At 37.3% G+C, this 72,089-nt stretch overlaps 2 protein-coding genes across 3 annotated transcripts; both read left to right on the forward strand.

Annotated features, from left to right (window-relative positions):
* Positions 1-34,109: 34,109 nt before the first annotated feature.
* LOC113319272 (arginine--tRNA ligase, cytoplasmic-like) lies at positions 34,110-37,902 on the forward strand. Of its 2 annotated transcripts, none has more exons than XM_026567543.1 (12): positions 34,110-34,302; positions 34,664-34,920; positions 35,205-35,421; positions 35,506-35,793; positions 35,944-36,131; positions 36,256-36,339; positions 36,428-36,592; positions 36,698-36,761; positions 36,850-37,012; positions 37,117-37,188; positions 37,290-37,387; positions 37,490-37,902. In XM_026567543.1, the coding sequence occupies exons 7-12, from the start codon at positions 36,577-36,579 to the stop codon at positions 37,578-37,580; spliced, it is 504 nt and encodes a 167-aa protein (XP_026423328.1). In that variant the 5' UTR covers positions 34,110-34,302; positions 34,664-34,920; positions 35,205-35,421; positions 35,506-35,793; positions 35,944-36,131; positions 36,256-36,339; positions 36,428-36,576; the 3' UTR covers positions 37,581-37,902. The 2 variants fall into 2 exon arrangements, with proteins under 2 accessions (XP_026423328.1, XP_026423329.1); XM_026567544.1 differs by having other exon boundaries at positions 34,110-34,297.
* On the forward strand, positions 35,308-36,539 carry LOC113315991 (arginine--tRNA ligase, chloroplastic/mitochondrial-like). The gene is made up of 5 exons (XM_026564226.1): positions 35,308-35,421; positions 35,536-35,793; positions 35,944-36,131; positions 36,256-36,339; positions 36,428-36,539. Exons 1-5 carry the CDS (start codon positions 35,308-35,310, stop codon positions 36,537-36,539), a joined length of 756 nt encoding a protein of 251 aa, XP_026420011.1.
* Positions 37,903-72,089: the final 34,187 nt, after the last annotated feature.

The following is a 72,089-nucleotide window of genomic DNA, read 5'->3' on the forward strand; positions in this document are numbered from 1 at the left end:
TGCTCGACAAAAGAAGACTTCGGAGCAAATAACTAAATAACCAACCAAGATGATTAATTTAGTTCATAATGCTCAACATATAGCATCTTATGGAACAACCAACAAAGCCAATAAGAATAATCGACTTAGTTGTATCGTGCTCAACATAAGACACACAATGGAGCCTTCACGGTAAAACATAACAAAATGGATCAATGAAGATCAATACCGTGGATAACATACAAGGATCTATTCTATTTTCCATCATAACGACATAATAGACTTTATCCTTATCAAACAAAAGATTTTATCCTATTTTCCATCAAATACATGACTGCATAGGCATAACTTTTGTAATTTTCAAAAGTCCATTCGTCCTTTCATCAATACGAATACCAATTCATGAACGACTTTACTTTTGACAGCATATGGGACCTTCAAGTTCACGGACGCAAACAATACATATCCCATAATCAAATTGCAATATCACAAAATCATAACGATCAATACTGCAATAACATCATCCTCCAAATATTTTTAAAATTTAATACCAATAATACTAGAAAATAACATAAGAAGATGAAAACAAAAATAGCTATGTGTAGTCACAATCATCGCTATTAAAAGCACTAGTTATTCTTCCAACTAAACCAAAAACAAGACATACTAGGCAATAATTCCTTTGAGAAATTCTTTATCATTCCCGATCTCCTTGTTATCGGCAACCATCGGGACATAAGTTTCACGGAGATAAGTGTCAATACCCACGAACTGTCTTGGCTGAAGAGGTCCCTCTGAATTTCCAAAGATTTAGACACGAACGTCTTTATTTCATAAATCTCCCTTCTTATTTCCTTTAACTCATCAAGAACATCGGAAAACTTTTGAGGGTTAGAAGGAACAACCCTGGGTTTTCTTGTATTCCTTCTTTTTCTTTTCAGGGACTTAGAGACAGGAGATTTTTCTTTTTCCTTGATTGAAGACTTAACAATCATGTTGACATCCTTTCCATATGACGACATAGTGCTTTGAGAACAGTTATAAACAACTGGATTTGTGTGATTGAATCACTTAACTCAACAAGCAGTCTCATATAGGATGTCAAGAGGAAAAAGGAATGTAGGGTTCGAAACCTATTGACAGGTTCGTATATGCCCAACTCTAAAACCCTATAAAGAGTAAAATTGTCGATAATAACCCTTTCTTTTATTTGATATACAAAAAATAACAAAGCTAAGAAAAGAAGGAAAAACTCTTCTGAAGCCTGGATCAGCACTCAATCTTGTCTCTTTTCGAACAGGCACATGAGACAAGATTTTCCCAACAACACAATAAAGCTATGTTGCGATGAACAACGATTTGTCCATCTTTTTCCTCATGGGAGGAATCCTATGATCTCTGTCTATCAAAACGATTTGACCATATTTTCTTTTCAAATGGTCTTATTCTATCCATGGAAAACAACTTCTTAGACGAAGATAAGATCCTACATACCTCGGCGGTCTTCTGAGCAAGTTTCAGCTTCCTTGCTAAACGATCTGCTCTTCGTTGAAGTTTGCTGGCGTGCCTTATTTGGTGCTTGTATTTGTAACACCTTGACAGTTCGTGTCCCTTCATCGAACAAAACGAGCACGTCAAACTTGGATAGTATTCAGGCATCAGAGATGTGCAAGCAGACAGACATACAGTTGATCCTGAAACATCAATGACAGGGTTTCCAGTTATCGGATTCAATGAATCTTCCAGCTTGATTGGGTTTCCCTTTTCTCCGAACCCATTGAGGCTGATATATGTATTGCTACAAGTATCAAAATCGATGTTTTCACAAAGAAGCCCTACACTTGATTTCCTATCTTCATCGGAATCATAGGTTTCAGACATTTCATCAAGTGTTACAGCTAGACCTTTGTTCCTAGTGTATTTTCTATGATTTGGGAATTCGTTAGCAAAATGGCCAAAAACCTTACACTTAAAGCACTGAGGCATGTCCTCGTGATCAGCCTCGTCAGCATCCCTGTTTTTAGGAGGTACGCGATCGTGAGGTTTGTCTGATGACTTAAGTTTGTCTCTTGAAAACCGTTTACTTCTCTTCAACAGAAGATCCCTAAACTGTCTTGTGATCAAGGAGACTGATTTGTCAAGATATTCATCCGAAAAATCATCCTCCGAGATATGAACACTCTTACCTTTGACAAGTAATTTAGTGCTCTTTTGTGCTTTAAAGGCAACATTCTTACCGACTTTGGATGTATGCTCATGGTCAAAGATCTTAAGCTTTCCAACCAAGGTGTTTCTGGAAAGATTATCGAGGTTATTCCCCTCAACGATGACATGCTTCTTAGACTCGTATCTAGATGGCAGCGATCTGAGAATTTTCATCACAATGTCATTTTTAGGAATAGTCTTACCCAATGCAAAATATGCATTAATAATTTCAGACACTTTGTGATTAAACTCATCAAATGTTTCTTCATTTTCCATACGAAGGTTCTCCCATTCGGAATTAAGGTTTTGAAGCCTAGCATCATTTTCACTGGAGTTGCCTTCAAATACGGTTTCTAAGATATCCCAAGCATCTTTAGATCTAGTGAAGTTTTTCACATGATGTTGAATATTTGGGGTAATGACATGTATGATAACATTCAAACTGTCGGAATTTTGATTTGCAGCAGTTATCTCAACAGCGGTGTATTCACCAATAGGTTTGGGAACGTTTACATCACCGACTGCCACAACGGGAGCATCATAGCCAATAACCACATATACCCATGATTAAAAATCACGCGATTGAAGAAAATCTCGCATAACAATTTTCCACCTTAAGTAATTGGAGCCATCGAAGACTGGTGGTACGTTAATAGAGATAACACCTTGATAGACGCATTTATGTGTCTAATGTGTCCTCAATGTTCCATATTGTTAGTACTCAATTTCGTACTTAGTATGGTGTTTTATGTGTTTGTAGGGGAAATAAACATTTTTGGAAAATTCGGCTCGAAAAGTTGCTCGGGACACCTCCGGAGAACATTTGTTATACAGATCCCAGATTTGGATAAGGGGCACCCATGATTATGTGTAGCCCAAATTCATCTTCAGAACCCAGGGCTATATGTAGGCCAAATTAGTCCACAACACCCATTTGTTATTGGCACCCAAGCAGCTGGTTAAGGGGAACCTTCATCCCCTTCGTTTGAACTGAATTTTGGCGGGAATAAAAGATTTCTTCGACTGCAGATTAGGGTTCGAATTTTGATCAAGTTCCAGTGTGACTCAACGTATGAAATTGTTTGGGAAGATTTGTTTGGGCATCACAGGCATGGTATGGTCGTCAGAATTGATTCAGTTTGGCTGGAAAATCGTGTGGAAGCAACACAGGGCAGTTAAGCTTTTAAAACCCGATAATCCCTGTTTTGGATTTGGAGGATTTATAGGAAGATTCAAGTGATACAATCGATTGGATTGGGCTTGTTGCAACTAAACAGGACCGGTAATTGCATCAGATTCGAAAAAGTTTGGTTGAATACGTGGATTTGGTGAAACAACGTGTATGAAGTTATTTACGGGATAACATGACTCACTGTGAGTTACAGATGTACATTGCTCGAGTTTGAAGGACTAGGACACTGTCTGGAGCGTGCAATAGATAAAAAGGAAGGTTTTCTACGTGTTTGGAGTGAGTTAGCCGCAGTCAGGTGCATGGGAAGATAAATCAGGGAATAAAATATTCCCATGAGTATTGTTTTCACTGCCGAATGAATGGAGTTCACGGTGAGTTATTAGGGAGGATTTTGTTCGCCTTTTTAGTTTAAATAAGGTTATGGGATGTCTGATAAAGGGATGGAGAGTTAGGGGTTAGAACAGAGAGAAAGAGAGTGATCAAATCACAAGTTGCAGAGAGAAGTTTCTGCTGCTGCAGAGAAGATGAACATGAAAAACAATAGTTGTTAAGGGCAGTCGTTTTCTAGGGTCGTATATTTCAAGTCTGTAACTGTCAATTAGTAACGTATATCTTCAGTTCGCAACGCCCGTTCTGTACAGCGAGTCTGTAACGCTGATAAAGTGTTGCAAACTAGTTGTTTTGATTATTTTCTCCATTTTCTCCTTGTAAACACCTTTTTGAGCAATGAAAAATTCCTTTGAGTGTGTTTTCACCATGCGGAGCTAGACCCCATCACTGGGACAACGGAGGAAGCAACTTTTCATGATTGTGGTAAATGAATTAATTCTTTTATTGACTTTTTGCATAGATTTAATTGCTTTATGATTTATATTAATTATTTGTTATTTTGTTAGATGCCGCATGCTTAGTTCTAAATACTTTAGATGCGTCATGCTTTTAACTTACAAATAATATTTTACGAAATCTATTTTTGGCAAAGAACTAGAGTCACAACTTCTTTTGTTTGAGTTATATTGTCTAGAGTTAATGACTGAACCATAACAATATGAAAAGTAGTGGAATCCCGCGTATCAACGTCTCTTCATCTTGTGAAAAATTGTGTATATATATTTTTCCTTATTTTATTTATTAAGTCTTAAAACAAATTCTCAACACATCTGAGTGAACGAATCATCTTACTACAACATCATTGAAAAATACGATCAATTTTTGGCGCCGCCGACGCAGATTTGTTTATAAATTTGTTTTTAGGTTTTTTTTTGTTCCTTTTTACGCCTTTTGGTATTTCTTGTTTGCTTTCAGATTTGGAGCTGAGCTAAAGAAAAGGGGAGAAAGTGCTGAAAACAAAAGCGAAGCCAAAGAAGAAAAGAAAGGAGGAATCCAAAAGGAGTGAAGAAGAAAATTTTTGTATATAGATATTTTATTTTATTTTTTTTTAGAAACTGTAATTAAGGTTTTATTTTTGTAATCTTTTATTTTTGAATATTTTTTTATTTTCGGACATTGAACTTTGGGACTTTAGTTTTTTAAACCCTACGGAAGAGTAGTTTTAAATATAAACTGTGTGCAGAGAAGGACGACGATTACGATATCTTCTCGGCCCCTCGGGTTCGTACACGACATTGGAGTTGTGGCCCGAGTCAACTTCAACGGTTCATCCCCCGTCTGGAACGGGAGGTAAGAATTCTAAACACCCGCGAATCCCCTGTCAGCGGGTTTACTGGATTATTTTGTATGCATATATGTTGAGGACCTGAAATCGGATTTAATTTTCTAGTAAAGGGCAAGGCCTGGCAAAATCAAGATAAGGACTCGGATTTCATCACCGTTTCCTTCTTGACCGTCTTAGGAACACGTAACCTACGCGAACCTAAGCTTAAAATACTGACTAGAACGAGACAAATAGGGTAACGAGCTTAATAGGAAAGTCATTCGAAAAATATTGGTTACTCTTTTAAGCATACTTCAAAGTTCATGATGGTTTCTGTGAGTTGAATGCGTGACTGCGCCGCCTTGTAATGCGGTGAGGCCTTGGGTATCAAAGCTCCACGCAGCTTCCCTCGCCTCTATTCAACTTACTTTGACTCGGATTGATTCCAGAGGGGTTTGCTTAAATTGTAACTAATTCCATTTCGAAGGATTAGAAGATGGTCTATAAACAATCTAAGTGGAGCCATCATGTTTTTTGTTTGCTAGATAAATTAGGCTTGTTGTGGTCGAGTCAGCCTTCTTTGTGTTTGTTCAGAATTCCCTTGCAGTTAGGATGTCGAACTGGTATTATAATAGCCAATACAATGAGTATCCGACTGAGCAGTATGAACATTATTCCTATTATGACCAGAGTGTGAATAGTGGTTGGGAACGCCATTGAAGGATATGGGTCATACCATGGTGAGCCAAATTACTATCCACATGCATACCAGTCATGCGAGCAAGATTCTTATAATTCCTCTCCTCTAGATGAAGCATGTAAGATACTTAAGTCAACGCGTGAGTTACTTGAGTCGACACGTAAGTTAACGGGCACAGATGACTTAGTTATGGACGAAAGAACTTTAACGGTGAGTGAACCTTCTTTAGAAGATAACCTCAGTAAAAGTTAGCTGAGTCAACATGTAAGTTAACTGAGTCAACACGTGAGTTTGCTGAGTTAACACGTATGCATAAATTAGAGACGGAAGAAAGAACTGTTCGAATTACTCGTGATTGCCAATATATTCTTTCCTATCTCACCCGTGAAAATGAGGATAATTTTTATAATAATGAAGATGAACAGGTTAGAATTGGTGACACAACTTGTTTAGATGAGGTTCGATCATTTTCATGTTATAATAATGATGACTATGATGAGAATAATATTGATGAAGAACATGAAATATGTAGGCATAGTGATCAGGAAATTGTTACTCCAATTGAGCTTTATAATGATAGTGTTGTTTCTAATTCAAATCCAAATAATTTTAATAATTATTCACCTATTCAAAAGGATGAGGATTTGACTAGAGATACCACTGTTTTAGACGATGCAGTTCATGTCCTTTAGCCTGCAGTGTGTTGGATAATCCATTATTTGATGTGCCTATCAGTGAATCAGAGGAAGTTATTATGTTTAACACCTTAGTTAATGAGCCTTTACTAGAAAATTCCGCTGATAATCCTTTATATGATTGTGATGATGGTTTAGAGGAAAGAGTTTACCCTGAGAATACTGTTTTAGAATCTATCGATTTACAAACACTAGTCTTAGAAGATGATAAACTCGTAGAAATGAGTGAGGATGAACCCAACTTAGAAGAATCATTTGACCATTTCCAGGAATCTGATGACCTTGAAATTAGGGAAGTTGTGACCAGTCTTTCTAGAGACACAGAAAACTCTAAGTTTGGGGGTGATTATCATTCTCCATGTGCTTTAACTCTTAGAAAGTTCCCTCGTGTAGGACTTGACATTTATGCCTCAACCATGTTACAAGATTATCTTCATACATGTTTTCCCGAACCTAATGATGTCCAGAAAGAAGCTCAGTTGTTAAAAACCCATCCTCTGGTTGATGTGGTTAACCCAGGCTATGATACCAAGATTGACTTTGTTTTCCCACCAAAAACTTTTCAACCAATTGTGGGAACATATGATTTTCAGATGTGTCGGTTATTAAGTTTTGAGACTAAACCTAATTACTTTAGGATATTAGGGTCGGCACATTTTCTTAAGGAAGACCACCTCTTTAATTGTGGTCAGCTATGTGAGTCAAATCTAATTGACTTAGAGGATCCCCAATTATTCAGGTTGTTGTTATGTGCTTCTAAGTTCTTAGTTGAGTTTTTCCAGACTCTAATGCCTGAACCGGATCTTAGCTTTGAGGAAATCCAACCGATGAAAGCTTTTTATTTAGACCCTTTTATAGAGCCTGAACCTGAACCACAACTAGATGCAGTTGTCTTAAGCAAGGGTATGTTCGGTATCTTCTTGGTCTGTTGCACTTTCCTCTTCTTGTGGGTAATACTTTTTGATCCAGATGACCCACAATTATTCCAGCTACTGCTATATGATTCTACGAGGTGACTAATTCTTCCAATGTCTGGCTGAAGACTTTAAACTTAGCACTTATTGGGAGGTAACCCATGCTCATGCAACACGGTAATATCTTTCCTTGACTCTTTTGCTTCAAGTGGTAACAATTTCTCCTTGTTCATGCTTTTAATTTTATCTTTAGAATATTGAGGACAATGTTAGATTTAAGTTTGGGGGTATCGGAGAAACTTTTTAGTTGCAGTATAAATAAACTCCAGAGCCTAGAAATTTATGCCTATTAAGGATAGCACTAACCTATCTAAGTGGATGGAAACATCTTGGTTGTAGGAGTTGAGGAACCAATCTGATTAGATGGAAACATCTAAAGAGTCTATTCATAAAAGCACAGAGCTCAGGTGTTAGAATTAAAAAAAAAACATGGTAGTTTTGCCATATCTCATTGAATCCTAATCCTTCTGTTTTTATTTTTTAAGTGATTTAGTGGGGCACAAGATTCAAGTTGTTACCTTTTCTAGGGTGAAATAGGGTGATTGAGATACCAAAAAAAAAAAGAGACCAGACCATCAGACCAACCGGAATAAATTCAATAAAGTCGACCACTGGTGCCCTTGTATATGCCAGTTGTGTTGACCTAAAGTTATGTTTATCGACCACTGGTCCCCTTGTATATGCCAGTTGTGTTGATATTAGTCAGACCAGTATCTCAGTCCATTAGGATAGGTCCATCTTGGCAGAGGCCTTCAGACAGATATGGGAAACACTGTTCACTTTAAATCATCTATCTTTTCTCTTTATCCATCTTCTTAATCTTTCCATGTGATTGGTTGACTCCGGTTATGATGTACAGAAACTATCTGAGTAGAGCTCTGTCACTTTATATGAATTTTAGTATGCTTGAGTGCAAACTCGTGTACATCAATTAGAATTTTGCATCAGGGTACTTCCTCCTGTAGTCAATAGGTATGCCAACCAAGGAGATTCTTTAGTGCCTTCCAAGGTTCTGCCTGGATAACTAGGGTCTGGAGTTAAGGTTTTTGTGGGTAAACCTCTGTTAAACCCACCCGAGATTATAACTCGGTCGCTAGGGACACCTAGTGAGTTTTTATTTTCTAGAATAAATTTGCTCGAGAACTAGCAAATAATAAGTTTGGGTATTTGATAGACGCATTTATGTGTCTAATGTGTCCTCATGTTCCGTATTGTTAGTACTTGATTCGTACTTATTATGGTGTTTTATGTGTATGTATGGGAAATAAACATTTTTGGAAAATTCGGCTCGAAAAGTTGCTCGGGACACCTCCGGAGAATATTTGCTATACGGATCCCAGATTTGGATAAGGGGCACCCATGGTTATGTGTAGCCCAAATTCATCTTCAGCACCCAGGGCTATATGTAGCCCAAATTTGTCCACATCACCCATTTTTTATTGGCACCCAAGCAGTTGGTTAAGGGGCTCGTTCATCCCCTTCGTTTGAACTGAATTTTGGAGGGAAAAAAAGATTTCTTCGACAGCAGATTAGGGTTCGAATTTTGATCAAGTTCCAGTGAGACTCAACGTCTGAAATTATTTGGGCATCACAGGCATGGTATGGTCGTCAGAATTGATTCAGTTTGGATGAAAAATCGTGTGGAAGCAACACAGGGCAGTGCAGCTTTTAAAACCCGATAATCCCTGTTTTGGATTTGGAGGATTTATAGGAAGATTCAAGTGATACAATCGATTGGATTGGGCTTGTTGCAGCTAAACAGGACTGGTAATTGCATCAGATTCGAAAAAGTTTGGTTAAATACGTGGATTTGGTGAAACAGCGTGTATGGAGTTATTCACGGGATAGCATGACTCACTGTGAGTTACAGATGTACATTGCTCGAGTTTGAAGGACTAGGACACTTCCTGGAGCGTGCAATAAATAAAAAGGAAGGTTTTATGCGTGTTTGGAGTGAGTTAGCCGCAGTCAGGTGCATGGGAAGATAAATCAGGGAAGAAAATATTCCCGTGAATATTGTTTTCACTGCCGAATGAATGGAGATATGGTGAGTTATTAGGGAGGATTTTGTTCGCCTGTTGAGTATAAATAAGGTTATGGGATGTCTGAGAAAGGGATGGAGAGTTAGGGGTTAGAACAGAGAGCAACAGAGTGATCAAATCACGAGTTGCAGAGAGAAGTTTCTGCTGCTGCAGAGAAGATGAACATGAAGAACAATAGTTGTTAAGGACAGTCGTTTTCTAGGGTCGTATGTTTCAAGTCCGTAAGATTCCATTAGTAACGTATATCTTCAGTTCGCAACGCCCGTTCTGTACAGCGAGTCTGTAACGCTGATAAAGCGTTGCAAACTAGCTGCTTTGATTATTTTCTCCATTTTCTCCTTGTAAACACCTTTTTGAGCAATGAAAAATTCCTTTGAGTGTGTTTTCACCATGCGGAGCTAGACCCCATCACTGGGACAACGTAGGAAGTAAATTTTCATGATTGTGGTAAATGAATTAATTCTTTTATTGACTTTTTGCATTGATTTAATTGCTTTATGATTCTATTAATTATTTGTTATTTTGTTAGATGTTGCATGCTTAGTTCTAAATACTTTAGATGCGTCATGCTTTTAACTTACAAGTAATATTTTACGAGATCTATTTTTGGCAAAGAATTAGAGTCACAACTTCTTTTGTTTGAGCTATATTGTCTAGAGTTAATGACTGAACCATAACAATATGAAAAGTAGTGGAATCCCGCGTCTCAGCGTCTCTTCATCTTGTGACAAGTTGTGTATGTATATTTTTCCTTATTTTATTTATTAAGTCTTAAAACAAATTCTCAACAAATCTGAGTGAACGAATCATCTTACTACAACATCATTGAAAAATACCATCACACCTCTGTCCATAGAGTCAGATCGCTACAAACACAGACTGATGAGGTCTTTAACGTGTTTTCCTGCTCTGATACCAATTGAAAAAGTGGGGGTCTAATAACACCACCCAATATTTCGCTTAGCAATCTGTATGGACTAACTCCGAAATACTTTGCTAGAGATTCAACTAGACAGTCAGACTGAATCTAGATAAAAGTATCTCAAGAAGTTAATATCTCTCTCTTGATTTGATTTTTACTCAAGCTAAAAACAATAGCGAGTCTTTATCAAATACAAGGAATAACTTGGACGGTACCAAAGACCAATGTTCAAGGATCAATCAATATCAATCAACAACCAAAGGTTGGATTTCCAATTGATGATCACGAACGCACAAACTGTATTATTTCAATTATATAACAAATATAATGCGGAAAATAAATAACACAGACACCAGAAATTTTGTTAACGAGGAAACCGCGAATGCAGAAAAACCCCGGGACCTAGTCCAGATTGAATACACACTGTATTAAGCCGCTACAGACACTAGCCTACTCCAAGCTAACTTCGGACTGGACTATAGTTGAACCCCAATCAGTCTCCCACTGATCCAAGGTACAGTTGTACTCCTACGCCTTTGATCCCAGCAGGATACGGCGCAGTTGATTCCCTTTGCTGATCTCACCCACAACCAAGAGTTGCTGCAACCCAAAATCGCAGACTTGATGATAAACAAATCTGTCTCACACAGAAAAGTCTATCAAAGGATAAATATGTCTCCCACAGATAAACCCTAGGTTTTGTTCCGTCTTAAGATATGAAATCAAGGTGAACACGAACCAATTGATAATCCGGTCTTATATTCCCGAAGAACATCCTAGATTAATCAATCACCTCTCTATAATCCATCCTGACTACACAGGCGGTTTGTCGAGGAATCACAAACAGTGAGACGAAGATGTTTGTGACTTCTTTATCTTGCCTATAAGAGAATTCTCACGATCTCTAGCCAATCAATAGATTGTACTCGTATGATAGAAGATGCAAGATCAGATCAAACAACTACGATAAAATTAGTATCGGTCTGGATTAACAATCCCAATGAAGTCTTTAAGTCGTTAACCTGTTTCAGAGAAGAAAACCAAAGGTTAAATGAGAATCGGCTCTAGCGAGCGCACTAGTATCACACAGACGTGTGGGGGATTAGGTTTGCACAATTCTAGATATCTCCTTTATATAGCCTTCAAATCAGGGTTTTGCCTTAGTTACAAAGCAATCCATATTCATCGTTAGATGAAAACCTTATTTAGATTCAAGCTAATATTTCTCAACCGTTAGATCGAAAACTTAGCTTGTCACACACACTTGGGTAGACGTTTACTGGGTTTGTGAAAACCATGCCCAAACGTGTACGTGTATGTTGGTTCAACATAGTAACCCAAAAGGTTAACCATATGAGCATTTCATATTAACCTTGTTCTTCTTCACCATAACTAGTTCAATTAACTCAAATGAACTAGTTAGAGAGTTGTTCAATTGCTATGAGATCTTATCTAACTACACAAGACACAATTGAAACAAAGATGATTCGATTCGATTGAATCGACTCATGAACTTTATAGATACGGTTTGCATAAAGCATTCCTTAGTAATTTAAGTTTCATGTTCAGAGCACATCTTTAGATCATAACCACTTAAGCTCACAAACAAGTTCGCAGACTTAAAAAAACCGGTGGAGTTTTCCAAACTCAGCAGAAAATCTCGGCAAAGAGACTTTCGCCAGTTCGCGGACTAGGTTCGCGGACTGAGTTGGCGGACTTACATGCAAACGAGTTTTTGAAAAATCCCAGCATAAATTCTCGATACTAGAACTTCCGTCAGTTCGCGTACTTACACGCAAACGAGTTTTTGAAAAAGCCAATTCCTCCGGTTTCTCTCAATCAATAAAGTTCGAAAACTTCGGATTAAAGAATACATGGTTATATAATCTAAACTCTCATTCCAATCATTGAGACATTCTCAGAGGACATTATATAACCGTTATTCACAGACCGTTTCGCGTCAGAGCAATTCTCAAGGTAATTGAGACTTTCGTCACTAGGTGAAGATAAACTTGATCAAAGCGAAACGCTTTACCAACACATGATTTCGAGATATAGATAGGCGAGATATACTCGGCTCGAAATATCAAATGTGTATGATCCAGTCTATATAGAATACGAATTTTGTCTCATAAGAAGTAGGAGATAGAAGAGATAGACTTTTGAGTGATAGATAAGTTCAAGTCTCCACATACCTTTTTGTTGATGAAGTTCCACGGTTCCTTGAGTAGATCTTCGTCGTTGTATGATGAATCTCCATGAACTCCTTGAGCTCAACTACACTTTTCTATCCTTGAGTAGATCTTCGTCGTTTTGATCACTAACATTGACAAACATGCTTGAGATAGAAACGTATGCGAGATTGACCGAGCTAGGCTCTAACACCTCCGTCAGAATTGACGATGAGGCAAGGCACGACATAACTGCGCATATGTCAATCTCGGATCCTAAGGGCAAATGAATCCCACTAAAAGGCAAATAATAAGCAATATATCCCATAAAGAGAGATACGTTGTCGAAGTAAAGCAACCATCACGCTGAACGCATGGGGTTAAAGGAAAATTATTACCCATGTAGGAACCCTCGCCACCATGGTACCTTCTAGCCAAAGTATACTTGGGTAGGATGATGAATGTTCCACCAAAGGTTAAAAACACCTTAGCACCTTGTGATGACTCGAATGTGCAAATAATTAGACACAATATGTCTATATATAATAACAAAGGTACCATAATAGTACTACCAAAATAAAACTAATACATCTTGTATGTGTGGGATGAGCCCTACTTGTAGGGTTTAACCGAGATATGCTCTAACAACTTGCTTCTAATATTAAGGTTAATTTGTCATTATTGAATTTTCTTAAGTTCAATTTTTCTTCTTCTAACGTCTTGATTTTATCAAGAGCACAAGTAAGATCATCCTCAAGGAATTTTTCTCCTAAGAGATATGCACCTTTCTTCTCTTCAAAACTCTTTTTTTGAGAGTTAATCCTTTCTTTAGATTCAGTAAGTTTCAGTTCCAACAAATGGACCTTTTTAAGAGAAGCATCACACTATTTCCGTAACAATTCTCTCTGACATATACTAGCACTTTCTTTGTATTCAAGACCTTGTATTTATGAGAATCATCTTCCCTCAACTTTCCATGATGTTGGCGAAGCTTTTTACATTCAGTAGTTATTGCTTTCAACTCATCCTGAAGTTTCTATATTAACTTGTTAGAGATATTTAGGATGTATTTGTAAGTAAGATTTTTTTTTTTTGAGAGTGGTTCAACAACCTCTTGCGATACATTAACAAATCCTTTCACTAATTTTCTCTTTCGGTTAACTTTACTTTGACTCATGTCTTATAGGTTGGATCGCAACAAACATAGATTGTTAGATTTTTTTTTTCGTTTTTGCCTGCTCTAATACCAATTGAAAAGACAAGGGTACCCAAATACACCACAATATTTTAAAAATCAACCTATAAGTCTGATAACTTAAGTGATCATTTATGGAAAGAGTCGAGAGAATACAACTTAAGTTTTACACCTTGTGTGATTGTATATGGACGAGGTCGAGACGATACGACAATAAAATATTTACTTGATATTAGTTACGGTAAAAACCGATTGACTATTATGATCAATGTCAAGTAATTCAGATTAAATCACAAGTGTATTTAGTTTATTATAAGTAGGAATTGATGTTTAGTCCAGTTTTTCATGACCCAGTTAATGGCTAGTCCACCCGTGAAAAACATTTACTCACTAGTCCAAAAACATGTTTTTGGACTAGATTATTTACTCGCTAGTTTAGAGTTAGTAGAGTAATTTTACTCTTTTTAAAACTTTTTTGGACTAACGAGTAAATATGTTTTCCCGCTGGACTAACCATTAACCCGGGTCGGGTTTAGTGGACTAAACAACAAACTTCTCTTATTATAATATAAAATAATTATAACGCGGAAGTAAAGTAAATAACACAACACAAGATTTTGTTAATAAGGAAACCGCAAATACAGAAAAACCACGTGACCTAGTCCAGTTTTGAATATGCTCAGAATTAAGCCGCTATACAAAATCTTATACCAACTTTGTGTAGTTGAGAACAAGTGTTAGAGCATTGATCGGTCGTACTCACAAGTTTTGCTATCTCAAGCTTGTTGTCAAATTTAGTTGTCAAAATTATATCTTGTTTCTAGTCTACAATTAGTTAAGTCTTGGTCTAGGATTGAGGTAGTTGAGAAACGAACAAGTCATTAATGCGTTCTACCGTTTGAAGGTGAAGATCAACCGAAGATTTTGGAGAACTTCATCAACAAAAGGTAAGTGAAGAATGAACCACCTATTTTTCAAGTTATATTCACTTTTATATCCTTGAGAAGTTTGTCACGTAACTAATTAGACTAGCTTGCATAGAAAAGAATTTCAAGTCAAGAACTAATTATTTAGTTTACGAATTTCTCGAAATATATAAGCTTAATGAACATTTGTTCATACTTGATAAATTTCGGTGGAGAACAATTTTTCGGAACTAATATCATGATTCAAGTTTATAATTCAAAATATCCAGGAAAAGTGATAAGTGTCAATGATGTTATTCTGGAATGTTTGATTTAGAGAAAAATATAGAACTATTATATTCAGAATACAAGACATTGTTATATGTCTTACAAACTGAGATAGTTGTTATATGTATGAAGCCGTATTACATGCACTCATACACGTAGCGGTGTAGCTATATATCGACTTACAAATTTGTGTGATACGCATATTAGTATGCACATCATGGAAAAATATGTTTGTTTCGTGATCCGGGTAGGTATGCATACCATTTTGGAACTGTGGTAAGGGAACCGGGTTTAAGTATCTAAAACGGTATGCGAACCAATATAGTTATATGTTCCTGAACTAGTTTAGTACCCAAACTAGTACGCAAACTGAAAAGTTTCCGTGGACTCCGGAAGCGGTAAAATCTTAATATTTCCAAATCGGTTCACTAACTGAAAAAGTTCCATCAACTCCGGAACTCAGTTTTGCACCAAATTTTGCAAACCAAACTGAAAAATTTCTGTCAACTCCAGAACTTGGTTTTGCTCATTAGTTTGCAAACCGGTCCATGTACCATGATTCAGACGATTCACGAATGACTCATGTAGTTGTACTTTGTGCATTTACTAACTATGTCGATTACGATTCAATTGCGATTAAATTATTTCTATGAGTGCATTTACCACTATAAGAAAACTTACCTTTAGCGACTATTTTCTTACCAACTACAGTTGGTGGAATTCATCAGCAATAATGTTTTGTAACTAAAAACAACTCTGGTGGAAAAAAAATATCTGACCACCAGTTTTCCAGCAATGATAGTGGGTGGAAGGCTTTTGCATAAACAACTTAACAACCAAAATATTATATTTCTTGTTATTATCCTTTAACCATCATGCGTGGGCAACCAAAACGTACCCCAAAAGATATATATCTTTGGCCACTCATCTTACCCAAGAAACAACCTGTTGGTAGACACCTAAACCAACCATCAAATTATTGGTATTGATAGTAGCTTTCAACCACGATAGTTTGACAACTACAAAGTACAGTAGAAGGTAAATACTTCAAGACACTATGTGTATTGGTTATTCAAATGACCAAGATGTATTATTATACTAACAAAACAAGATTATTTTTTTTTTTAGAAAACTAAGGATTAAAATCCACCTCATACTTGTATAGAAATCCATAGGTTTATAAACCTTTTTTTTAATTAAGGAGTTGTAGCTTCCTCAAAAACGTGATACAATCAAGTGTACTTATTGATAACTCAACCTATGGAAAGTATGCCACTCCCTAGCCTTTGTTATGTGTTTAAGACATAAATAATCATACATTGAATTAAATTAATCAATTACCATATGCTTTATTACATAACCAAGAAGTATTCTAATTACCATGGATGCTTGACATACAAGGTGTAAATATTAAGCATTAAGACCGACCAAAGTATATAGTTAGAAAAATTAATGTAAGTTCCTAAGTATCCTTGAGACCGGATGAAATCGGAAAAGCTATAAAGTTTATAATTAAACGAACTTACATGATATATATATGATATTGTAACACGGGATTTTTAACTCAAAATACACATTAGAAACCTAATTTATAGTAATGTGAAAATGGGTTTGATCCTTCTTCTATTTTAAATTTTGTTTTCAGTTCATCATAATTGCCTCAAATTCGATTCAAATTTTAAAAGAAAAATTCTAAATTGCTTTCAATCACTACAACAAAAATGGTCTTTGAAAACGGATATATGACAACATTTTGTGAAATGTTGTCGAGATTAGAGCTTTCAACAACACCTTCTCTAAATTAAAAACATTGTTGCTTCCCATGTCCTCCCAAAAATAGTTATTGAGGTAGTATATCCACAATGTTTCCTTAAAAACATTGTTGATCATACATTTTCATAACATGTAAGTCGTATTGTCAAATTGAATTTTTGTTAATTTTAAATTTTTGAAGAAAAATATTCTAGGATTTAAACCTCAGATAATGAAGATGAGTTGTAAGCGAAATCACACAACAAACTACAAAGTTCGTCTATCAAAGATCTATGTCTACGACGTAAAAACACAAGCTCTAACTTGTTCGGTTTTCATTATTTATTTGCGTGGTACACAAAAATTACAGAATTAGGCAATTCGTCGGTCAATAGAAAATGATCGGAAATTGAGAGATATATAAATATCGAAGATGATTTGGTATACCTCAGAACTAAACAATTGAGTGCCACTTCGGAGAATGCCAACATTCTCCATATGACACTTTCTGGACCAGTTATTTCTCACCATACTTGGACTTGATTAGGAGTTGTGGAGCATTTTAAAAGACCTTCATGTTTATTACAATTATAAATTTTAGTCGTAGAAATTTTCCAATATGTTCACTATACATTTATTTGGCTAGAAATACCCATTTTTTAGGGTAAAATGGGGTAAAATCTAAAGCACCAAATTTTTCATGGTAAAAATCTTAACGCGGAAAATTTCAAACTTTGTGAAAATGGAGCGCCAAAATTTAACTTCTAATAGAAAATAGAAGCGACAAAATATCGTCTAAATGGGTGGGCTTCGGGTGGACTCCTCGATATTGTCATAAATCTAGACTAGATTTTTTTCTCTTTTCCGTGAGGTGAGAAGGGATCTAGGTCATAGAACTGAGAAGTGAGAACTGAAAACATGGGGTCTAACAACCACACCCAATATTTCGCTAGGAAATCTGTATGGAAAACTCCAATACAATTCCAAGAGAGTCAACTAGACGGTCAGACTCAATCAAGTAAAAATATCCAAGAGTTATATATATATATATATATATTTCTCAAATCAATCTGCAATCAAACATATAGAAATCTGTGAGCCGGATTAATATGAAAAATAACTTGAACGGTACCAAAGACCAATGTTCAAGTGTAAATCAATTTCAATCAACAACCAAAGGTTGGATTAACCAATTGATTGATCTACGCACAACCTGTGACATTTCAATTATATAAACAAATATAATGCGGAAAATAAATAACACAGACACCAGAAATTTTATTAACTAGGAAACCGCAAATGCAGAAAAACCCCGACACGTAGTCCAGATTGAACACCACACTTTATTAAGCCGCTACAGACACTATCCTACTATAAGATTAACTTCGGACTGGAATGTAGTTGAGCCCTAACCAATCCCCCACTAATCAAAGTATAGTCGCGTTCCTTACATCTCTAAATTCCAGCAGGACTCTACGCACTGGATTCCCTTAGCTAATCTCACCCACAACCAAGAGTTGCTAAGACCTAAAGTCGAAGACTTATGAACCAATCTGTCTCCCGCAGAAAAGTATATTCAGATAGATAAATCTGTCTCCCACAAAAGTACCTATAAAGTTTTGTTCCGTATTTTGATAAATCAAGGTGCACATGGACCAATTGATAATCCAGACTTATATTCCCGAAAAAAATCCTAGAAATATCAATCACCTCACAATAACCTAATGATATGGAAGTCGAACCAGTTATTGTGGAATCACAAAGAATGATACGAAGAGCTTTGTAATTACTTTTTGTATCTTACCTATCGAAGATAAATTCGAGAAAATCTTAGAGAAGATAGTACTCAATACGATAGAACAAGTAAGATCAGAATACACAACTATATAGAAAATAGTTGGATTTGGCTTCAGAATCCCAATGAAGTCTTTAAGTCGTTAACGGGTTTAGGAAAAACCTAGGTTAAAAGAGAATCGACTCTAGTCGCAACTAGTACCACACAAAAGGTGTGGGGATTAGGTTTCCTAGTTGCTAGAGTTCTCCCTTATATAGTTTTTGCTTAGTTAGTTTAAAAACAAAGAATTCATTATTCACCGTTATATGAAATACTGATTTAAGATGCAAACTAAGTTTTGCTTGAAACCAAAGCAATATCTCTATACAGTTGGATGGACTTAGCTTGTCATGCACAAATGAATTATACTTAATTTATATATGGGTAACCGTACCTAAACGTGTACATTTAGTTGGTTCGACAATGGTTAATAAAAGTTATCTATATGAACACTTTCGTCTAATTCACATTCATCTAACACATCTAGATCACTTATGATGATCAAAGATAATCAAAGGATCTAATTGTGTTCTTCATAGAGTTGTTCAATTGTTAATAATCACAGAGAAGTATATATGATCCAATTGAAGAAAAATCGAATTGATTCATAATCACATGAATCAATTCATGAACATCAAGTCACAGTTTGCAAAGATTGCATTCCTTATTATATAAATGTATTTGTTCATGAGTATGAATACATATTTAGCCAATCTTAGAACTTGAACCACTCAAGTACACGAACGGGTATGCATACTCAAGTTCTGGAAAGGTGGTCTTGACCAACAGTATGCAAACGGGTACGCGTACTTGGTTCCCGAACCCAACTTCCGGTGAAACTATTTGCGAACGGGTTAGCATACTTGGTTCTCGGACTTCCACAGTTGAAAACGCACGCGAACGGGTACGCATACTAGGTTTCCGAACCTGAACTTTATTAACACAGTTTGTACCTAAGTACGCATACTATGATGGTTTTCCAGACAAAGGTTTAGCCCTAAACTCCTAGTTCAATCATTGAAACATTCTTAGAAGACGACAATGGATGTATCACACACACCATTAGCTAATAAGCAATTCTCAAGTAATTGAATGATCAATACGAAACTTTCCAAGTCGACATCAAATGATAGTCTCATACAAATCGTGTAAGATGTTTTAAGGCAATTTTCACATGATCATATTTTGACATAAAGTCAAGAAGGATGATGAATGTATCTAAGACAGAAAGCTACCAATATATTTCGAGAAATTGATAAGCGAGTTATACTCAGCTCAAAATATCAAATGTGTGTGATATGAAAACTCTATCATATACGACTTGTCTCAATAGGAGATACATAAAAATAGAATAGACTTTATGAGTGATATAAAATTTTTAGTCTTCACATACCTTTTGTTGATGAAGTTCCAGGATAAGAAATCCTTGGTTTACCTATATTTTATAATCTTTATGGGGTAATATTTAATAACTATTAATATCGTTATAGAAATCTACAAATATGCATACCTAAATTATTTTTGAATTATCATAGGGGAAGAAATCCTTCAATTAAAAAATAGAAATGTATTATTCTAAAAAAGTGTTTAAATTTTCATCCCTTAATATTTCCCACATTTTCCTGGTGTCATATCTCTATAAGTACTTCGACCCAAAGCCAAATCTTTCTCAAAAGAAGCTCACAGGAAGTCCTACTCTTGTTCATCACGTTCAAAAAACCCTATTATATTCTTTTTTATCTTTTGTTATTTTTATTTCATTGAAACCTGTTTTGTTTGATTATGCAGAGAATATCTAAGATCCAGACGACTATAAATGATCATATTCTTGATCATATGAACAATCAAAAGTAAGATTAATGAAATTTTTGTTGTGTCAGAAGTGTTATCGGTGGTGGTGGCAACAATGGAAATACATAATCGACATCATTAATATTCATTAAAATGACGTGAATTTTTATTTTTTGTGGTTTTATGCTAATAATTGTGTGTTTTCTTATCCTATTGCAGGGTATAATTAATTGGGATTTGGGAAATAAGAAATTTTATGAATATGCACATCACAAATGGTCTAAAATTGAACAAGATTGAACGAAATACAAGGAACGTATTTTTGCAGACTGATGTGTTCGTAGGAAACCATAAGCGCTATTGAGACAAAGGAACTGTCCTTATTCATGGTGTTATAAAGGTCAGATAAGCAAGAGGCTTTTAAAAGTAAAAATTATGTTCGTTTTCTAAGATTTATCATGTTTAGTTGTTGAGTGCCTTTCCTATACAAATCTGAAAGCTACCATATTTGCTTGCTTGCCAATTATGAATCTTGACTATTTATTCCTTTTACTATTGGTAGCTGTTATTAAGAATTGGCAATTTTTCTCAGATTTTGACCTTCCAGTTGGATGTACTTTATTCCATTGGCATCATCTTCCCCTGGAAGGATGGTTTAAGTTTTGAGGGATTTTCATATGGGTGGATTCATTTGATTTATACTGATATTAGTATAATTTTTAAGGGATTTGCATTTTGCAAGTTAAAGGACGTTTTCCATGTCAACGGCTTACATTTCAACTTTTATAGTAATTAGAAATGTAATTTTAAGTTTCCATATGATACTTTATGGAATGTCCGGACTTACATTATAGCTGAGTTTACACTTTAAAACTTGTTTTTTCTATAACTTCTTGAACATTATATATTTGTAATAATTATCTAAAAAGGCGAGCAATTTTAACGTAAATCAATTCACGGTATTTTTAAACTAAAGATTTGTAGCACTACGGTATTCTGTCGGATTCCATGTCAGAAGGTTACATATTCGATTTAACATCAGGTCGAAACTATTTTGGTTAGAATTCTCACTGTTTATTATTTTTTTATTTGAATTTGTTGCATATAAGATAGATTTGGCAATAAAGAGGTTGCCTGCTTTTTTGAGTGGCAGACTTCGAACTCAAAAACCTTACTTTTGACGTAATTTGTTGGCCGATTAGCATTTAATAAAGTTTCATTCACGGTTCTTATGTACAAAAGAACATTGCATATTAAATCTGGTGAGACAAAAAATACTTTTCATTACAACATAAGAATGATATACGTCATAGGAAGAGACTGCATCAAATGTGAAGAGACTGCAAAACAAATTGCTTGAGAATATTCATCCGAACTAAATTTTTTTTCCTTATTGCATTATTCTAACCGATATATTACTTAGATTTCAGATTTTCCTTTCCAACAACAAACATGCCCATTGAAGCCACTACGATCAGACAGAAAAAAAGTGACATGTTATGCCCACTATTCCATTTTGAATTGGATAAGAAAAATCTAAATTGTGATGGAATAATCACAAATCCACTAACCCTTAGATTTGATCTTTCCAATAAAATATTTTGATCTTGGCAAAAGATGGCATAGGAATATTTTATGGTTACTCTGACAAGCAAAATTTGAGTTTAAGATCAAATTTTTTGAAACCCTGGTACTCATCCAATTTTGGCACTGACATAAACGAATATAAAGCATGGTGGAGCATGATATCAGTGTCACTCAATTGGAAGTGAACCACTTTTTAAAAAGCTTTGTTGTGTGATTCATGTCAAGTATTTGTTTACCTTGAGTAAATTGTTTCATAAAGGTAAAACTATAATAGAATGAGCTTGGTGGGTCTAAACGAGCGTATCTTCATGAAATAGTTACTATATGAAAATTATCTCCCAGTTCATGGGACACGCGTTGGGGTGTCAAACGGGTTAGGTTCCGCATGAATTAGTGGAACCAAGCTGAAGTTCGTAACCATTAATACATATAAGAGGTTTGGGTACATGTCAAGTGTTTAAAAAGATACAAGTTTCTTTTGTATTCTTCAATTTTGGTATCAAACTACTATAATTATTTTTGTTTCTTTATTCGTTCAAAAGAGAACGCAATTTTAAATCTAAATCCAGATGTTAATGCCCTGAGTGAACCTGCTTTAAGTCTTTGTAAGTTGATGTTTAGATGCCCATGAGGCCATGAGCAAACATCCGGAGACAAACTACCATTCGTTAACAAATTCAGAGGAACACCATACATATTTGAATTCATAAGATGGATAAGTTACAACAAATTTTCTCTGTGGATCAGCTTCAACAAATAGAGATTATTCAAAATCCTTACCACCAGCCACTGATACTCTCCGATGGTCGCTTACGAAAAATGGTAGGTTTACGGTAAATTAAGCATATAGAGCAATTTTGGGACAACATTGTTCTCAATAAATCCCAGAATCACTTCAGTGTATGTGGTTGATGATTTGGCACATATGGGTTCCTCATAAATGCCAGATGTTCTAAGAAACATTTGCAAAGAATGAAGTATTTGGTAGTCATATTTACGGTGATGATGGCTGATTCTTGCACAGCTATCTGGAAGTTGGAAGAAAAAGCGGCTGATCTAAGCACAAACAGACATAAATTAGAGAAAAATGCAGGAGGTTGAAGCTGTGATCGGTAAATTACATGATCACCAAAAGGATAAATAAGAAGTTTACAATAACGCCCAGTTACCCTTTAAAAAAAATTATTTCACGATCGAGCGTAACTTTTTTTTGTTTTCTTTTTGCAATTTTTGGCATGCTGACCCAATTAACCTACAAGCTTAACCTCTTGAATGGATGTACAGACAAGGCTCACTTCCCTTAAAGAATAGTTCCATCCTTGACCGGCATACTATGACTCGACTAATTAAACACGATATTATAACCTAATTAACTAAATAAAGGAGGGTGCCGACTAAACTATTGTGGGAGTGTATGCATAAACAAATAAAATGATAAATAAAACTCAAAAGAGGTTGAACGTGTCCCACATACTTAGTTTATTATATAAAAATTTATATATACGTGTCCCCGTCCTAATTTTTTGGAAATTTGTTCGTGTCTGTGTCGTGTCATGTCCGCGCCTCCGTATCCATGCAACCTGATATATATTCGTCTCAAACCCTAATTCTCACTTTCCTTTTATTTTCTCCACTCCTCCATCTTCCTCCTCTTCATTCACCGCCTTGAAATATCTGAAATTCCCACTTTTCTTTTATGCGTGTAGTACATATTTCTTTGTGTCAACTCTTCATGTTGATTCATTGTTTTAGTATCAACAATGATTGTTGACCCTCTTGAGTACGTATCAACCATAACAATTGATCTCATGCGTTTGTTTAGTTTACTTGCCTTGAAAGTATTCCCTTTCTAGTTTATTTAGATTTCCTTTTCTTTTCTGTTTACTTGGTCCATGTGAACCTATTTAAAGGCTATGCCTTCTTGTTTATAAACACATCTTATTATCAATATTATCAATATAATTCTTATCAAGTTACAACTCTAAAATCCTGATCCTAGAATCAGATTAAGTTTTTGATGAAACTTAAACCCTTACCTAGCAACTAGTTTGCTTTCACCCTTATCTGTGCTACGATATTAGGTCCCTCAACTAACTTTTTTTTCCTAATCCAAGCTATTTGAACTTAGCTAATTTATTTCTCGAGTATAATTTCTGGGTAACTTATTCCAAGAAACGCTTACATCATCAGTTTGAATAATCATGGCCTAGAACTAGCCCAACATATTAATTAATGGTGGAGGAAAAAAAACATTGCTTGCTGTCGGATTTTAAACAACTAGCAAATACATCTTCTGTGAATAGTTAGAACTTCGTTTTCTTATTTCAGGAGGTTGAGGTTCTACTCTTACTATGGTAATGAGTAGTGAAGTATGTGCGCGGGGTGTGAATGGATCCCTTAAATCCATAATCTTGATCTTGACCTTCTAAGAACATTTGCAAAGAATGAAGTATTTGGTGGTCATATTTACGGTGATGATGGCTGATTCTTGCACAACTATCCGGAAGTTGGAAGAAGAAGCGGTTGATCTGAGCATAAACAAACACAAATGAGAAAAAAATACAGGAGATTGAAGCTGTGACCAGTGAATTACATGATCACCAAAAAGATAAACAAGTAGTACAATAACGCCCAATTACCTTTTAAAACAATTTATTTCACGATCAGAGTTGGGTGTAATTTTTTTTTTTTTTTGCAAGTTTTGGCATGCAGACCCAGTTAACCTACAAGCTTAACTCCTAGAATGGATGTACAAACAAGGATCGCTTCCCTTAAAGAATAGTTCAATCCTTAACCGGAAAACTATGACTCGACTAATTAAACACGATACTATAACCTGATTAACTAAACAAAGGAGGGTATCGACTAAAATATTGTGGGAGTGTATGTATCGACAGATAAAACGATAAATAAAACTTAAAAGAGGTTGAACCCAGCCCACATACCAAGTTTATTAGTATTAGTATATACAAATTTATATATATACGTGTCCGCGTCCTAATTTTTCGAAAATTTATTCGTGTCCGCGTCGTGTTGTGTCCGCGTCTCCGTACCCATGCAACCTACTATATATTCGTACCAAACCCTAATTATCACTTGCCTCTTATCTTATTTTATCCGCTCCTCCATCTTCCTCCTCTTCTCAACTCTGAATTCTCGGAAAATCTATCATCTTAAATGGGTAGAGGAGAGAATAGTACATCGACGCGTAGTAAAGAAAACGTTGTCATAAATGTGGATCCAGGTCTTGACGGAGTTATCAAAGATATTATGAAAGAATTTCCAATTAAAGATCATCCAACAATTAGATTACTGGCAAATCTTCATGCTTATCTATCGAGAGAGGGAATAACTATCAGTAAAAGATTTCGTTTTAAAGATGAAGACGAAATAAAAAGATTTGAAGAGGAATTTTGGCCTGGAGAGAAATTAAACAGCGCCCACGGTTGGATGTATACTAACTTTAAGAATTTCAGAGACGCTCTTGGGAATCTGGTAAAATCTTTTTTCATTTTATATATATTTTTGGTTTTTTTTTTTTGAGTCGCGCTGTGACAAGGTCATCCTCGTGAAAGTTACTATAAGGGTGCACTTTGTAGCCCTTGGATAATCATCTTAGATGTACTCACATCCCAAGACAAAATTTAGAAAAAATAATTTTTTTTTCTTTATCTTATAAATCCCTACATTTTATTATATTTGCCTCTCAATCCCTGCATAAATCAAATAATTAATTTTTTTTTGACCGTGAGTAAAATTAAATTTTTTTCTTTGTTTTTTACTTCTTAAAAACCTAAATTTGTTTTTTTTTCCTTTGTTTTCAATCATGATGGCTTTGATGGGATTGGTCATGGAGAATCAGAGATATCAATGGTGCAATAGTTGTTGCGAGTGCATATATAAAATTGACAGCGTTTTTAGGGGCCACTCAAAAGGATTTAGGGGGCATCAATTTATACCCAGTCAAAGACTCTAGTTAAGGGGTACCCTATATGATATTGAAGTTACATAAATGCCCTTCTGGTAAAACTGTATAAAAACCAAATCAAAAACAATTCTACTCATTTCAACTCTTCTTCTTCCAGTTTCATATTATCTTCCGATTGTGGAAGAAAAAAAAATTTCCTCGTTCAACCGAAACATCGCCGCGAATCGTAAAATCAAAACATCGTCGATTCGATTATAAAACAATGGATAAGAGAAATTAAACCCACAGACCTAGAACCAAAAATGTTGCTCGGGGTATCGATCCAAACATTGGAATTTTAGCAAGAAATAAAGAAATTCTTGCTGCAAATGAAGAAGAATGCGAAGAACGCGAAGAACAAGTACCCGACAATGTAGTCGGTGGTGGCGATTCCGAGACTCAAACACTTCGTCAACTTCAAATGGCCCCAATTAGGTAAGAATCTATCATTTTTGGGGTTTATTTCGCTTTAATTCGTCGAATCGAGAAAAAAAATTTCTAGGGTTTTCGGTTATTTATCCAGATTCGGACGATATGCATGCTCATTTACTTCCGAATGTAGTCGTGTTCTTCATTTTTCAAGAACATCGACAGTATTCGGGAGAAAGATTTGATGATTATCTGCCGAATATTGGTGGCCATATCTTCCTGGATACAAACTGCTAATAATCGGTAGTTTAATGAATTTTTTGGATACCGAATATATTTAAGTAAACACAAAGTATTCGGAAGAACACTCACTACCGAATGTATATATTGAAAAAATCTCAAAATTTATGATATAGGAAAAATCCCATTTTGGGGCCAGTATTTATTCGGAAGACAATATAATGTTTTATACCTCCGATTGTGTAGGATAAAATTTTAGAGTTTCTGAACTCCAGTTGATGAATATTAGGTTGTAAACGTGTTTAGTTATATTCCGATTGTTTTTCATTCGGAAAAAATATGTGTCTTCTTACTTCCGAATTTGTACATTCGGGTTATAGAGGTGTACTTTTTCTTCCGATTGTGTAGGATGAAAAATTTACAGCTTCTGAACTCCAATTGATGTATATTCGGTTGCAAATATGTTTAGTTAGATTCCGATTGTTTTGTATTCGGGAACAATATGTGTCTTCTTACGTCCGAATGTGTACATTCGGGTTATATTTCCATACTTTGTCTTCCAATTGTATAGTTTGTAAATATTGTTCCTTTCTTTGTTGTTTAGACAAAGTCGAGAAGGGAGGAAGAAAGTGACATCTAGTGCTAGGAGGGAAAGGAGTGCCAAAGATAATTCAGGTGCTCAACAAAGCGAACAAGAACAAAGCAGTCAACAAGGAGTGCAACCAACTGTTGAACAACAAGGCAGTGAACAAGGGGTGCGACCAAGTGTTTAACAAGCCGCTCAACAAAGTGCAGGACCAAGTGTTGAACCAGTTGATCCAGTGGCAAGAGTAGAAGAAGAAGGACAACCAAGTGGTACCCAAAAAGCCAAAAAAGGAAAAGATGTTGTAAGGAAGGATATTGCCAAGAAAGCATCACATCTTGTCCCTCAGCACTTGAAGAAGAAGGGTATTCCAGCATGCACAATCCTTGGACTACCAGCGGATGGAGGAAAATTGCTATTTGGATACAAAGACTCATGGGCCAGAGAAATATATGAAACCGAGGTAAGAAAATTACTATTTTTTTATTAATGTATTGTCTATGTGTTATATCGTAATACTTGTATTAATAGGATCATCAAGATGCGGTCCGTCTACTCAAACCTACCGCCGCACCAACAAAAATGCTTGCGTGGCCTTTATCCGGTGAATGTGAAAGGTTCAAGACAATTGTTGCCAACTCGGGGTTAGCTAATGCCGCCGAGAATTCATTGTTGGAACATGATCGTGTGGCCATATCGGCGTTCGTGGAGAGAATGTATCCTGAGACCGATACTTTCCATATGCCGTTTGGGGAGATGACGATCACCCCGGATGATGTTGTGCAGATTCTTAACCTTCCCGACCAAGGCACAGCTGTGAAGTTTAACTACACAAAGCAGTTAAGTTGGGCACAACTTTATTCTCTAACTAACAAGTGCTTAGGTTGGGATGAAGAGACAACAACAGCAGAGTTTAGGAGGCATGCAAGTTACAGAACAAGACAGATCAACATTACAGCTTTGATGAATATGTTTCGAGGCACCTTGGAGAAGGAAAAGAATGGAACGTTAACTGATGAGCAAGTGAACCACGCTGCCACCGCATATCTCCTTTGTGTATTGGGATGTGTCATATTCCCCAATACTTCTGGCAACCGGATCGACGCCAACCTTATACAACTTTTGGATCCTCTCCATGAAGTCGGTGACTATTCTTGGGGCACGGCATGCCTAGCATTCTTGATGGAAGAGTTGAGAAAGGCTTCGAGGCTAGGAACCTGCCAAGTTGCCGGGAATGGGCTCTATTGCAGGTTTTTTCTTTAACTCTATAACTCACTCTATAGTTATTCAGTAGACAATACATATGATGCATATCCATAACTCCAAATGACGCATATTCGGTAGGAAATTATCCATCTCTTTTCCCGAATGTTGGTTATTCGGTGGTTAGTACTTACTTTGTTTTCCGATTATATACAATCGGAAATATTCTTTTGATATTAGAACCGAATATACAGGCCAGAAAAGCTATAGGTTACTGAACTCCAAATGACGCATATTCGGTAGGAATTGATCCATCTTATTTTCCGAATGTTGGTTATTCGGTGGCTAGGTACTTATTGTTTTCCGATTATATACAATCGGAAATATTCTTTTGATATTAGAACCGAATATACAGGCCAAAAAAACTATAGGTTACTGAACTCCAAATGACGCATATTCGGTAGGAATTGATCCATCTTATTTTCCGAATGTTGGTTATTCGGTGGCTAGGTACTTAATTTTTTCCGATTATATACAATCGGAAATATTTTTTGATATTAGAACCGAATATACAGGCCAGAAAAACTATAGGTTACTGAACTCCAAATGACGCATATTCGGTAGGAAATGATCCAATATTTCGAATGTTGTATTCGGTGGATAGCTACTCAGTTTTGTTTCCGATTATATATAATCGGAAATTATGTTTGGAAATTACTACCGAATATACACAATCTATTTACTAAAACTTGGTTTCTTATGTATATAGGCATGGATCTATGACCACTTCCCTATCCTGAAGTTGGCCGGAGAGAACCCGGGGTGGTGCAAAGGTACTCCTAGAGGAACAAAGTATATATTTGAAGACAACCGTTCTAGGACAAAGAGCAGCAGTTGATTCGCATGAGGGAGATTTTGGACCAATTGAAGGCCTCGGACGTATGCTTTGATCCATACAAGGAAGATCGAGTCAGTGGGCATATAAATGTTCGGTCGGACTTGTCCCTTTATTTTGGACCATTGTGGCACCCCACAGGATATGTGATGTATAACCCCTCTAGGGTGATGCGACAACACGGGTATATACAACATCAACCTCTGGAGAAAATGGGGGATTACTACAAATTGGAGTTGGAGTTGTGTTCTTCTAGTGGTGACAATCTCACGATTGTTCACACAGGCCCACCTACTGTTCTTGATAACTGGGATAAGAGGAATGACTTCATTATCGACACTGGTAGACGAACCACCGAGGTGATGAAAATTCTCCAGACTATATGAGTTGGTATAACAAGGTATCACATCCTTTGGTTATCCGTGAAATCAAATCCAACACTACTGCGGCGGGTTCAAGTTATAATTGTATCATCAAAGACAAACCAGCTGGTTATGATAGACTGGTGCGTGTTCTTATATTTTTGTTCATTTTATATTATTCCTATAAATCTTAGGTAATTACCGTTTGATGTTATGTCATTACGTATAAAAAACAGGTGAATAGGTTCAAGCGTGTTTCCAAAATGTTAACTGCATGCTTGAAGAGCGGAGATCCCATGCCAGCTGAGAAGATCAAAGAGGCTAGAGATCTAGTTGATAATATGGATAACGAAGATTATGCTGCCCAGTTTGGGGAGAAAGTCACGAAGAGGCATCAGCCCAAGGTGGCAGTATCAAAGACGGGTAAAAGAACTCGAGCTTCATCGAGCGCTGAAGCTGCTGCTCCAACTGAAGGTGCTCAAACTGAAGGTGCTCAAACCCGTGGTCGTGCAGGACTGGGAGGTAGTCACGGTCGTAAAGTAAAGAAGAGCAGATAAATGACAATGATTTTTGTTGTACATTCGGAAATTTGTTTGGGTAACTAAGTTAGACAAGTTCAAATGACAATGATTTGTGTGGTATATTCGGAAGTTTTGGTAACTAATTTAACTTCCGATTATTTCAAAGACAAAATTTGAAAAGTATAAGTTTTTCCAAATTCTGATTTTTGGGCCATCGTACATTCGGAACTTTATAAAAAACCTATCCTCCGAATATCACAAGTTCAAAACAAACCACGCCATGGCTCCAGGTGGTTCCAAGGGCCAATATTGAAGGTTAGACATCCCATATTCGGAAGTTTTGGTAACTAATTTAACTTCCGATTATTTCAAAGACAAAATTTGAAAAGTATAAGTTTTTCCAAATTCTGATTTTTGGGCCATCGTACATTCGGAACTTTAAAAAAACCTATCCTCCGAATATCACAAGTTCAAAACAAACCACGCCATGGCTCCAGGTGGTTCCAAGGGCCAATATTGAAGGTTAGACACCCATATTCGGAAGTTTTGGTAACTAATAATTCCGATTATTTCAAAGACAAAATTTGAAAAGTATAAGTTTTTCCAAATTCTGATTTTTGGGCCATCGTACATTCGGAACTTTATAAAAAACCTATCCTCCGAATATCACAAGTTCAAAACAAACCACGCCATGGCTCCAGGTGGTTCCAAGGGCCAATATTGAAGGTTAGACATCCCATATTCGGAAGTTTTGGTAACTAATTTAACGTCCGATTATTTCAAAGACAAAATTTGAAAAGTATAAGTTTTTCCAAATTCTGATTTTTGGGCCATCGTACATTCGGAACTTTATAAAAAACCTATCCTCCGAATATCACAAGTTCAAAACAAACCACGCCATGGCTCCAGGTGGTTCCAAGGGCCATATTGAAGGTTAGACATCCCATATTCGGAAGTTTTGGTAACTAATTTAACTCCGATTATTTCAAAGACAAAATTTGAAAAGTATAAGTTTTTCCAAATTCTGATTTTTGGGCCATCGTACATTCGGAACTTTATAAAAAACCTATCCTCCGAATATCCAAGTTCAAAACAAACCACGCCATGGCTCCAGGTGGTTCCAAGGGCCAATATTGAAGGTTAGACAGCCCATATTCGGAAGTTTTGGTAACTAATTTAACTTCCGATTATTTCAAAGACAAAATTTGAAAAGTATAAGTTTTTCCAAATTCTGATTTTTGGGCCATCGTACATTCGGAACTTTATAAAAAACCTATCCTCCGAATATCACAAGTTCAAAACAAACCACGCCATGGCTCCAGGTGGTTCCAAGGGCCAATATTGAAGGTTAGACATCCCATATTCGGAAGTTTTGGTAACTAATTTAACGTCCGATTATTTCAAAGACAAAATTTGAAAAGTATAAGTTTTTCCAAATTCTGATTTTTGGGCCATCGTACATTCGGAACTTTATAAAAAACCTATCCTCCGAATATCACAAGTTCAAAACAAACCACGCCATGGCTCCAGGTGGTTCCAAGGGCCATATTGAAGGTTAGACATCCCATATTCGGAAGTTTTGGTAACTAATTTAACGTCCGATTATTTCAAAGACAAAATTTGAAAAGTATAAGTTTTTCCAAATTCTGATTTTTGGGCCATCGTACATTCGGAACTTTACAAAAACATTATCCTCCGAATATTACAAGTTCAAAAAAACTGTTTCCTGGAACCAAACAACACCATAATCGGAAAGAAAGTTGACTCATAAAATAACCGAATATTACAATCGGTAGGTTGTTTAACAAAATAATCTACCGATTTCGTATAATCGGCTAGTTTTTATATTAATAATACTCCGATTACATCCATTACATAAAGTTCAAACGGCCTTAACCTTACAATTTCGTCAAAAGCACCTAAATCCATACTCCTAATTGACCATAAAAGTATTAAAACAGATCATAACTTCCAGTGACCATAGAAATTGTCCCTCTTGATTTTGTAGCATCCTTCATGTTCAAATCGTTTCCCGTAGAGGTCCACATACCGGCGATCCGCAAGATTTCTCTGAAATTACGAATGAGTAACAAGTTAGTACTAACTTTTGTTAATGTGAATTGGAGTTACAGAGATACTTACTCGTTTTTCATACGTCCACCAAGGAAAAACGTTCCTAACAAACCGTTCCTCATCTTCAAGTTTGTCAATCTCCTTATCTAACGCATTCTTTCTCATCTTAATGTCATTGGATGATCTTCGAATTCGATTACCATCTAAGGCCTCAAATACCATTAAGATACGGTTCCATATCTTCTCTTCGGATTCCGATTTGTGGAGCTTGTGAACACGATCATGAGTAGTTACCACAACCCACGCTCTATAAATAGCACAATCTTCTTCTTCGGCAAAAGCAATATCCATGTTTTTTGTTATGAAAATTAAAACTGAAGAGAGGAAAGAGTTTGGTGCAATTGGTGTGATAGATATGAGTTTCTTTACATAGGTTTAGGGTCCAACGGCTCTTTTTTTTTTCCCAAAAACTCCAACGACTAATTTGACGAAAGTTGAATGTGGAGAAACCAATAATCGGTAGGTATTGGATTTAGCATATCTACCGATTATGGTAGCTTTCAAAATTTGAATTTGCGGCAACTTATAATCGGTAGGTTTTGTAATATATTTAACTCCCGATTAACGCTGAATCCAAAACACGAACCAAGAAATACTGCACCTCGTATAATCGGACGTCTGGCAAATATTTTGGCCTCCGATTGCATTCGGAGGGTAACAATGTTATCATATCCTCCGAATATATAAGGGTAATTTCGCCATTACGAATTACGCGAGATAAGGGCTGGCTACATTTTCCCTTTGGGTGACCTTTTCTGTTTTATTGTTGGCCCCTAAATTCCTTTGAGTGGCCCCTAAAAACGCCAGGATAAAATTCACTGCAGCATGGCTATGGTGTATTACGACCTTTCTTGTTAAGTTTATGAACCTTTGACAACCAATGTTAAATGTCATACATCGATTCCTTATTCTTTATCAAAAAAGAACAATTCTTCGTTTCGTTTTTGAACTTTCTTGTTAACAGTAAAGTTTAATTGATTTTTTGACAACATGGATTACATCTAATGTGCATGTTTAGCAAAAAAACAGAACTAAAATGGCTTTCTATATCGTACTGTGATTTTGTTTACACTTAGAACTGTTGATCAATTGCCAATCAAAAAATAAATAAATATTGTTGATCAACTCTGGAATCTCATCAGGGCCATCATGATCCAAGCTAGATCAAAATCAAATCTTCTTCAAAGTTTCAAAACCAAAAATAACTCCAAGTTTTTAGGAAGACAAAGTAATGATAAAAATAATTCACGGGTTAAAAAATTAAATGATTTACCAAAGGGATTTAATTTTTTTCTCTCGAGATATGTACACATCTAAAATGTGGGTTAGTCCACGAGTGAGTTTGGGGGAGTTTAATGTATTTTGAATCTTGGGGATTTTGAGGGAGTGTAAGAGAGTGTGGGGAGTTTGAGAGAGTTTGGTGTTTTGAGTGTGGGGAGTTTGAGAGACTCTCCAGAAATCTCTACTTTTTTGAGAGATTTGGAATGAGGAAAAAATACACTATAAACTCCCTAGAACTCCCCAGAACTCCCCCAAAAACACCAACTCCCTAGCATTCTAATTTTAACGACTAACAGGGAGTTTGAGAGTTTCTTTCAAACTCCCCCCACGACTAACAGGGTTTTCTAGGGAGTTCGGAAGACTCTTCTAAACTCTCCCACGACTAACAGAGATTTCGAGAGACTCCTTTGAACTCCTCCACGACTAACAGGAAAAAACCAAACTACACCCAACTCTCCCAACTCCCTTGAGGACTAACACCCTAATAATATCTAAGGAATATGAAGTACACCCTTATAACAGCTGTCACGAGAGCGATCCTGTCAAAGCACGACTTTATTTTTTTTATTCTTAAATTAGGTTAAAATTCATGGATATTTGTGTAATTTTTTATTAGATTTTGTTTACATTCAGTACTTATATTATATGCTGCTCTAAAAAATAATCTACTGAGCACGATAGCTGATTTTTTTTTGGTCTCACTTTCTAGGGTTTTGAACACAATCACCAGAAAAAGGATCTAAGGCTTATTTGGAAGAATGATCTTTTCACCGAGGAGGATCCTAATATTAAAGCCATAATACAGCTGAGACAATCAATGCTAAACGAGAAAGCCGGGAAAGCAGCTGATACGACTCGTACAGTAATCTCTTACTCTTGAAAGTTTTTTTTTCTTGATGGATCACCTTGTTTTGATTTATGAGGTAGTATTCAGATTAATTCAAATAGAGTATCAGAGAGGATATGAACAGGAAGATTAGAAAAAAATAATTATGGGAATTGGGGTTTGGAATGAAATTTCTAGAACCCTAATTTCTATACTCACTTTTACTATTTTGCTGCCTCTTATCTATCTCTCTTTGATTCCTTCTTAATATTATATTTAAAGTGATTGTATTTCGATCCTCGTCGCGATTAGTGTATCTGTATCCTAGGCAAACTAGGACAATTTTGCAGTATTGGCAAAAAAACGTGTTCTCATGATAGATTTGCATGTGTTGCAGTATCAGCATCTGAAGAAACTGGAGGGAACAATGCCAATGCTGAGAAAGAGGAAATCCAGCGAACACCAGCTACTATCCTTGGGCTTGTACAACAAGCACTCAAGGGTGTTGAATCTAGGTCCAAGTCCATGTCAAACACTATGACTAAAGAATTTAAAGATCAGCTCAAGGACATCAGTGACACAAACGAACGAGTCAATGAACTGGGGAAGCTCTTGGAAGTAGAGCAGCTACCATCTAGCAACTTAGTTTCACAGGTTTATATTCAACTCTAATCATGCGTTGTAGTTTTCCGAATAAAGTTGTTTGTTTAAAATAGAATAGAAGGGAGTATTTTAGTTTCCCCTGATGCTGCATTTTGTGTTCTGGTTTCACTACTCTACTTTGTTTCTTTACCGTATCTTTTTTCTTCCAACTTTCTGCTGTCAGATGGTGAACACGAGTCCAAATATCTTATATATTTCTATGAACATGTTATTAAATAGTAGACTACTCTTTCCCTCTCTGTTCCTTCGTGTGTAACTGTTTGTTTGTTTTGCAGGCTATCGAATGCATGTTGGCCAAAAGCATGAAAAGATGGGCTCCAAACTTAAGAGGACAGTGAAGCTGTCATTGAGGTTTCGGGGCCCTGCCTTGGATTGCCAATGGGAGCCAGTCAGTTGAGATCCATCATATTCCTAGATATGATAGTTCGAATGTTGAACTACGCAGGTGTTCAAGTTTGTGCAAAGAGTCAAGTTGGAGATAGCGGAGATAGGGTACCCTGAAATTTTTTGTACTTTGCACTTTTCATGTATAACTAGTGGGCATGATAATCACCGAAGTTTGGTTTTCACATGCAGTTTGGGATGTTAATGGAGCACCTTGTCTAGATTTGGGATGTTGATGGAGCACCTGATTTGGGGTTGGCTGAGCCGCTGCCTACAGGAGATCTGGAGGCATATGGCGCAGCACAGGCCAAATGCATTGACGATGTTAATGGCTTCAGAAGCAGAGCCAAAGGTGCTCTAAATCGTCTCAATGACAAGGATTCAAAGTATTCACATGCATATTCAATAATCTGCAGTATGAGCCGAGCAGAGTACAAGCAAATCTATGAGCGGCTCGGCGTGTTGTCTCCGGATGAAACGGTATGTTATCACCCACTGTTACCTGCTTCTACTGATTTTTTTTTCATTGCTGTGTCCCACCGCTTCTTTCTTCTATTCTTTGCATCTGTATGTTAGCACTGTTACAATTTGCCGTGTCTCACTGCTTCTTTCTTTTATTCTTTGCATCAGTGTGTCAGCACTTATGATAAGCACATTCAAGATGTGGTTAAGGATCTGACTGCGAAGGCGTTAATCCAGAAGTCAACTGTGACAACAGGTAATCAAGTTATCTGTGGTGAAGACAAAGGGATCGAAGTAATAATCATGACCAGTGACGGGGCCTACAGTATACATGCGACTTTACTAACAGCTCTTGTGTAAGTACTGTTTTTTTGTTTAAATTGCATCGTATTCCTGTATTTTGGTACATGTCACCAATAAGTGGTAGTGTTCATGGAGAACTTGTATGTGCTAATAAAAGCTGATGCTCAATGCTCACAGCAACCATCTGAAGGAGAAAAAAGATGCGTGGATAGTTTACGTGACCGATGCTGGTGAAGCGAGAATTTTCAAATGTTACTTGATGTGAGTACCTCTTCCAAAGTCTATTACTTAATGTGAGTACCTCTTCCAAAGATGCCGATTGGCCAACTTGTTTGTTCCTTTTTTACAGGCTGCTAAGCAAGCAACTTCTGATCGCGATGTTGATGATTCCAAGCCTAAGATTACACATATGGGGCTGGGTGATTTTGTTGCTGGAGATTATAATTCTTCGACTGGAGTGATTGGATTGCTTGACACTGTCAAACGCGCTGTATTGCAATGCTTCCTGTGGAAGGTATAATTTAGTTTGGCTGAATTTCTTAAATAGCTATATATACGTTGCAATGCTCATTCAATAAACTTACTTCTTGCGCTTTTGTTCATTTGGGAATGGCGACAGCAAAAAAATGGTCTGGAGAAGTGGCTGATAAAATTGCAGAGACTATTAGCATCGGTGCTCTCAAGTATGTTGTTTCACACATCCTTCTTTTCCTCGCGCTATTAACTGTTTGGCCGCCTTCTGAGATATTGTATGTGTTTGGCATCTAACAGGTATGCTGACTTAAAGAATGACAGAGACAATAGTTATAAATTCAACCTGGATGAGATGCTCTCTAAGCAGGGAAACTCTGCTTACAGTATCCAGTCTGCCCATGCTTGTATATCAGGCCTCATCAGTTCACATGGGAAGGCTTCTTTGGAGCAAGCAAAAGGGGTGAGTTTAAACAAAGAGATATATATGCCCCTTGGAAATTATTAGATCAAGATTGTATTTTCAGGACTTTTAAGGTTGTTTTATGTTTGATTTATTTTGAACAGAGTGATGTACGTATAGTGCTGCTTGAGGAAGCGGAGCTGACCTTGGGTCGGCACCTTGCAAGCTTCACCCAGGTATGAATTGCAGTGATAACTGACCATTAATATCAATTGTGCCAACCCAATATAGACTAAACTATGATAACTGACCATTAATATCAATTTTCCATGTTCAGGTTGTTGAAAATGCATGCCTGGCTTTGAAGCCCCACTTTATTTGTGACTACTTTACTCGCTTTGACAGCAATTTTCTACCTTTAGCAATACTTGCTCAGTAAGTGTTTTATATAAACTTCGTAACTAGTATTTGCTGAACCACCTACAATGAGATTATACTTGTTTTTTCAACTAACATTATTTTGTATATTGTTTGTAGATATCTGATGAAAGAGGAGAGGTTAACTGTAGCCGGTTGTTGCTGTGTGAAGCAACCAATCAAGTATTTAAACAGTGTTTCGATTTGCTAGGAATTGACTATGTGGTGGACATATGCGACAATTTCTACTAGTAGAAGAAGTGGCGGACGTTAATCCTGTGTAGAAGAAGAGAAAGTTGTTACAGTAGTAAAGTATGACATTAACCCGTGGTATATAAGAAGAATAGGTTGACGCAGTGGTAAATATTGATGAGCAAAATAGGAATTTGGTAGTCCTTTATAAGACAATGTTTTTGTTCCACGCTGTTACTAATTTGATATTTTTGTTGCCAAGTTGCAGTATTTTTGGCAAGTTCCTTTTTTGCTTATGTAAACCTAGCCAGACTAGAAAACGTAAAATGATGCGGTTTAATTTGTCCTTGAATTGTATCGCAGAAGAGCTTTATTGCTTCAAAATCACACATCCTGTAATTACTGCTGTCTAGGACATGACCATACCATAGTTGTTACCTCTGAGAACCAGGATCGGCCATCTGGTTCCATCCACCCACCAAAATCACAGCATTATCTTCACCCTATTAACAACCCAATTTCGGAACCTTTACAAAATAACCCAGAAGAATCCGAGACCAAGCATTTTGAGATTGCAAACCCCCGAAAGTATATCTCGTACACCCCACAAATCAAGATGCCCAAATCACTTCCATATATCCACACCACGCCACCATCGCTCTCCAAAACTCTCCCGTCACAGAAAACAACAGCACCAATTCTCCCTTACTTCCTTGGTGGGGAAACCTTTAAAAGGCTGGAAGCGTGCAGCAAGATCCACTCAATTGTCTTCAACACCCGGGTCGCAAAATTAAAAAGAGTTTTTACCATATGCTATGTATCTGTGGGCCTCCAGAAATCAGTTCTGGTTGAATATTCTAATTTGGTTTTTACCGTCATTCATCCTCTCTGCGTCATTGGGAATTTAAACATTCTCACATATCCAGGTGAAAAACTAGGTGGTTCTCTTGATTCCAACATCACTTCAAGAGAATTCAAGAACATGCTTCAAGATAGAGACATAACAGACCTTGGGTATTTAGGTCCAGCCTTCACTTGGACAAACAATGCAACTTGATGTGAACCCATTTTTGAAGGCTTGACAAGGTTCGATATAATTCAGATTGGAGGTTATTGTTCCATGAGGCAGCAGTCCATCTACCAAGGATATATAGTGACAATGCCCCGATATTGTTGAACACCTCTGGGAAAATCAGCAAAAAGAAGAGGCGAGCATCTCAACTAATCGAAGAAATCAAAAAGAGTTTGGCTAAACAATTCTGGTGACACTACCATCAAACTTTCTTTGCTTGGAAAACATCTTACCAAATGGAGCAAAAAGAATTAAGGGCACATTATGAGAGGACTAGAGGCAAAGTAAAAACTTGTTTAACTTCAGGCTTGTATGGATTCTGCAGATATCAGAGAAGAGGAAAAAAAATCATGCGTAACAAGGTGGAGGAACTGATAAGAAGAGAGAAGTTGTTTTGGGAGCAAAGAAACAAATCCAAATGGGTTCCAAATTGCGATCAAAAATCCAGACCTTTTTAATCTTGCAGTGGTACATAGGAGATGCAAGAACAACATCATTCCACTTAAATTTGAGCCTGGTGCTTGGACCTCTGAGTATGATGAAATTAAAAATCCCTTGTTGTCTCATTTTCAAAACATTTCCACTAAAGATAATTCTATTTCAGCGCAGCAATTCTCGTCAGATAATCCTAATTCAATCTCTCAAGATGAATGCAGACACCTTGCAGCTATCCCCTCTCCAGACGACAATCAAAGCTGTTATCCAGCCATTTTCTTCAAAAAAATTTGGCATATTGTTTTTTTTTTTTTTTTGAAGCAAGGCATATTGCTATATCAGACGTCACGTACTTGTCCCTACCTCCAGGTCTTAATCATTCTTACTTGTCTCTAATTCCTAAAATTAAAAACCCTGAAACTCCTACAGCTTTTAGGACCATTGCTCTGTGCAATGTTCTATATAAAGTCATTACCAAGCTCATTACTATTAGAGTCAGCCCAATGCTAGATAAACTAATTGCCAACAATCAATCTCTGGAATGCAGATTGTTGACAACATTGTTGCTGCTAAGTTCGTTATATGAACCACCCCTCTTCTATTGTTGGCTCGTTTGCTCTTAAACTTGATATGAGCAAGGGTACGACCGTGTTGTTGACTGGGAGGTCCAAAGCTTTGTTTAAAAAAACTTTGGTATTCTGCTTCATGCCCATGATCTTATTATGAGTTGCGTAAAAACAATGTTTTTTTCCTTTCAGTCTCAGTTAATGGTCAATCCGAAGGTTTTTTCTTTGGTGAAAGACGAATTAGGCAGGGTTGCCCACTTTCCCGTTTTTATTCGTATTATGCTCTCAAAAATTCACTAATATCATTAAAAAAATGGAGAAAGATGGACTTGGTTATAGGTTTAATATGTGAGCACCATCGGTGTTGCATCTTATGTTTGCGGATGATGCGATGCTTTTTGGCATTATATATGACAATAATATATATGCAGCTATTTCCAGCTCTTCCTGGTATTGGTAATGTGTTAATTAAAATAAGAGCCTCTCTAATGGAATGTGTGTGAAGTAAAAAGTCCTAATCCACATAGGATCCTGTAGATGGTGGATTTTCGACAAAGAATAAAATCGTAAACCCATAATTATACGAACTTCTGATTCAGCAATCAGACGCGAGTATTGAGACACGAGTCTCTCATCGAATCTCTGACTGAGAATACTTTCTCTCAGAGTACATGCGGATATGTAGTCTCTCGGCTGGACAACGACATATCTCATGAATACTGAACACTTCAGTAATTATTTCTATATAGAATCACGAGATTGGCGGCTCCTAGACAGCTTGCTCTGCTAGTATAGAGCGATAACATCTTCAGGATACAAACAACAAGTTTTCCCTGACTATATAAAGGAGATGAAGCTCCAGCAAGCTCATGTCAGAATAATTAATGCTCCTAGACTGCTTGCTCTGCTAGTATACAGCCATCAGTTAATTATTCTTAAATTCTTGGATTCATCCACTGAATTTCCGAAAATATTCAAATATTTTCGCAATATTTCGTTACTTCAATCTATGGTTCTTCCCAGCAGAATTCCATGGGTTAGTAATAAATATTCAACGCATGGGCGTCTGAGCTACCTTGGAGTAAGCCCCGACTCAAATGGTGTACGTGTACTCAACGATGATGCACTAACAATCACCGCACAAACGAGTATTTCAAAATATGACCAAACGATGAACCTATGCAAAATAGGAAGGAAAATAATAAATAATTAAATATCGACCAAGGCGCTGAGGGATTGGGCTCACCGGCCGGCCGTGCCGTGGCCAATCCCACGCCAGTTTTATATTTTATCATATTTTTTGTTATTTTCCTTGATCTTATGAAAATCCTTTCATTTGAAAAAATATCCTTCGTTTTGAGGAAACTCCTCAGTTTCATGGTGTTTCCTTCGCATCAAGGAAATAATATAAAATTGGGAAAAACATTGTGGGGCTGTGATTATTGGCCAACCGGCCATGCCTTGATCCCGGCCGGCCCCACACCTCATGGTTCCTCATTATTTTATTATCATTTTCCTAATCTCATGAAAACTCCTTAATCTCATGGTATTTTCATAAATCCATGAAAAATATAATATAAAATTAGGAAAACCCGTGGGACCAGGCCCAAGCCGGCCGGCCATGCCCTAGCCGGTCTCACACGTCCCTTTATTTATTATTATTAATTCAAGGTTTCCTTGATCCCATGAAATTCCTTGATTTCATGGTATTTCTCTCAAATTATGAATATTCTTTCAAATCATGGAAAAAATACATAAAAATATATAAAATTAGGGAAAACGCACGAGACCGGGCCCCAACCGGCCGGCCATGCCTCAGCCGGTCCCACACGCCCTTATTTTATTATCTATTAATATTATTTGCTTCCTTGATCCCATGGAAACTCTTTCACTTTAAGGAAACTCCTTAATTTTTACAAAACTCCTTGATTTCATGATATTTTCATATAATCATGAAAAATAAAATTAGGAAAAGGCACCATGGGACCGTGGTCACTAGCCGGCCGGCCATGCATTGGTTTCAGCAGTCCCACGCCTCATTATTCCTTCATTTTATAATTATTTTCCTTCATCTCATGAAGTTTCCTCAGTTTCAGCAAAACCCTGATTTTGTCATATTTTCTCAAATGGTTGCTCAAACGCATGCCAGAAAATATCAAAATTCTCAGGACTCAGACACGGACACCTTGGCGACGTGAGAATGTTACCTTGACCGACCAAGGTTGGTTCTTTGGCTTGCAAGAAGCCGGTCCCACGTATTTTCACGATTTGACCTAATTTGCACAATTGCACGTATTAGGTCCAAAACTCTTCCAAGTAATTTTGGAATTTCATAGAATGATCGCCAGTCGATCCTGTGACCACCGAAGGCCGGTTTCATGACCCCTTGGTCGGTCCCTGACCTCTTCATAATTAATTAGGTTTTATCACCTAAGGCTCAGACGAGCATTATATGAGAAACGATTGAACCAGCATTTGATCATCCTTTCACCAACTCTTCAGGAGATCTTGGTATTTGCTCACGCGAGCATATGGGATTTACATGGTTGATCCATGATCCGATGTAGCCGGTCCCTCCTTCAGTCCATGGTTAAATATTCAATAAACCATCGATTGGTCATCAATTGATCAAATTAGGGTTTCTGAGTCCCAGGATCATAATTCCAGATTCGAACACTAATAATTTTACGACGATCTCATGGTCATCATTTTATTTATTATACTCGGTTCAACTATCAATATTCTAAATTAGATGTTTTATTTTGGTCACGCTACCAATAATTCATCAGACGAGCAACACTTGTTCAGATGAGCAATATTTGCTCAAACCAAGGAATATTGGTTCAAACCTCAATATTCAACAATTCATCGAATGAGCAATACTTGCTCACCTCAATGTGATAATTATACCTCTGTCTCAATAGACACGTTCAATTCATGAGTCTCAGAGAATTTTGCAAAATCATGTTCAACTCAGCAAATACACGGACTCATCTTCCCATAAAGTGATGAAGTCAACAACTGACTAATTTATCACGAGACGTCAATCGTGTCACTTGGGGGATATTAACTAGGGTTTTGGTCTGGCGGTCTACGGCATGTGTGTTCATACACACGATGGAATGTGAGCAAGTCGTGCAACCAATTGAAGGAGTTAACAAAATAGTGGATGGAAAATCGACCAAGTGTCCGCACGATGAGCAACTGGTTTCAAACACGATTTCCATTTCCCCACTCTTTGATTCCATTAACTGTCACACTTCATGGGATCATGGTGTCTACAATTCCAGCAATAAAAATAAGTTTCTGAATCATGATTGAAACACAAGAACAAGAATCTCACGTCTCACAGACGACACGAGGTCAACACCACATCAATTGATCAATTACTCTCAACTGAGCAACTTCAATCTTTCAGAACTTATCTTATTCAGAATACACAACACACCCACAATCTTTGATTACCATTGATTCCACACATTTCTCAGCTTCCCTCCTACAGATCAACCTATCCTCTCTTGTGACCGAATTTACTCTGGAACGACCATTGTCTTGGTTTAGGACGGAGTACTACAGATTGATCTCTCGAATTCAAAGCACTCCCTTCTTGCAGTGCATCTGTGTGAGGTTGAACATTTCGCTCGGTTCAAGGAGTCTCCTCCGCACAGTCGTCTCCTCAATCCAGTGAAAACCAGCAAATCGTTTTTCCACATCTACAGATTGGCGACCACAGTGGGAGATCATTCTCTCGGTTGCAATCTCGCAATTTCACAAGATGGCCAGTCTTAGGTCTGGGTTAGTCACAGGTTCCAACGCAAACGGTGCTAGCACTAGCAACAACAACAACAACGACATCGAGGATATCCCGGAAACGATTTCGGCCTCTAACACTAACGGTGGTGATGTTACTCCTCCTCAGGTCAACACGGAGGGTCATCCTATGTTCGGCCGACACCCTGAGGAAGTCAGAGGAAATCCACCACTACCATTGCTGATCTCATCAAAATGAAAGAGACTCTTGCAAAGAATCAAATCGATATGGCTACAACACAAAAGGATCTATTTAATCAACTGAAGGCTCTCACTGATACAATGTCAGGGAAGACCCAAGGAAAAGGAAAAGAGAAGGAAAAATCCTCAGACGCTGATCCTGAGGTAATTCCGATTCATATAGTAGACGATGATGAATTCCGCAAAGCTGCAGACGATCCATCGGCGAAGGAGTCATTAAACTTCATCACTCGGGAGGATTTGGAACGCCTTCTGGAGAACCTTGGAAAATACAAAACCCCACATGTCCATCGTCACCAGCCTCCGTACCCTGCTGCTACGCAAAAGATTCCTCTTCCAAAAGGTTATACCTCTCCAACCTTCACTTTTTATGACGGAACATGCAATGCTCGGGAACATGTTTCTCGGTTCCTGGAATCCTTGGGTGAACATGAACATAACCATGTTGTTCGCCTCAAACAATTTTCAAAATCCTTGAAAGGCAGGGCATACACCTGGTACAACAACATCGCACCAGGAACTATCAACAATTGGGGAGAAATGATTAATGCCTTCAACAGAAAGTACTTCTTTGTGTCAGAGCAAATTACTCTCTCAGATCTTGGAAGAATGTTCCAGAGGAACAATGAACATCCCAATGATTACGTGAAAAGATTCAGAGTCCATGCCCTGGACTGTCATGATCCAAACGTCACGGAGCAGCAACTGGTAGACTTGTGTATCAACGGCATGATCCCGGTCTACAAAGCTTTATTGGAAAATCTTCGTTTCCAGACCTTCTCAGAGATTCATGAAGCGGCAAAGAGATCGGCAACTACTGCGCCCGCTTTACTGGAAAGAACAAAAGCTACAAAGGCTGAAGAACCGCGAGACACTCGAGGTAGCATACGTATGGTCAAGAAGTAGTAAAACCTCCATCCTTCCACAAACACTGTTGCAGAAGGAAGAAAACGGAAATCCAAACCTCCACGCAAGCATACCTCAGCTCCTTCAAAAGCACAAAGGAAGGATGAGCAAGATGCACAAGCCTCTGACCAACGCACAAGAGTTCCTGATCAAGAAGCACCTGACTTTCCTTTTTTCATTGAAGAGGTGATCGAAATCCTGGATGCCTGGGTCCAAGATAGTGCAATCAAGTTGCCATATGTCAAGAAAGAACTAACTGAAGAAGACATGGAAAGTCCTCGTTACTGCTGCTTCCACAAGTTTGTCAATCATCCCACAAGCGACTGTGGAGTTTTGAAGCACATTTTCAAAGAGAAGGTTGATACACAATAACTTCAACTGGGACTGAAGGAGTACACAAGAATCCTCTCCCAATCGGAACCTTTACACTCTATGAACAACCTATCAAAGAGGCAGTTCAATCCTTGGTCGAACATGAATTCCGTTATCTGTAGAAGGCACAAAGGAGAGACATGTTCACAGTACTGAACCACATCGTGTCAAGAAGTCCATTCCGAAAATACATCTTGAGCCTCCATCCACAGACCAAGATATGTACGACTGGGGACTGCTTACCACAGTCAATCTCAGACAATAACTCCTTCAATATATACTGGGCAACCTGAGGTGATTCCGTGAAACTTCATCAATGGGTTTTCACTACATCACAATCCCCTGCATAATTGAGGAACTTTCTCTCTTCACCAATCACATCCAGTATGAAAACTCTTGATGCCATCTACCGCAACAATGTCGACTCACTGACAAAGCCAGTTCGTGGTAAAGTTATGCTTTCAGGAGCATTCAAGTTGAACTCTCAGTACACCTTCATCTTACGGACGCTCAACTCATCAACTAGTTCGTGAATGTAAAAGGCTCACTGGATAAAGTAGTAGCAAAGATTATATCTATAATCATGGTTCTAGCCTTTTCGGTCTTTGTAACAACTTCAACCATGGTATCAACATCAACAATAATCTCTAGAGGAACACCATCCATGATCTCAGCATCGACAAGGATCTCTGGAGCGTAATCATGGTCTCAGCACCAACAACGGTCTCAGGAGCAACATCCTCAGTGCTTCATCAACTAATCATTCTCTGAAGTGTTACACATGAAGCGGACTCCTCTAAGAACCAATGATTCATATCAAGATGTGTAAACCTGATAACATGCTCACATGAAAGTCTTCCCAAAGCTGGCACGACTGGTGGGCATAATCCAAATTCTTCTACAAGATGTTCTCATCACCTCTACAAATGAGATACAACACACTTCAGGCCATGGGTTTTCAAAAACGTACCAATGGGTGAGGAATGGGACAATGATTTCTCAACGAAAGATGTTCGTCTATGTCTCTTATACAACATACCAAAAGGGCGCATCGATCGGACATACGAGCTGAAAGATATGGCCTTTACAGTCAGGTTTATGAAATATGAAAAATCTGTACGGGATTACAAATCACAAATGTGCATGCTTCGTTAGATGACCTCTACAATTCCGAATTGAGTGATTCTTTTCTCATGTGACAACTCAGTCTCTTAGCTTCAAAAGTTGGGGTCAAGCATCAGATTCCGACGTCGTATGAGGTTCCTACAGCTTCCTGAGCATACAACATGCAAGCAGCAATTCTTAGACGGGATTCATAACTTCCACAATCGATGGGTGTCCACCAGGTCTTTTCGCTAAGTCCTTCATCAAGGTCCTGCCAGAAGAAGGGAAAATGAAAGAGAGATATTCAACAAAATATTGGGGACTGACGGTCCAATGATCATGACGATCAATTTCACAGTCCTGGTGCCGGGCTCTCTGGTGATAATCATTCATCATAAAAGTAATGCTACCACCGGGACATGAAACCATGGTCATTACATCATCCCCTCTCGAGAGCAACCTCAGCTATGGTCCCGTGACCAGGGTTTCAGAAGTGATGTTTCTACGATTGACAGAAGCAAGATGGCACTGCAAGCACCATGCTCATGTATCAATCAAGGGGTCCTGATCTCAAACGAATCAATGACATTAAAATCCTTCACCAACCGTTCAAGACACAAGTGAATGGTCTAAATACACAACATGAGTGTTTTACAGCAAGATCCTCTGAGATGATTTTACACTGTCCTGTACAAACCGACGAGCTGGGAGAAATTGGTGAAGAATCTATGGATGGGTCATATACTATTCTCTTCGTATGAATGTCCTCTACAACATATCCAAAATTCAAAGAAATTGAAGAAAATAGCAAGGAGACGTGGCCAAAACATTGGACAACATACAATCTGAAAGTTTTCTGAAGGTCTCCTGGAAGTTTATTGTTTCGTCGATTTCGGATCCTAAACATGCTCAAAACTCAAAAATCTTCTTTGCTAAGTTTGGAAATTTCCTGGGCTTGAGGATACATGGGTAGACCGCGAAAATCCAACATCAGACGAAGATTCTACAACAATTTCAATGAAGACCTAACTTCTGAATTTTATTGATGATGAATTATGACGAAATTCTTCATTCATCCACATCTGAATCAGAAGCTACACCATCAACACAAATCCTGACTTCATCGTCAGCCAATATCCTCATTTGCTGAAGTCGGATGTGCTTATGCTGATAAGGGACGACTCGCAGATGATCGAGAGACATACAAAGTACCAGCTTTCCAGCGTCTCTGAAAGGTTGATTCATCCCAGGATGAACATCTTCAAAAGTCTTCATGTTTGACTTGATATTTATGGAGCATTCTCCGGAAGATCCAGAAGGGTGGTTGTAACCAGAAGTCACCACTATCTAAGGCGAACTACATGGAGTCATGGATATACCAACAAAAAGCACGCGCTGAAACGGTAACAATCCAACTTGCCTATTTACAATTTCACTAGCTGTAGTGATTATAACGTCAAAATTTCGAAAATTTGCTTGTTCCTTCAAACCTGCAAAGTCGAGCAAAATTCATTATTCAAAATCATGACTTGATTTTCATCAAACCGTGAACAACCCACATGCATTTTAACATCCACTGGTTTTTCAAAAATTGGACAGACGTCCATTTTACAATTGTGAAAACTCACATACAGACATTATTTCATCATATACAATTGTTTACTTTCAACAGTTGTTCAAAATCAAAACATGATTTTACAAAATATATAAATATTTAACGTGACACGTAAATTTGAAAATATATCTATATATTTTTCTCCCTCGCGCGAGCGTCTGTCTTTGAAGCGAGAGTATATTTTCAAAAATTTGTGAACGCTCACATATCGAAAATAAAATTTTCCGTGAACGCTCACATATCACAGACGCACGTCTATTCAAAAAAAAAAAAAACTTTTCTCTCGTACGAGCATTCAGCTTTGGAACGAGAGTTTATTCCATTTTTGTGAAATCTCGCAAAGATAAAATTTTGGTTTTCGTGATAGCTCATAGACAAAATTTTATATCATTAGACTCAGGTCTATTTTTTTTGTTCCTTAAACTAACGAACAAACGAGCGTCTATTCCTAAAACAAGGATTTCCTTATTGGGCCCGGCCCGCGAATCCTAAACGACCAAGGTCTCGTCATCCAAATTAGCGGTTCAACACCAATCTATGCTCATTAGACGATGCTTTATCATGCCACTGGGATCTTCATTCAAGTCATGGTTTGCTCGTACTATCAAAATCCGGTAACGTCTTAACTTACGACTAAGTTCAATTGCTTATATTGTTTATGACCGGAAAATCACCATTCAATGCTGACTGAGGAACACGACTTTCCTCACTAAGCAGGGGATTTAATGTAGATGGTGGATTTTCGACAAAGGCTAAAATCGTAAACCCATAATTATACGAACTTCTGATCCAGCAATCAGACGCGAGTATTGAGACACGAGTCTCTCATCGAATCTCTAACTAAGAATACTTTCTCTCAGAGTACATGCGGATATGTAGTCTCTCGGCTGGACAACGACATATCTCATGAATACTGAACACTTCAGTAATTATTTATATATAGAATCACGAGATTGGCGGCTCCTGGACAACTTGCTCTGCTAGTATAGAGTGATAACGTCTTCAGGATACAAACAACAAGTTTTCCCTGACTATATAAAGGATATGAAGCTCCAGCAAGCTCATGTCAGAATAATTAATGCTCCTAAACAACTTTCTTTGCTAGTATAGAGCCATCAGTTAATTATTAAGAAACTCCTTGATTTCATGATATTTCCATAAAATCATGAAAAATAAAATTAGGAAAAGGCACCATGGGACCGTGGTCACTAGCTGGCCGGCCATGCATTGGTTTTAGCGGTCCCACGCCTCATTATTCCTTCATTTTATAATTATTTTCCTTCATCTCATGAAGTTTCCTCAATTTCAGCAAACCCTGATTTTGTCATATTTTCTCAAATGGTTGCTCAAACGCACGCTAGAAAATATTTAAATTCTCAGGACTGAGACACGGAAACCCTGGGGACGTGAGCATGTTACCTTGACCGGCCAAGGTTGGCTCTTTGGCTTGCAAGAATACGGTCCCACGTATTTTCACGATTTGACCTAATTTACGCAATTGCACGTGTTAGGTCCAAAACTCTTCCAAATAATTTTGGAATTTCATAAAATGACCGTCAGTCGATCCCGTGACCACCCAAGGCCGGTTTCATGATCCCTTGGTCGGTCCCTCACCTCTTCATAATTAATTAGGTTTTATAACCTAAGGCTCTGACGAGCATTATATGAGAAACGATTGAACCAACATTTGATCATCCTTTCACCAACTCTTCAGGAGATCTTGGTATTTGCTCACGCGAGCATATGGGCGCTACATGGTTGATCCATGATCCCATGTAGCCGGTCCCTCCTTCAGTCCATGGTTAAATTTTCAATAAACCATCGATTGGTCATCAATTGATCAAATTAGGGTTTCTGAGTCCCAGGATCATAATTCCATATTCGAACACTAGTAATTTTACGACGTTCTCATGGTCATCATTTTATTTATTATACTCGGTTCAACTACCAGAATTCTAAATTAGATGTTTTATTTTGGTCACGCTACCAATAATTCATCAGACGAGCAACACTTGTTCAGATGAGCAATATTTGCTCAAACCAAGGAATATTGGTTCAACCCTCAATATTCAACAATTCATCGAATGAGCAATACTTGATCACCTCAATGTGAGAATTATACCTCTGTCTCAACAGACACGTTCAATTCATGAGTCTCAGAGCATTTTGCAAAATCATGTTCAACTCAGCAAATACACGGGCTCATCGTCCCATAAAGTCATGAAGTCAACAACTGACTAATTTATCACGAGACGTCAATCGTGTCACTTGGGGGATATTAACTAGGGTTTTTGTCTGGCGGTCTAGGAACGTGTGTTCATACACACGATGGAATGTGATCAAGCCGTGCAATCAGTTGAAGGAGTTAACAAAGTAGTGGATGGAAAATCAACCAAGTCTCCGCACGACGAGCAACTGGTTTGAAACACGATTTCCATTTCCCCACTCTTTGATTCCATTAACTGTCACACTTCATGGGATCATGGTGTCTACAATTCCAGCAATATAAATAAGTTTCTGAATCATGATTGAAAACAAGAACAAGAATCTCACGTCTCACAGACGACACGAGATCAACACCTCATCAATTGAGCAATTACTCTCAACTGAGAAACTTCAATCATTAAGAACTTATCTTATTCAGAATACACAACACACCCACAATCTTTGATTACCATTGATTCCACACATTTCTCAGCTTCCCTCCTACAGATCAACCCATCCTCTCTTGTGACCGAATTTACTCTGGAACGTCCATTGTCTTGGTTTAGTCCGGAGTACTACAGATTGATCTCTCGAATTCAAAGCACTCCATTCTTGCAGTGCATCTGTGTGAGGTTGAACATTTCGCTCGGTTCAAGGAGTCTCCTCCGTACGGTCGTATCCTCAATCCCGTGAAAACCAGCAAATCGTTTTGCCCCATCTACAGATCCACAACCATATTTATAAAAAAATCATCTCTAACACATTGATGTGAAGATGATGTGGCAAAAAAAAAAGGTTAGACATCCTTTAAGTTAACCTCTAGTTTTAGACATTTACTTAAAGGATGTCTTCCCATCCTAATCACACTTTTGTTAATAAAAATCACTGGAAAAGAAAATGGAAAAGATTTTAACCAATTAATTCCTACAAATAAGTAAACAAATAACAGAAAACTTTATGGGTTGAAGATAAAACTTTATGTTTCCTAATACTAGTTTTTCATCCGTATGATGCACGGGTCTGTTTCTTACAACCCCCAAAAAAAAATTGGACTCATGTTATAAACTAACTTCATTGAAAACGAAAATACTATAAAACGAATTTGTTGGTGTGCAAGGGAAAAAAGAACCCAATATGACCTAAAAAAAATTCCAACAAAGACAATGCAATAAAAAGGAACTTCATCCTGGCATTTTTCTACGTACTTTTTTTTCCAGCTATAAAGCATTCTTTCACCTCTTCTTTGTCCTGATAAGGAACGATTGTTATCTCGGACATAAAACACTCTTCCACTTCCTTTTTGTGTTGGTAAGGAGTATCGTACTTATTAACTTTCGAGACCATGAACATGTTTGACTAAGTTTCCATATTGAACCCTAATACAACACAACGGAAAAATATTTCTCGTGCATCAAATCATCGAACAGTGGCAAAGTGTCTTCTACAATGTTCCCCTGCACATCAGTCCCAGCGTAGTATAATCTTAAAATTACTGAGTGATGATACCAATGACTAAATTCTTCACCGATCGGGAACAAAACTTTTATTCTCTACACATCGTTATGCATCAGTATTATTCTTTTATAAACATATCACTAAATCAACGAAGGAAGGTATTAGTTATTAGTATTACTGATTTTCGATACCTTCTTAATAGCTCCTACAAAATGCTTAAGAGATGACCTCTTAAAACGTTTGTAGGTCGTTTCTAGGGAACAAAGACTTTGCTAAGTACACTTTGTAGACCTACAATGTTTTAGGAAACGTTTAAGAATTTGTATTTAAGAAATTACATTTTAGGAAACGTGCCTGTTGGACACGTTTGTAGGTCATTTTTGGGGGAACTAAGATTGCCTTCGAGATACAAAACATCTCTTAAACACCAACTGGTTGTTAGTCATTTTTAGGTGTAAAAAATGACCTACAAACAATTGCCTGCTGGACACGTTCCCGTTTTACTTTCTTAGGCTGAGTCTAATGGGCATCCAAGATCCAAGATTGGTAGCAAAAACCGTGGTTTAATGTGTGACTGTTTACTTGATTCCCAGAGTGTGCTTCAGTTTGCTTGGATGCGATATGGATGCAACCCCGGCACGCCATTTCTAACGGCGTATCAAAAAAGCATCACACGCCATTTCAAATGGCGTACCAAGGAATATTTGAAGATTTTATACTCTCGTACGCCATTGCGAATGACGTGTCACGGGATTTCAAAACGCGTAAGAGTAACACGCCATTACAAATGGCGTGTCAGATTTATATTTGTTTGACCTTTTTGGCTTACACCCCGTTTACACTCTTACGTTATACCACTCTCTGTTTGTGTATATTTTCTCACAGTGAGCGTTGGTTAAAATACAACATTCCGAATAAAGTGATATTGAGATTGAGAATACTTGGATGGAATGGTTACAAATTTTTAGAAGATTAGAAAATCCTAAAATATAAAGCATGTTCGCCAAGTATTTAAACCGGTATGTGGCCATAACGGACGAGTTTTGTCTCTTAAGGGTTTACAAAGAGGTATACACACAAAATCATGCCTTTAATGCGGCCTTTTTTCTCTTTCCACTCCATCTTGAGGTGGATTTGGTGGTGGTTGTATCATGTTTAGTTCTTGGAGGTTTTCCTTCATGATTAAGTAGCAGTAGTAAAAGATGAATTCTTTTCCCGTATCCCGAGCGTATTTCCCATTTGCATAACGTTCCTACACAAAAAATAAAATTAATAAGTTGATTTGTTTTTTGGGTGAAGATTACAGACAGTTGGTAAAAAGATTGTCTACTTACAAGCCTCTCAATTGTCCATATAGGAGATCTGTTCTGTGCAATATAAATTTCTTTCTGGTAACGTACGTAAACCCTCCCCCCTTTTTTATTACTCTGAGCCTACCCTTTATAGCTGAAGATGTTCTTTGATGAATATTTGTGAATTTTTGTGTGTATTTTTTGAATATCCGGCTCCAAACCATATTATCCGGAACCAAATGATGGTCAACCTCGGGAAGGGTCACCATACTTGCCCACGCATTTGTGATTGCAACATCCTCTTCGACGGTATACTGAGTCATTACAAGTGCGTTGTGCTTGCCGGATAGAAGTGTCCAGAAGAAGGAAGATTCTTGGAGAAGCTGTAACTGGATGGATCTGAATATCTTATGATTTGCACTTTCATTTCGGAGGGCGAACAATTGTTTTTATTAAGGACCTTATGTAACAGTCCTTTCCTGTAGGGATGATGTGTAAGGCTTATCTTGTTTTGCTAGTTGGTTGAGAAATCCAATATAAAACATCGACATGTCAGACACTTTAAATCACTTCCTTAATTCATCATTCACAGTTTACCTTGTCGGAATAAGTAAATTAAGAAAAAAGAATAAGAGTACTTTTACTGTTGATGACTGTTTTTTTATCCCCAAAGATATTTTTAGGATACAACATCTAATAAGAATTTAAGCGCTTTGAAACATAATTTAATTTATTTCATTGATTTAAAATTAGTACATGTTCGGGAATCCGATATAAGAGTTCAATAATATACGACCAACAAGCCTTTAAACCGGTAGGTGCCCTAGCGTCTGAGTGGTCTCTCGGGAGGGTTTACTAGAGGTATAACCACAAAACCAATAAGAAAGGTGATGTTACATTACCCCATGCGCCTTGCTAGCGACAACGATTTGTAGTCATCCACGACGTCCTTCAAAAGAAGGTAGCATTCATAAAACTCGAATTTGATATCATTTTCCTTTCAGAACCGTACTTACGTCATCCAGTCCTACATCCACGCAATAATAAAACCATTAATTATGTCCTCAAAACTAATGTCTTACAAATAAGGAAGGAAAGGAAACAATACTTACGATATTATTTGTACTTGAACCAGGTGTCTTGCTTCTGAGTAGCTTAGCTTTGATAATAGCATACATCCTAACATGCCTCGGTATTATTTTAACATGATGTCGTATATCATCTGTTGTTCTTTGATCGGGAATCAAAAAGTTTGCAACAAAATGGTTATGTACCAGTTGCCAAAAGTTTTCTTTATATGTAACTGCTAGTTCTACAACTGTAATTGTAGTTACTGCGATCCATGACGCTATAAATGCGTTTTTCTCTTGAGGGGTTGACGCAGGATCCATATTGCAGAATAGAAACAAAAGATTAGATGTAGAGATTAAATAAGGTGTTAATACTTGTGGTGTGTAATTATCTATACAAAGGACTCTTTTTATAAGATATTGAGGGATGAGTCATCCCTTTGACACACTCTAAGGGAATGCGGGTTAACCGAACAGTGTGACAGTGATCTAGACACATGTCATTATTTCTGACTGGGTGATAATAGTGCAACATGCTAGGCGGTGTCGGTGATAAGTCTATCCCCATCCTCCAAGGGGTGTTTAAAATAGTAAGGGGTGTTTGAAATAGTTAAGGGTGTTTATTAACAGTAAGGGGTGTTTGAAACAGTGAAGGGTATTTATTAACAGTAATGGATGGGTTTAAAAATATTTCAAGACATCCTTATTGTAAATTGGAATCTACAAATGGAAGGGTTACCCCAACGTATTTCACACTTCAAATTTACTGCTTTCCTTTAGCCCCTCAGATCATAATCTACAATGTCTGTATTTCATTCCGCCGAAGATCTTGTAATAATGAAAATATGGGAGGAACAATTTACTAGTGAAGCCTATAGACGAGGAAGCGTAAGTCAAGATTTTTTTTGGTTTCGCGTTTTTCACTGTTACATGGAAGAGTATGGAACAGAAAAGGGAAGAACATTAAACCATATAGGGTCGGATTAATCAAATTTGAACTTTTTAGCCTTTTTTTCCAATAGACACAAGCATTCAATAACCACCCTAATCCCAAGGAGATTACCCAATCGACCCTGGTGAATATTTTCACATTTTCTTTATAGTTATCTAAACTTGATCAAAATGGATTAATAGTTTATATTTGAATGTTACAGGAGTTACTGGCAAAAGAGGGGTACCGCCGAGATAATGGGGTTGAATTTCCTCACAATGAAGTTTTCGAATTTATGAAGGCCAAGTATCGGGAGGACCTTCTAACATAACTCAAAAATAATCTTATTGGAGTTCTTGATGAATGGGAGGGTACTTATTAGGTTTTACACAAGATTTTGTGGGTAAATCTGTTCTCAACCCTCACGAGACAACACTCGTTCGTTTGAGGAACCTTACGGTTTAAAGGCTTGTTGCACGTGCTAAGTGTAACCGTGATTCCTGCGAAAGTGAATTAGGTTTTGAATTTATGATTTCCAATGTACCGAGATGTAATAATAAAATTCGTCGTTTTAAAAGGTGTTCGTTACCTCATTGCAATAAATAAAATAACACAATACGTAAGACCGCACTTAACATCATAAACATCAGTTATTATACTAGAACACACAATAAAACATAAGATAGCCAATGGGACATCACCAACTTAGGCTTCGTTCAACTGTATCATAACGAGACCTATTATGGTGCGCGCCTACATAACCTTGTCGGATCGTACTCTGCGCATTCGTAAAATCTGAAAAGGCGTCCGTTTTTTTCAAGAAATATTCTTTGGTCATTGTTTCCTGCATGAAGTGATAAAATAATAAAATTATATAGTAAGTTTGTTAAAACCATTTTTTAACTATAATTACTTACAATATCCATATCCGTTGTAATGAGTGTTGGTGGAACGTATATAATTAGTCTAGCTTGGAGGCTAACATATAATTTTACGTCTCTTTTTATACTCTCAACCCTCAGTATTAAGTCTTGCTTCGATCTACGGTTTGGAGTTGAATAATTTTCTACAAAATGGCTATGAACCTGTTGCCATATGTTTTGTGGTGGTCTTTCATCCCCTGGAACAACCGGAGCAGTCGATACCCGAACCCATGCAGCAATAATTGCAACATCTTCCTCAACGGTGAATCTAGCATCTATTTGGAAAAATAGATATAAAATAATATAATACAAAAGAAAATAAGATGTTCAAGATTTTGTATTCCATTTTGGTTCACGGGACTCTATTTATAGGAAAAATTAAAGAGATGTATTGGCCCTACAAGCCACTCATCATGGGTGTGCAATCTCATTCAATGTTGGTGTTGTAAAAAAGTTCCAACATGTCACCCCACTAGATGAGTGTCATGGACCCGTCTTTCGGAATAGGAGCTCTTTTGTCCATACCAAATAACATTATTATTTTGAAGAGGTGGACTATACTATAGCATTGCCACTTATTCAAGTGACCACTGATATCAATGTGTGGTATAATACCAACAAAAATAAAAGAAAAACATAAATATTATTAATAGACGTCATTGTCGGCTGACCCGCGATTACATTTAGCCCGTGCAACAAGCTTTTAAACCATTAGGGGACCCTACTGGACGAGTTTAGTCTCGTGAGGGTTTACAAAGAGGTTTACCCACAAAACCATATCCAATACTGTAGAAGTCTTAATCTTCGGCTCCATCTTGTGGATTATCTTCGGCCGGACGATAAAATATCTCAGGATTATAATCACTGCCAAATTGCGTCTTTAGAATCTCGAAAACTCATGCATGTGTCCATCTTTGTCCTGCCGCTCCATATGCAATTTGTGTTAGAGCATTGCTCGGTCGAACTCGCATGCGTTGCTATATCAAGCATGTTTGTCAATGTTAGTGATCAAACCTATAAGTCTTGATTTCTAGTCTACTATAGCTAAGTCTCTGACTAGGATAGTAAGTGTAGTTGAGCTCAAGGACTCCATGGAAGATTCATCATACAAGACGAAGATTTACTTAAGGAACCGGTGGAACTTCTCGACAAAAAGGTATGTGGAGACTTGAACTTATCTATCACTCAAAAGTCTATCTATTCTATCTCTTACTCTTTGAGACAAAAAGTCGTATGCTATATATATAGACTATGATTATACAAATTTGGTATTTCGAGCCGAGTATACCTCGCCTATCTATATCTCGAAATATGTGTTGGTAAGCTTTTCTATTCGACCAAGTTTATATTTACCTAGTGACGAAAGTCATGATACGTTTCAATCACTTTGAAAACTGCTTTGACGAGAAATGGTGTAACAACTATATAACGTCCTCTAAGAATGTTTCAATGATTGGAATGAGATTTTAGATTACATAACCAATGATGGAAATAAACATTGTTGTGGAAACACAGTTATGTATAGGTCTTATCCCTTGAACCAAAGTTTTCGAACTTTGTGGATCAAGAGAACCGGTAGAACAGCAAGTGCCAAGTCCGCGAACTCAGTCCGTGAACTGCCGAACTTCTCATCCCGAGAAATTCTGTTGGAGTTGACAAACTAGTTACGTGAGTACCAGTCCGTGAACCCAATCCTCAAACCGGCGGAAGGTCTTTTGCCAAGATTTTCTGCTGGAGTTTGTAAACTCTGCCCGGTTACTTAAGTCCGCGAACCTAGTGTGCGGACTTGAGAAGGTTATATATCTAAAGATGATTTCTGAACTTAAACTTAAAAAGACCAAGGAATGTTATTTGCAAACCGTGGCTATAATAGTTCATGAACCGATTCGAGTGAAACAAATCATCTTTTCTTCAATATTGTCTTGTGTAGTTACATAAGATTTCCTTGCAATTGAACAACTCTCTAACTAATTCAACTGAGTCATTTGAACTAGTTATGGTGAAGAAGAACATGGTTGATATGAAATGCTCATATGGCTAACCTTTTGGTTGACTATTGTTGAACTAACAATATACATGTTTGGGTACGGTTAACAAACCTAGAAGCGTGCATTTCATTTGTGTATAACAAGCTAAGTTTTCGATCTAACGGTTGAGAAATATTAGCTTGAATCTAAATCGGGTTTTCATCTAACGGTGGATATTGATTGATTTGTTACCAAGGCAAAACCCTGATTTGAAAGACTATATAAGGGGACATATAGCAACTCGGAAAAACTAATCCCCACACATTACGTGTGATACTAGTTTGCATGCTAGAGTCGGTTCTCCTTTAAACTTTGGTTTTCTTCTTCTAAAACCAGGTTAAATGACTTAAAGACTTCATTGGGATTGTGAAGCCAGACCAATACTACTTTTATCGTAGTTGTGTGATCTGATCTTGCATCTTCTATCATACGAGTACAATCATATTGATTGGCTTGAGGTTGATATCTCTGATAGGCAAGATATAAAAAGTAATCACAAACATCTTCGTCTCATTGTTTGTGATTCCGCAACATCTTGTTTCGCTACCATACGATTAAGATTGTTGTGAGGTGATCGATTAATCTAGGCTGTTCTTCGGGAATATAAGACCGGATTATCAATTGGTTCCTGTTTGCCTTGATTATTATCAAAAGACGGAACAAAAACTTTAGGGTTTTTCTGTGGGAGACAAATTGATCCTTTGATAGACTTGTCTGTGTGAGACAGATTTGTTTATTGTCAAAGCCTGCGATTTTGGGTCGTGGCAACTCTTAGTTGTGGGTGAGATCAGCTAAGGGAATCAAGTGCGCAGTATCCTGCTGGGATTAGAGGCCTAGGGAGTACAACTGTACCTTGGATCAGTGGTAGACTGATTGGGGTTCAACTATAGTCCAGTCTGAAGTTAGCTTGGAGTAGTATAGTGTCTATAACGGCTTAATACAGTGTGTATTCAATCTGGACTAGGTCCCAGGGTTTTTCTGCATTTGCCGTTTCCTCGTTAAAAAAATTTCTGGTGTATGTGTTATTTCAATTTCCGCATTATATTGTTTTATCCTTATAATTGAAATAATACAGGGTGTGCGTCAGATCAATCAATTGGAGAATCCGACCTAACGGTTGTTGATCGATATTGATTGACACTTGGACATTGTTCTTTGGTACCGTCCAAGTTATTCCTTGTATTTGATTAGAATTCGCAGGATCTGCTTGAGTAAATCAAATCAAGAGAGAGATATAAACTCGTTGATATACTTTTAATTGATTGAGTCTTGTTGGTTCTCTTGAAAGTATATTCGAGTTTGTCCATACAGATTGATAAGCGAAATATTGGGTGGTGTTGTTAGAACCCTGCTTTTCCAATTGGTATCAGAGCAGGCAAACACGTTCAAGACCTTACAAGTATGCGTTTGTAGCGATATGAATATATGGACTATAAAATCTCAATTGACGCTTCATCAGGTTTAAAAACCAAACGTAGAAAAATGGCTGATAAACTGGTTACTCTTGAAAAGGGGTTGGATGAACAAATACGGATCAACTCTGGTCTTGTTGCAGAAATTGCAATTCTTAAGGATTTGATATCCAGTAATTGTCCCTTGGTGAATCTAAGAAACTCCAGTTGTTCCTCTTCAAAGAATAGTTACAATCCAGATTGTAATAAACAACCTGATGTTGAGAAAACTGATATGACTAGGAAATAATCAGACAAATATCAAAGTTTTGTCCCGTGTTGTTATCATGATTCTTCCAATCATCTTCAACAAGTTTGTATGTCGTTTCAAAAGAGTCTGAATGTTGCAAGTAATCTTTGTAAGAAAACTAAACAACTTTTTGATACTCTGAAAGGACATACAAAACTATCAGGAAACTCTAAATAGAGAAGTACTAATAGTATGGGTGCCTTTGCTTTAAGATCTACATCTCCGTTTCAATTGTTTCTTAATAGTGGATGCAGTAGACATATGACAGGCAATCTCACATGGTTTGTTTCTTCTATTGACTATGAAGGAGGTCCTGTAATGTTTGGAGATGGAAGTTGTTGCTATATCAATAAGAAGGGAACGATCAAACTACCCGGTGTTTCAGAAATCCATGATGTAGTATATGTAAAAGGTATGACTGTTAATCTTCTTTCTATTAGTCAAATTTGTGACAAAGGCCATCAAATTGTCTTCAATACGAATGGATGTAACATTGTAGACAAAACTGGAAAAGTAATTTTTCAAGGAAATCGTGGTAAAAACAATTGTTATCTACTTGATACTCAGTTTAGCAACTGTTGCAATTTGACTAAGGTGGAATAAACACATCTTTGGCATGAACGTTTTGGTCACATCAATTATCGTCTTCTAACTAAGATCATTAACAAAGAACTTGTTAGAGGCATTCCCAAAATAAATGCAAAGATTGAAGGTTTATGTGGTGCCTGTCAAAAGGGTAAGCAAACGAAAGTTCACCACAAATCATGTCGATACATTCTCACTAAAGCTCCACTTGATTTAATTCATATGGACCTCTTCGGACCGATTCAACAACCCACTGTTTCTGGTAAGAAGGATGCTTTAGTTATGGTAAATGATTACACCAGATTCACTTGGGTTGTATTTCTATCTCATAAGAATGGTGAATTCAAGATTATTGTTAAAAGAATCCAGAACGAAAAAGGTCGCAAACTAAAGAAAATTAGAAGAGATCATGGAACTGAATTCAAAGACACTAAGGTATTTGAATTCTGTGCCGAACTGGGGATCATTCTACAATACTCTCCACCTATTACTCCTCAAGCTAATGGAGTTGCGGAAATAAAGAATAGGAATATTCAGGAAATGGCTAGGGTAATGCTCCATAACAAAAATTTACAATTAAGATTTCGGGGAGAAGCTGTTTTTACATCATGCTATTTGATCAATCATGTGTATTTACGGTCTAAAACCCTTAACACTCTTTATGAGTTGTGGTATGGAAGGAAACCCAACCTACACTATCTCAGGTTGTGTGGAAGTAAGTGTTGTATTCTGAAAGATCGAGAACAGAAAGGTAAATTCGACACCAAAAGTGATGAAGGTATCTTTCTTGGCTATGATTCTGATAGTCGTGGTTTTCGAGTGTTTAATCTCAGAACTCAAGTCATGATGGAATCTGCTAACGTTATCATTGACGACGTTAGTAACTTTCGTCGTGAAAATCCTCCTGCTGAATTACCTCCAACCGAGACAATTGAGAAAGTCAGAGAAATTCCAGAATTAGTTGAAGTTATCCCAACTGTTACTGATCCTGACATTTCTTGTGACGAGGAGAAGAGCACTGATCAAGGCATTCTTGATGAACAAGAACGTATCCCTCCACGACATCTCTGGGTTCAAAGGAATCATGATCCCAATAGTATTATTGGAGGAAGGGATTCTACAGCCAAAACAAGAGGACAACTTCAAAATATGTGCAATTTTGGTTGTTATCTTTCGCAAGTAGAACCAAGGAATATTGATGAAGCTCTGAACGATCCCTTTTGGGTGAATGCAATGCATGAAGGGTTAAATAAATTCCAAAGACAATATGTGTGGGAACTTGTACCTTGTCCCTCCAATATCAACATTGTTGGTACCAAATTGATGCTCAAAAATAAGTCTGATGAATTTGGCACTATTGTCAGAAACAAAGATAGACTTGTTGCTCAAGGATATTCACAGATAGAAGGGATTGACTTTGACGAGACCTTCGCTCCAGTGGCACGCCTTGAGTTCATTCGTCTCTTGCTAGCTCATGCTTGTTTTATTAAGGTTAAGCTGTTTCAAATGGATATAAAATCCGCGTTCCTGAATGGAATTTTAAAGGAGGAAGTCTATGTCGCTCAACTGAAGGGGTTTGAAAACCCTGATTTCCCAGATCATGTGCTGAAACTCAAAAAGGCATTATATGGGTTCAAACAAGCACCTAGAGCCTGGTTTGAAAAACTTACCACTTCTCTCATTAGAAAAGATTTTTCAAGAGTTGGAGCTGATAAAACCTTGTTCACCAAATGGAGTGGGAAAGATGTGGTTATTGCTCAAATCCATGTAGATGATGTCATCTATGGATCAACTTCTGAGAAATATGCAAAAGATTTCCAAGTCTCTCTTGCTAAAGAATTTGAAATGAGCAATGTTGGTGAATTCAAATTCTTCATAGGATTACAAATTCAACAATATAAGGATGGAATTTACTTATCCCAAGAGAAGTATGCTCGAGATCTTGTGACAAGGTTCGGTCTGGATAAGTCTTCTCCAAAATTAACGCCTATGCCCACTACTGGTAAACTACATAGAGATGAGAAAGGAGCAAAAGTAGATCAAAATTTGTATCGATCTATTATTGGAAGCCTCTTGTATCTTACAGCTACTAGACCTGATATTTCTTTCAGTGTTGGTTGTTGTGCCAGGTTTCAGGGAAATCCAAAGGAGTCTCATCTTGCAGCTGCAAAGAGGATCATTCGATATATTAATCATACTGTCGGGTATGAGTTGTCTTACACTTTTGATACTAACACTGATTTATCTGCTTATTCAGATGCTGATTGGGCAGGTTGTATAGAAGACATAAAACGTACATCAGGGGGTTTCTACTATGTAGGCTAAATCTCGTTGCTTGGCATAGCAAAAAAAAAAATTCTCAATCCCTGTTTACATGTGAGGCAGAATATATTGCTGCTGGATGATGTTGTACTCAACTCCTATGTATGAAACAAATGCTAGATGATTATGGAGTTGATACTGGAATAATAAAGATCTTTTGTGATAACTCTAGTGCGATTCGAATCACTGAGAATCCCGTTGAGCACTCAAGAACAAAGCACATTGACATAAGATACCATTTTATTCGTGATCTCTATGAAAATGGTATCATAAGTATGGAATTTGTTCCTTCCGAACAACAATTGGCTGATATTCTTACCAAACTGTTAGACACTACTACCTTTCAAAACTTGCGGCAGTCTATTGGCGTTGTTTTGGTTCACTAAACGTTTCGATAACTCTTGCCCCTATACTTATCTCTATCTTTTGGGCAATTGAGTTTGAAACTCCAGTAGGTTACTCCAGTTCAGCTTCTGTAGGGTTGTTTCTGTCGTGTTAGTGTCGCAATTATTTCTTTTCAAAATCCTTCTTTTCTCTTGAAATTAAGGTCGCTCGTTGTTGTTCTTTCGGGAATGACATCAAATGGGGGAGAGTTCTTTTGAACTTGTGTTTAATGGTCATATCTTGAGGGGTGTGCGGATGTGGAATTTTAGAGGGGTTATCTTGTATCTTTAAACTCCTTGATGAATGTTGTTAGCTTCGGCTATATGATTGCATCTAAATAAGATGATGTGTGTTTCTTTCACTCAGTCATGAAATGTCTCTTACGGAAATTTCATTATGATCTCGTTCTTGTACCTTTGCAAAAAATTTTGACAAAAAGGGGGAGAATTAACATGTAGTTCACACTACAAATACATATGGTTTTCGGATCATTGTGTAAGGGGGAGTGGTTTCCATGTGAGATAGAGTATTGACTAAGGGGGAGTAATACATATATGTTAGAGCATATCTCGGTCGACCTCACATGCATTTCTATATCAAGCATGTTTGTCATTGTTAGAGATCAAAACTATAAGTCTTGATTTATAGTCTATTATAGCTAAGTCTCGGACTAGGATAGAAAAGTGTAGTTGAGCTCAAGGACTTCATGGCGATTCATCATACAACTACGAAGATCTATACAAGGAACCGTGGAACTTCATCAACAAAAAGGTATGTGGAGACTTGAACTTATCTATCACTCAAAAGTCTATCTATTCTATCTCCTACTTCTTATGAGACAAAAGTCGTATGCTATATAGACTGGATCATACACATTTGACATTTCGAGCTGAGTATTCATTGCTTATCTTTTCTCGAAATCGTGTGTTGGTAAAGCATTTCGCTTTGATCAAGTTTTTCTTCACCTAGTGACGAAAGTCATGAAAAATTTCAATTACTTTGGGAATTGCTCTGACGTGAATCGGTCTGTGAATAAAGGCTACATAACGTCCTCTGAGAATGTCTCAATGATTGGAATCAGAGTTTAGATTACATAACCATGTATTCCTTGAACCAAAGTTTTTTGAACTTTGTTGATCAAGAGAAATCAGAAGGATTGTGGAATTGGCTTGCCAAGTCCGCGAACCCAGTCCGCGAACTCAGTCTGCGAACTGTCGGAAGTTCTCGACCGAGAATTTCTGTTGGATTTTCCAAAACTCGTTTGTGTGCTTAGTCCGCGAACTGGCGGAAGTTCTCTTCCCGAGAATTTCTGCTGAGTTTGGAAAACTCCGCTGGTTTACTTAAGTCTGCGAACTTGTTTGTGAACTTAAGAGGTTATGATCTAAAGATGTGCTCTGAACATGAAACTTAAATTACTAAGGAATGCTTTATGCAAACCGTGGCTATAAAGTTCATGAGCCGATTCAATCGAATCGAATCATCTTTGTTTCAATTGTGTCTTGTGTAGTTACAAAAGACCTCATAGCAATTGAAGAACTTTTTAACTAGTTCATTTGAGTCAATTGAACTAGTTATGGAGAAGAAGAACAAGGTTAATATGAAATGCTCGTATGGTTTAACTTTTGGGTTACTATGTTGAACCAACATACACGTACACGTTTGGGCATGGTTTTAACCAACCCAGTAAACGTTTACCAAAGTGTGTGTGACAAGCTAAGTTTTCGATCTAACAGTTGAGAAATATTAGATTGAATATAAATTAGGTTTTCATCTAACGGTGAATATGGATTGCTTTGTAACTAAGGCAAAACCCTGATTTGAAGGTTGTATAAAGGATACATCTAGCATTGTGCAAAACTAATCCCTACACGTTTGTGTGATACTAGTGCGCCCGCTAGAGTCGATATCCATTAACCTTTGATTTTCTTCTTTAAAATCAAGTTAACGACTTAAAGACTTCATTGGGATTGTGAAGCCAGACCGATACTACTTTATCGTAGTTGTGTGATCTGATCTTGCATCTTCTATTGTACGAGTACAATCGATTAATTGGCTTGAGATCGTGAGAGTTCTCCGATAGGCAAGATAAAGAAGTCACAAACATCTTCGTCTCATTGTTTGTGATTCCTCGACAAACCACTTGTGTAGTCAAGAAGGATTGTTGAGAGGTGATTGATTAATCTAGGCTGTTCTTCGGGAATATAAGACCAGATTATCAATTGGTTCTTGTTCACCTTGATTTATCAAAAGACGGAACAAAACTAGGGTTTTTCTGTGGGAGACAGATTTATCCTTTGATAGACTTTTCTGTGTGAGACAGATTTGTTTATTATCAAGCCTGCGATTTTGGGTCGTAGCAACTCTTGGTTGTGGGTGAGATTAGCTAAGGGAATCAAGTGCGTAGTATCATGTTGGGATCAGAGGCGTAGGAGTACAACTGTACCTTGAGTTAGTGGGAGACTGATTGGGGTTCAACTATAGTCCAGTCCGAAGTTATGTTGTAGTAGGCTAGTGTCTGTAGCGTCTTAATTCAGCGTGTATTCAATCTGGACTAGGTCCATGGGTTTTTCTGCATTTGCGGTTTCCTCGTTAACAAAGCTTCTGGTGTCTGTGTTATTTCTTTTCCGCAATATATTTTATATAATTGAAATAATACAGGTTGTGCGTTAAGATCATCAACTTCTCTAATCCAACTTTTGGTTTTTGATTGTAGTTGATTGATCCTTGAATATTAGTCTTTGGCACCGTCCAAGTTATCTCTCTTTGATAAAGACTTGCAGATTTCTATTTGCTTGAGTAAAGATCAAATCGAGAGATTGAGATATAAACTCTTTGATATATCTTTTTATTGATTGAGTCTGACTGTCTAGTTGATTCTCATAAAAAGTATATTGGAGTTTGTCCATACAGATTGCTAAGCGAAATATTGGGTGGTGTTTAGACCCCCGCTTTTTTAATTGGTATCAGAGCCGGCAAACACGTTAAAGACCTTATAAGTCTGTGTTTATAGCGATCTGATTATGGACGAGTCTATCTCTAATAACATACCGCTTCGTTTCACCCTAGAAAACTGTCACATCTAGGTCAGTATCTAAACATTCTCTTAATGTAGAACCTGTTGAAGTTTGGGAAACAAACCTAGAATAACAGTTAGATGAACTTTCTGATGAAGGTGATTCAGATATTGATGGAGATGTTAATGAGGAAGTCTCAGAGTATGTTAAGCTTTTGAATTCATTGGAAAAGAAAAAGATGACAACTTTTCATGTCACACCTTTTCTGACTAATCTATGTTGTACAAATAAGAAATTGAGAAGATGTTACGCAGGTGCTTATGTTTCGAATCGCTCTAACGAATCGATCCTCAAGGATTCTGAGGAAAACCTACCTATGAAGTCACTTGAATGTGATAATCTTCTTCAAAAGTACTTTTCGTTGGAAGAGAAACTTGCAGAATCTGTAGCAAGGGTTAACTCTCAACAAATTAGTTTTGATGACAGAGAAAGTGCTTTTCTCGCTCGAGAAAAACGTCTTGAGGCTGATTTAGCTGTTGCTCTTGATAAAATCAAGATGTTGGAAGATGACTTGAAAAAGTTCAATACTAGTTCAAGCAAATTAACCACTATGCTATGATCAAGTAAAAATCATCGTGATACACGAGGATTGGGCTATAAGTGAATAGATGCTCCAAGTATTAGCAAAGAGGTAAAATTTGTCAAGGCTAGTGATTCTTCTCAACAAAAGGTTTCCACTGATGGCAAAAGTAAAATACCTAAACCGGCAGTTAAGGTTCAAAAGAACAAAGTATATCAACCTCCAAAGTCAGCACACATAGATCGAGGTAAGAACATTCCTTATATTTGCCACTATTGCGGAAATAAAGGTCACCTAGAAAGGAGATGTCGTTTCCGTATAAGGAATGAGAAACTTCATGATGTTCTTGTTTGGGCATCACAAGAAGTTGTGAAACCAATATCATATGTTAAGACTAATCCCCTTAACGTTACAGGTTGTGACTATCCAACCTTTAGGCAAAGGAATCAGTGCTGTGATAAACCAAGATTTGCCTATAAACGTTGTACGAATCCTTTTAACAATCGTAATGGTTATCTAAAGGATAATTTTGTAAAGAAGAATACAAGATCCGATGCTCCCAATTGGAGAAATACTAACTTGCAAAAGAATAGTCAATCCAATTCTCTTTCGAGAAATCTTGAAGAGAGTAATGGGAGGAAGGTTCCGGTTGTTCCCAAAAGCACTCAGAAGTGGGTACCAAAGAAATTCAATGACGTTTTGAGTGTGAAAAGGAATGATCTTCCAGAAAATTGCATGACTATGGAGAAGGCAGTTTTCATTATAGGATCATAATTTCGAAACGATAATGTCTCAGCGAAATTATCAACAACACAACACAACAGCGTCGCAGAACAATTTCAGAAATGATATAATAAACGACATCAGCTAAAATCATGAGAAAGATATGATAGTCATGCGAAAATTAGAGAGTTTGCGAGATTAAGATTTGTAAGGTTGCGAGAATATCACAAGTCATTTCCGAAAATAAAGGACAGATTAGCTGTCATCCACTGTGTATTTCCCTATAAATAGTCGTTCAGTTGTAAAGAAAGGATAGAGATCTTTTTTGAGTAAGAAACAAGTAAATAGGAGAGAGAAAGTCTAGAGCAAAGGTGATTCTTGATTCCTTTATCTTTTCTTGTAAGAACATTCAAAGATTGATCAATAAAATTAAGAGTGTAAATCTAAAAATGAGTTGAGTAATAATGAAATCATATGAGGGGTGTGGTGTAGGATTTCCTGCAACTACATAATGGCGCTAGAAACAGGGAGGTATTGAAGATTGTTCTATAAAAATTGAAGATTAATATTGATATTTGTGAAGAGTTAGAGTGATTGATTAAGAATTTTCCGTAATTTCTTGCAATATTTTTAACATTAAAGAAATGGCTAGAAGAAGAAATACATCCGAACAACCGACTACTGTTAGAAGAAGCAAGAGAATTGCTGGGAGAGAAAGAAGTGAAATGGGAGTATCTACTAGAATGAGAAGTAATAGAAAAAATCAAATTCAACCACCAATTCAACAAACACTAGTACAAGGGAGGAATACAGATTATGATAGGGTGAGTATACACATTTGGCAATCAAATTCCGCAGAAGAAGTAGAAGAAGAGCAACAAAATAGAAACCATAGACAGGTAGAGAGAAATCAAGAAGCAGGTGAAGGAATAATTCACGGAGATGAGGAAATTGGAGCGTTAGAAACGTTGAGACGAAGTATACATGACGAAAGAAGAGATGAGGCAGAAGAACGTGCAAATCTAACAAGGCAAAATCACGAATTATGGATGGAGAAAATAAGACTACATAATAGAAGATCGAGAAGTATTACAAAATCATATTCAAGATCGACTAGAAGAGAAATGGGGCGAAACTCACCCACAATCAATGCTGGAAACAATATTCAAGAAGAAATATCAAATCCTAATGAAGAATATCGCGAAAATAGAGAAAGTGTTGATGATCATTAGTTCCACAAAATGAAACTTTTGATGATGGGAAAAATGGTAGAAATCAAGAGAATGGACAACGTCAGGGACGAAATGACCAAGATGGCGAAGGAAATCGAGAGGAAGGAAGAAGAATTTTACATGAAAGAGAAACTCAAAGAAATCAACAAACGATTGAAGAATAAATTGAAAGACATTATGCTGAACAAGCACGTTTAATCTGCAAACGTGAAAGATTGAGAGCGGAAATGGTAGAACAAGAGCTTCAGGAGACAATTCGCCAGAACAATCGAGAAAGAAGGCGTACACAAAACCGGAATAACAGTAATCTCAATGAAGAGTATGATAGAGTACATAGGATGGCTGAAAGACAGCAAATGGAATTGATAAGAAATGAACAAAATCATGGAGGGGAAAATGAAAGGCATCATCATATGCGAATTAAAGATAGAGATGAGGAAGAGAATCGCAAAAGAAGACGAGATGAGGATAATGAAGAAGAAATGCAAAATTTCGCGAGAGAAGAAAGACATGAACGCAGAAGAAGAGAGGTGAAATTAAAAAGACCAATGGATCAAAATTCAGGTGTAAATAAACAAATCTTGAAAGAGTTAGAAGAAATGAGAGGAATGCTAAATAATAGAGGAGAAGTAGGCAGAAGACAAATGGATGAAGCAATAGAAGAAGCTGCGAAAAGTCCATTTACAAGGGAAGTACAGTTAGGAGGAATACCACCGAAATGCAATTTGCCCGCATTAACCAACATTTTTGATGGAACAACTTGTGCAATTCAACACATCAAAGACTATGTGAGGTGCATGTTGCAATGGGAAAATCATGATATCGTATTGTGCAAATATTTCGCATCCAACTTAACAGGAGAAGCGTTAACATGGTTTGAAGGTCTACCAAAGAATACAATAACATCCTTCAATCATTTGCAGACTACATTCCTAGAGGCATATATAAGTAATAACTCTTCGCGACCTGGTATAGAAGATGTGTCTGGATTAAAACAGAGGATTGGCGAAAGTTTGAAACACCTGACTAAAAGATGGAGAACTATGTGTAGCGAAATGGCTGGCCGTGTAGATGAGAGATATCTTATATTATCATTTATCAATGCTATGTTTGCAACAAACCTATTGTATGTCCAAATTTTCAAAGTCAAGAATACGATCACAATGACTGAATTGCAAGAACTTCAAGAAGAATACATTGCTCTAGAGGAGAGGAAAAATGAAATGGAATCATATCCAGTTGCGAACACCAACTCACAAACAGCGAATGCAAGCTTATTACCCAAGCTAATAAATACAGTAGCGAATACTTCGCAAGTACAAAAAGAAAAGGTGACGGGTAACAGTCAACAGAAACTAGTGTCTATGCGAAGCCGAGGTCAAGAGGAGTATGAAAGAGAAATAAATTTCTACAATCGTGGTGGAAATAACAAGATTCAAAGACTCGATCAACCACAAGAAACTTATAGAGGTCAAAGACAAAACTATAATAGAGGACAAGGAGGTCACAAGGTAGTGTGAGAAGAAATCAAGATGCCACCTCTAAATGCAAGTGTGGATAAAATATGGGAAGCTATAATTTTTATGGAGAATATACCAACACCATGGAACATGGGAACGAAACCACTCCAAACCACAGAAGCCATGAGTTTTGTTCTTATCATCATTTTCATGGACATACAACAAATGATTGCAGAAATGTAAAAAAGAATTATTTTGAGAATGATAGATCAAGAAAAACTAAATCACTTTTTGGTAGGGAACCCACAATCTCAACCACTGCCACCACCACTGGTGGACCCGGGAAAGCGTCTAAAATTGAAGTGAAATGAAACGGGCCTACAGTAATACCGCAAGTGCACGGTCGTCAGTTGTAGCTCGTGCAAGTACGGGTCGATCCACAGAGACTGGGTGTGTTTTGGAGTTTTCTAGCTATTTTGGGCTCTAGTTGGCTATTGGGCTTTAGGTTACCTTTGGATTATAAGCTTGTTTGATAATGAAGTGAACTGAGCTTGGGCTCAGTTGGTCTTGAAGTGCACTAGGCTTGACCTTTGAAGTGCAATGGAATGGACTCAATTGATTTGGTCTTGGGCTTTTGAGTTTAGGCTTTTGGATTAAGCCCACAGTTGACTGAATTGGGCTTCTAGATTAATCCAAGACTGAACTGGGCTTTGAGCCTTAACCTAAACTGTGGCTGGGCCTTGGGCAGCAGGACAGTGGCCAAGGCAGGAGCTGGAGAAACAGCAGACAGCAGGAGCGGAAGCAGACAGCTGCAGTAGCAAAGCTGGTTGAGGTAGCAGCAGCAGCAGCAGTGGAAGGGAAGCAATGCAGCTGTCAGACCAAGATAAGGCTCTAGGCCATGACACTGGCCAAGGCAGACTAGCACAAAGGCTAAGTCAAGATAGCTAGCTCTAGGACCAAGCTGAGACAGGGCAAAACAGGGTCAAGGAAGTGCAACAATGCAGTGAGTTAACAAGGGAGAATAAGGCATCAAGCCAAGACAATGACATAAAGAAACCATGAAGCATAGGGCAAGGCTGCAGTGCTTATGTACAAAGTAAGGTTACAGTGACAGTGGCAATGGTGTTGCATATTTACAATGTGGTAATGGCAATGACAGTAGAGAAGTGACAATGCGGCTGGAGTATTTACAAAGGCCAAAAACAATTATGAAACTAAGGTGGCATTTACAATGAATGGTGACATAGTGCTAATGTGATAGTGCAAGCCAAGTAATAACAAAACAATAGTGAGAGATGAAATCTTAATCCTCAAATGATGAAATGAAGACAAACATAAGAGATGTCAAGAATTGTCTTCAAAACGAAGAGTAGAAAACCATGAACAAGTTTCCACTATTATAATAATATATAATGGGTTACAACAACTTTTCCCAGAACGGCGAAACACACAATTTCAAAATGCATGTAACACTTAGATAACAATTTTCTAATTATCATCGGTAGATCAACAATTCATTTACCCAATAGGTAAATTCCAAAAATAATCATCAAAAACAAGTCAATAAGAGCTGGAGTATATATACTTACTTCTTGGATTTGAACAAACTTTGGAGATCTTCAAGCTTGAATGGAAGAAGAAATGGACAAACGTGATGGATTAACTTCACCAAGATCTGGTTGAACACTCCCTTAGCAAAAGCTATTTGCAAACCAAGGCTACAAGCCAAGGGCAGTGGGAGAACGAGGCACAAAGGCAGCTAGCCTAAGGCAAAGAGTGAAGAAAGAACAAGATACAAAAAATGAAAGGCAAAGTTGGGAGCCTAGGCATACAACTAGAGTGGGAAGAGAACTAGTTTGCTTACAGTCACTAGTGAGCACTAGTTTCTCCCCATTGCTCAATCAACACAATGCTCTAAGGCCTCTAGCCTAACATTCCATCACTTCACAATGAACAAACTTAACATTTGAGGAACTAAACCTTAAACACTACAGTGAACTAACAGTTGACACTAAAAGTGAACTAACATTAAACACAAAACTAAATTGAAATTAGAAACAGACAGAAATCATAAGAACATAAATTAAATGAACATGGAATTAAACATGAAATAAAACAGAAATTGAAAATTAAATAAAATTGAAATTGAAATTAAAGTTAACCCTAAATTGAACAGTTGAGAAAATGAAATTAAACCTAATTGGTCACTTGGCTAGTCCAAGAACAAGTTTTAACATCCTACATCAGTTCCTATTTATAGTTTACAACAAAACCCTAAATTGAAAATCCCCAATTTTGTAAACCTTAATTTTTAAATTCTAAATTAAACTCACTGATTTCTGAATTTGTCTCCCCTGTGCTCGACCCATGCTTTTTCTGACCTTCCTGCTCCTCTCTCATGCTTCAATTGACGCCTCTGCAACCCTAGCTCGAGTTATTTTACTCACCCCAAAACCTAGAGTTTCAGTGGTTGTGAGATGGGGAAAATAACTAGGCTAGGGAGATGGGTTTGAGGTGTTGTCGGGTGGTTGTGGTGGTGGTGT

This window comes from Papaver somniferum, chromosome 10 (assembly GCF_003573695.1).
Source record: "Papaver somniferum cultivar HN1 chromosome 10, ASM357369v1, whole genome shotgun sequence".
In the NCBI taxonomy this organism is placed as follows: Eukaryota; Viridiplantae; Streptophyta; class Magnoliopsida; order Ranunculales; family Papaveraceae; genus Papaver; species Papaver somniferum.

Coding starts and splice junctions, on each gene's coding strand:
- LOC113315991 (XM_026564226.1), top strand. CDS start 35,308: ATGGGAGCCAGTCAGTTGAGATCCATCATATTCCTAGATATGATAGTT. Junction 35,422..35,535: donor TTGGAGATAGCGGAGATAGG/GTACCCTGAAAT, acceptor CACCTTGTCTAG/ATTTGGGATGTTGATGGAGC. Junction 35,794..35,943: donor TGTTGTCTCCGGATGAAACG/GTATGTTATCAC, acceptor TCTTTGCATCAG/TGTGTCAGCACTTATGATAA.
- LOC113319272 (XM_026567543.1), top strand. Junction 37,189..37,289: donor ACCTTGCAAGCTTCACCCAG/GTATGAATTGCA, acceptor TTCCATGTTCAG/GTTGTTGAAAATGCATGCCT. Junction 37,388..37,489: donor CCTTTAGCAATACTTGCTCA/GTAAGTGTTTTA, acceptor TATTGTTTGTAG/ATATCTGATGAAAGAGGAGA.